Here is a 69,949-nt window from a genome sequence, read left to right as displayed (position 1 = left end):
AGCAGGCAAGAATGCTTGCCTGCCATGCCAGAGGACCCGGGTTCGATTCCTGGTTCCTGCCCATGTAAAAAAAAAAAAAAAAGTAACAAAACAATGCTAAGAACAATTGTATGTCAACTATTTTAAATCTCATTTAAAATGAATAAATTTCTAGAAAAAAATAACATGTCAAGCTCACTCAAGAAAAAAACTTCCCTAATGTATAAGGTGCTTCTGTAAATATTAAAAACACAAAAACCAACAATCCAATAGTAACATTGGCAACTGATATCAGGAAAAATTTTGGAAAGGAAACTCAGCTGGCTTCCAACATATGAAGACCTGAGTAAACTCACAATAAAAATAAAGTGAGAGCACTAAGATACCATTAGCAACCTACCAGATTAAAAAAAAATACCAAACAAAAACTGTTAATATATACACAAGTTTGTTAAATCAGAGATGGCCAATGAAAACTATCTAAAAATTCAGAGTGCTGCTGATTGTACAACCAAGCGAGGATATTGTAAGACATGGTTTGTTTATTTTGGACATTATCCATGTGGTTCATTGCTGAGTCACAGAGAAAACCTGAATATATCTACAATCACTGAAGAAAGTAAATCAGAAGTCTGACGTATACATAAGGGGAGAAAAATCACGCAGAAATTTCAACCTTACATAACAAATTAACCTTTTTCTGTGATTATCACTTATTCAAAGTTTGTCAGTAATATTTCATCTTTGTCTGTTATGGCTTTTGCCACGTAGAACATTTTTTTAAAAATGTAATCAAATTCATCAATCTTTCAGGTTTAGTTTCTGAGCATAGTGACATAGTTAGAAATATTTCCCCTATTCTGAAATGCTAAAACAATAGTAACAAAAATAACATTAAAAAATGACAGCTAAGTCATATTTAGTGAGCACATGTGCCAGCTCAGATTAAGGGCTCAACACGTGTCCCACCCCCATTCCCCTATGCTACATCTGTCCCGTCCCATCCTATGTGTCTATTCCTTCTCACAGGTGAGGACGAAGTTCAGGGAGGCTTCACAGCATTCACAAATCCGCTGCGGTGGTGAGAAGCTGTCATGGACCCCTGAAAAGGCAGGTTCTTTTCCTTCTCTCTCTCTTTTTTTGTTTTAAACATTTTTTTACTGTGAAATATAACACCTAACAAAGAAAAGAAAGAAAAAGCAATGCTTTTCAAAGTACACTTTAAGTAGTTGAGAACAGACTTCAGAGTTTGTCACGGGCGACCATTCCACTATTTCAGATTTTTCTTCTAGCTGCTCCAAAACACTGGCAGCTGCAAGAAATATCAACAGGGTGACTCAGCAGCCAGACTCGTTTGTTAAACCCTATATTCTCTGCCACGCCTCCTCCTTCTCCTCTGGTCCTCCTCCCAAGCTGTAGGGATCTTTAGGCAGCATCCGCTCTGTCTTTTTCACGTTGAGAAGAGGTGTCCACACTGAAGGATGGGCGCCTGTAGTTAGCTGATAATTTTGGAGAGGCTGGTCTCTCTGGGTATCAGCATTTCCCTGGCCTAGGAAACCTCTGGAAATTAGAGGTTCCAGGAAAGCAAAGTCAGTGCATGAAACTCTTACAGAGTCTCAGTTCAAGCACCAGGTGTTCATAAGACGCAACAGGAGTGACATTGGTTGTGGGTTTAGCAGACCACAGCAATCAGCACCGTCTAACTGAAGCTTGTATAAGGGCAGGCTCCACAATAGCCTCTGGACTCCATTTGAGCTCTGTTAGTCACTGATGCCTTCTTTTATTACACTTCTTTTCCCCCTTTTGGTCAGGAAGGCGTTGTGGACCCCACAGCATGAGGGCCAGGCTCATCCCTAGGGGTCACGCCCACATTGTCAGGGAGACTTTCGCCCCGAATGTCATGTCCCACGTAGGGGGCAGGGCAATGGTTTCACTTGCAGAGTGCGGCTTAGAGAGAGGGAGCCCACATCTGAGCAACAAAACAGGTCCTCCAGAAGTGACTCTTAGGCCTTATTATAAGTAGTACCTTCTCTCCTACAGAAATAAGGGCAAGCCTCCAAACCAAGGGCTTAGCCTATTTTCCTGGGAGTCCCCAACAGCTGAGCAGTTTGGGATTTCCCAGATGGGAAAGTTTAACAGTTCCATATTTTTCCCCCTTTGAACCGTCAAGGGACTCTACCAATACTTTGTAATTGTGCTGGTTTGAAAGGAAATATGCCCCCTAAGAAAAGCCATGTTTTAATATGGATCCCATTTCTTAAAGGTAGAATAGTCTCTATTCAATGCTGTGTATTTGGGACTGTGATGGGATCATCTCCCTGGTTGATGAGATTTAGTTAAGAACGGTTGTTAAACTGGATTAGGGGATGACATGTCTCCACCCATCTGAGTGGGTCTTGATTAGTTTCTGAAGTCCTATAAAAGAGGAAACATTTTAGAGATTCAGAGAGACTCAGAGAGAGCGGAGAATGCTGCAGCACCACGAAGCAGAGAGTCCACCAGCCAGCGACCTTTGGAGATGAAGAAGGGAAGTGCCTCCCGGGGAGCTTCATGAAACAGGAAGCCAGGAGAGAAATCTAGCAGATGATGCCGTGTTCGCCATGTGTCCTTCCAGCTGAGAGAGAAGCCCTGACTGTGTTCGCCACGTGCCTTCTCACTTGAGAGAGAAACCCTGAACTTCATCGGCCTTCTTGAACCAAGGTATCTTTCCCTGGATGCCTTTGATTGGACATTTCTTTAGACTTGTTTTAATTGGGACATTTTCTAGGCCTTAGAACTGTAAATTTGCAACTTATTAAATTCCCCTTGTTAAAAGCCATTCCGTTTCTGGTATATTGCATTCCAGCAGCTAGCAAACTAGAATAGTAATTATCAACCCAAAATAGTCTGAGATGGTCCTGGTATTACATTAAGCCATACAGAAACACAAGGCTTCATTCCCTATTCTGGACTCCAGGGTTTTGGGTTGTTTAGATGAATTATCCAGACAGGTTGATTTAGATTCTATGTTACAGAAGATTTAGGTTCTGTACATAACAAACCTTTCTACGTGTGGTCTCGTACAGGAGGTGAAGGCCTAGAGTATCTACACTGTCGTCTTTTACCCTCTATTCTAATTTACCCTTAGACCCAGCCAGATTGGCTTCGTTTTAATCTCTAATTGAGACCTGATCTCTTTTTCTGTTACTTTAACTGTTAATACATATAGCTATGCTAATTTTCAGGGCTGCAGCACTCCATATCTGGGTCTTAGGTGTCAGAGTTAGTCAAAGCTCCAGGGAAATACCAGTTGATACACACAGAGCTCAGTGTGTCAGAATCTAGAAATACACTTCCAACTTCAGACTAAGGGTGGCTGCTCTGAGAGCTTGCAATCTCAGCTCCCATTTTCTTATAAGTATTTTCTGAGAGAGCCCTCAGCATATTTGTTCTTTTGTTTCTGACTGATTTTGCACACCACGATGTCCCTGAGGATCGTTCACTTCGTCATGTGCCTCTCAACGTCCTTTTTTGTAGCTGCGCCATATTCCATCATCTAAATGTATCTCGGTTTGCTGTTCTGCTTCTCAGTCATTGTACCCTTTGGCTCCCTCCATTTATTGGGCATCATGGATAATGTCCAAAATAAGCAAACCATATTGTACAGTATCCTCGCTTGGTTGTGCAATCAGCAGCACTCTGAATTTTAGACAGTTTTCATTGGCTCATAACAACAAAGAACCGAAAAACATATTGTCACCATCAAATCAAAACTACCCCTTATCACTTGTCCCTGCACCCCACAGTTAGTTGCCCCTGGCAGCACTGTGGTACTGTGATGTCTTCTTGTTAACTATTGGCCATAACATACATTTTTAGTTTTCCCCCAAACCCCTCTACTATTGACTTTGCAAACCTTTGAAATAGTTCTTGGGAAAACTTATTCAGGATTATAGATTTAATCAGTGGGATTCATGGCACTAGAATCCACTTTCAATCATATTCACCTTCAATATGGCAATGTTACTTATAAACCCACTAATTAGTTACCATCACGTCTGTCCATTCCCTTGCCTTTAAGTTCAACCTCAGAGTAACCTTTCCTTTGTCTCTAGCTTCTATGTACCTGTGTCTGCTGTATTTTGCAGTGTAACCCCTGAGATTACTTTATCAGAGTCATAATATCAAAATCATACAGTATCTGTCCTTTTGTGTCGGAATTATTTTACTCAGCATATGTCCTCAACTTTCACCCATGTTGTCACATGGTTTGGAACCTCATTTCATCTTACTGCTGCGTAATATTCCACTGTATGTATTTAACACCTGTTGTGGAGCCACTCGTCTGTTGGTAGGCATTTGGATTGTTTCCCTCTTTTGCCAACTATGAAAAGTGCAGCTATGAACATTGTGTACAAATGTCTATTCACGTCACTACTTTCAGCCCTTCTGGTTATTGGCATTGCCAGGTCATAAGGCAACTCAATAATCAGTGTTCTGAAAAATCACCAAACTGTCTTCCATAGCATCTGTACCATTACACATTTCCACCAGAAATGAATATGTGTTCCAATTTCTGCACATCATCTCTGTTTTAGTTTGCTAGCTGCCAAAATGCAACACACCAGAGACGGACTGGCTTTCAATAAAAGGGGATCTATTTAGTCAATGTGTAGTTCTTCAGAGGAAAGGCAGCTAACTTTCCACTGAGTTTCTTTCTTACGTGAGAAGGCACAGGGTGATCTCTGCCGGACTTCTCTCCAGGCCCCTGGGTTCCAACAACTTTCCCCGGGGTGATTCCTTTCTGCATCTCCAAAGGCCTGGGCTGAAATGCAAGTGCTGAGATGAGGCATGCTGAGCTGCTTAGCAGTGCTACGTTGCACTCTCTCATTTAAGCACCAGCCAATTAAGTCAAACGTCATTCATTACAGCAGGCATACCTCTTAGCTGACTGCAGATGTTATCAGCAACAGTTGAGGTTCACATGCCATTGGCTCATGTCCACAGCAACAGAACTAGGTGCCTTCACCTGGCCAAGTTGATACCTGAATCTAACTACCACAATCTTCGACATCTGTAGTTTTCTGTTTGTTTAATAACAGCCATTCTTATAGATGTGACGTGAAATCTCATTGTTGTCTTGATTTGTATTTTCCTTATAGCTAATGAAAATGAGCATCTCTTCATTTACTTTTTAGGCATTTATATTTGCTCTTTGGAAAAGTGTCTATTCATATCCTCTGCCCATTTTATAATTGGGTTGTTTGTTGTTTTATTGTTGAGCTGTGTAATTTCTTTCTGTATACCAGATATCAAGCCTTTATCCAATATGTGTTTTCCAAATATTCTCTCCCTTCGAGTTGGCTGCCTCTTCACCTTTTTGACAAAGTCCTTTGAGGCACAGAAGCTTTTGATTTTGAGGGCTATCCCATTCGCTGCTTGTGCTTTAGATGTAAAATTTAAGAAGCTACCTCCTATCACTAGATCTTAAAAATATTTCCCTATATTTTCTTCTAGAAGTTTTATGGAAGTGGCTCTTAACTTTAAGTCTTCAGTTTATTTTGAATTAATTGTTGTATAGGGTGTGAGGTAGGGGTCCTCTTTCATTATTTTGCCTATCGATATCCAGTTCTCCCATGCCCATTTATTGAAAAGACTATTCTGTCCCAGTTCAGTGGATTTGGGGGCATTACTGAAGATCAATTTTCCATAGATTTGGTGGTCTATTTCTGCACTCTCAATTCAATTCATTGATTAATACTTCTCTCTTTCTGCCAGTACCATGCTGTCTTGACCAATGTGGCTTTACAGTAAGCTTAAAAGTCAGGAAGTGTTAGTCCTCCCATTTTGCTTTGCTTTTTAAAGATATCTTTAGCTTATTCGGGGTCTCTTTCCCTCCCAAATAAATTTGATAACTAGCTTTTCCAAGTCTTCAGAGTAGGTTGTTGTGACTTTGATTGGTATTGCATTGACTCTGTAGATCAGTTTGCATAGAACTGACATCTTAACAACATTCAACCTTCCTATCCATGAGCATGGAATGTCTTTCTATCTGTTTAGGTCATTTTAAAATTTCTTTAAGCAAGGTTTTGTAGTTTTCTGTGTACAAGTCCTTGACATCCCTGGTTAAGCTTATTCCTAGAAACTTGATTCATTTGGTCGCTATTTTGAATGGAATTTTTTCCTTAATTGTCACCTCAGATAGGTTATTACTTGTATATAGAAACATTAACGTACAGATACATTAAGCTTGTATCCTGACACTTTGCTGGATTTGTTTATTCGCTCATGTAGCTTTGCATTGTTTTCTAAGGGTTTGCTAAGTATTGGATCATGTCATCTGCGAATAATGAAGGTTTTACTTCTTCCTTTCCTATTTGGATGCCTTTTATTTCTTTCTCCTGTTTAATCGCTCTAGCCAGGACTTTCAGTACAAAACTGAATAATAGTGATGAAAGAGGGCATCCTGTTCTCATTTCCAGTGTTAGGGAGAAAGCTTCCAGTCTCTCACTATTAAGTGTGATTTTTGGCTATGGATTTTTCATATATGCCTTTGAAATGTAAAAGAGGGAAACTGAGTTTGTGGCGTTCGCCCTGCTCGGCTGATGTTGACCATTGTCACACCTGGTGTCTGATCATAAGGTGGTATTCACTGATGGCTCAAGGCTGAAGGACATGCTCATAGTTCTGTGACCAAATGTGCTAACCATAAATATGTGCAAACCAGCTGGAGGTGGGTGCTGGCTACCCTCCCAGAAGGAAATGTACTTCTTTTTAAGTTGTCCACGCTCAAGAGACTTCCTCCTGGGACCTAGCCAGTCTCATGAAAAACACTTGAGCCAGCTCACATAAGTTAGCTGGAATTTGGCCACTATTGTGTAAAAAAGCAATACATAATCTACCCACTGACAGCTGGACTGTGGAATCCCATCCAAGGAGAGGACGCTCCACTCGGGACTTTCCCAGTCGGACCCCGAAAATCCTGTCTCCAGGATTCCTCAGCATTCTTCTTTGGGTGTTGGTGAATTCCTGACTGGTGATGTAACTTACTTTATTCTCTCTGTTTCATTATTCTATTAATCAGTAAATACTTATTTGCTTAAATTGGAGAGAAGTGTGTTACTCATGGATACGACCCAGTTCAAACTGAGGCCTCACCCACATTTCTTCACAAAACATCCCTTTATGATATTGAAGAAGTTTCCCTTGATTCCCTCCTTTTGAAGTGTTCTTATCAGGAAAGATTGCTGAATTTTGTCAAATGCTTTTTCAGCATCAGTTGATATGATCAGGTGATTTTTCCCTTTTTATTTGTTAATGCGCCATATTACGTTGACTGATTTTCTTGTGTTGAACCGCCCTTGCATTCCTGGTATAATATACCCCATTTGGTCATGATGTATAATTCTTTTAATGTGTCATTGGAGTCGATTTGCTGGTATTTTGTTGAGAATTTTTGCATCTCTGCTCATGAGGGAGATTGGTCTGTAGTTTTGTTTTCTTGTAGAGTCTTTATCCAGTTTTGGTCTTAGAGTGATTTTAGCCTCATAAAATGAGGTGAGTAGCATTCCTTCCTCCTCAGTTTTTCTGGAAGAGTTTGAACAGGATTGACGTTTGTTCTTTTTTGAAATGTGTGATAAGATTCTGGACCTGGCAGGGGTGCGAGGGTAGTTCAGTGGTAGAATGCTCACCTGCCATGCTGGGGACCCTGGTTCAATTCCTGACCCATGCACTTCACCCCCCACCAAAAAAAACTCAACAAATGGCGCTGCTGTAACAGGATACTCACATGGTAGAGCATGAAATGCGACCCCACCACCACCACCATACAGCGTACAAACAAAAATTCTCATCTTGGGCTTTCCTTTATGGGAAGATTTTTGATAACTGATTGAATCTCTTCACTTGTAATTTTTTTTTCTTTTTTGAGATCTATTTATTTTCGAGTAAGTATACTAGTTTGTGTGCTTTCTAGGAATTTGCCCATTTCATCTAATCTGTCTAGTTCGTTGCTTTATAGTTGTTCATAGTATTCTTTTACGATGTTAAAAATTTCTTCAGGTTCCCTGGTAACAATCTCCCTCTCATTTCCGACTTTATTTGCTTCCTCTCTTTTTTTTCTTTGTTCATCTAGCTAGGGATTCATCAATTTTACTGATTTTCTCAAAGAACCAACTTTTGGTTTTGTTGATTTTTTTCTTTTTTGTTGTTTTTCTCCAGTTCGTTTATTTCTGCTTAAATCTTTGCTATTTCTCTTTTTTTATTTGCTTTTGGGTTGGTTTGCTGTTATTTCTTTAATTTATCCAGGTGAGCAGTTAAGTCCTCGATTTTTGCTCATTCTTATTTTTTAATATAGGCATTTAGGATAATGAATTTCACTCTTATCACTGCCTTTGCCACATCCCATAAGTTTTGATATGTTGTATTCTCATTATCACTCATCTCCAGATATTTACCGATTTCTCTATTAATTTCTTCTTTGACCCACTGATTATTTAAGAGCGTGTTGTTTAATCTCCATATATTTGGGAAAGCTCTGGTTCTTTGGTGATTATTAATTCCCAGCTTCATTCCATTGTGGTCAGAGAAAGTGCTTTGGATAATTTCAACCTTATTAAACTCATAAAGACTCCGTTCGTGTCCCAGCATGATCTCTCCTGAGAACATTCCATGTGCCCTAGAGAAGAATGCATATCCTGGTGTTTTGGGGTCTAACAATTTATCGACGTCTATTAGATCTAATTCATTTATCCCGTTGTTCAGCTTCTCTATTTCCTTGTCGAGTCTTTAGTTGCTCCATCAATAGAGGAGAGTGGTGTATTGAAGTCTCTGACTATTATTGTTGAAATGTCTATCGCTCCCTTCAGTTTTTATCAATGTTTGCCTCATGTACTCTGGAGCTCCTTGATGGGGAGAATAAACATTTATGACCGTTATATCCTTTTGGTGAATTGTTCCTTTTATTAATATGTAGTGTCCTTCTTTGTCTCTTTGGACATTTATACATTTAAAGTCTATTTTGTCTGATATTAGTATAGACACTCCTGTTCTCTTTTTGTTACAGCTTGCATGGAACATCTTTTTCCATCCCTTACTTTCAATCTATTTGTGCCTTTGGGTCTAAGATGCATCTCTTGTAAACAGCATACAGATGGATTATGTTTTTAATCCATTCTGCCCTGTCTGTATCTTTTAATTGGTGAGTTTAGTCCATCAACATACAAAGTTATTACTGTAAAAGTAGTTCTTGAATCTATCATCTTATCCTTTCATTTTTATTTGTCAGATCTATATATTATTGTCCCTCCACTCTCTTTTTATCCTTTAATTACCCTTACTGGTACTCTTCGATTCTATGCCCTCCTCCAGACCTCCCTCTCCTGTCTTTTTTTTCCAGCTGATAGATTCCCTTTAGGATTTCTTATAGGGCTGGTCTCTTACAGACTAGTTCTCCCAGCCTTTGTTTATCTTTGAAGATTTTAATCTCTTCCTCAGTTTTGAAGGACCACTGGCTGGATAAGACTTCTTGGCTGGAAGCCTTTCTTGTTTAGGATCTGAGATATATTGTACCCCTGCCTTCTCGCCTCCGTGGTGCCTGCTGAGTAGTCTGAGCTGTCTTCGGTGTTTTTCCTTGTATGTCAGGATCATTCCTCTCAGGCTTCTTTCAGCGCTTTCTGTTTCTCTTCAACACTGGAAAGTTTGATTAATGTGTGTCTTGGAGTAGGCCTATTTGGATTTGTTCTATTTGGGATTTGTTGGGCCTCTTTGATTTACATATTTCTGTCTTTTATAGAAGTTGGAAAGTTTTCCCCAATTATATCTTCAAGTAACCTTCCCAAACCTTTTCTCTTCTCTTCTCCTTCTGGGATACTGAAGATTCTTATGTTTGTGTGCCTTTTGCTGGCCATCACTTCCCTAAGCTCCAGTTCCAGTTTTTCCATCTTTCTTGCCATTTGTTCTTGTGTGTGCTCTGATGCAACTGTTCTGTCTTCTAGCTCACTTATTCTTCCCTCTGCATCTTCGAGTCTGCCATCATATGTCTCTAGTATTCTCCTAATTTGGTCCACTGTAGCTTTCATCTCTGTGAGGTCTGCCAGTTTTCTATTTAATCTTCTGAATTCTCCTTTAGGCTCTTCCAGTGTCTTCCTGATATCCTTTATTTCTTTGTAAATATCCTTGAGTAGTTGTCCCGTATTCCATGTTCCCTCTGGTGTTTTGATTTGATCATTTGGCTGGGCCATTTCTGCCTGAATCTTCATGTTCTTTGTGATTTCCTGGTGTGCTCAGGGCATTTGATTATCTTAATAAGAGTTTTTAGTTGCTTGTTTGTTTTCTGGTATGGGCAGGTTCTGGGGATCAAACCTGGGTCTCCGGCATGGCTGGCAAAAATCCTGCCACTGAGCCACGGTTGCACCGCCCTTAATAAGGGTGTTTTGCAAGTTGGTTTCTTTCAGATGTCTAAAGTTTTGTATTTACTTGGTTTTCCATTTTACTTTGCACTTGGTTTATCAGTAACTCCCTGCTGGACCAGGCTTGGATCTCACAGGGGGTACAGTTCTACTTGAGGGCCTATTAAAAGCCAGGCTGGTGTGCAAAGGTAGTTCAGTGCAGAATGCTCGCCCACTACGTGGGAGAGCCGGGCTCTATTCCAGCCCATGCTCCCTCCTCCTCAAAATTAAATATATATATTTTTAAAAACATCCCTCAACAATAGCAGACTCCCGAAGTCGGAAGGACACACCTCAACGTATATTGGGAATGAGCTCAGATTGGTGCAACAAAAAATAAATATATATAAATAACATTAATAATAATTAAAAATATAGAAAAAACTATGTAAAGCGAAAAGGGACCTAGGCTGACAGCGAGTCAGCCAGCCTGCAATTATAATGTATCACCAGCAGGCTGCGCTCCTGAGCCAGCTCCTCCCTCAGCCTGCCCGCTGGGAGCGCGGGCAATGAGAAGACGCTGTGTGGAAGGGGTGCTGCTCTGCCCGCGTGACAGCTGAGCCGATGGCAGTGCCCGAGGGAGCACGTGGTGTGCAGTGCCCAGCACCTGGCAGACCCACGGCTCACTGTGCCCAGCAGGACGACTATTTGGGCCCCAATCCAGGTGACTGTGCCCCGCGCATCTGCCCCGGGTGGGGGTCATGGCCGCCCCGTCCCCCATCCCAGTCCCCACCTCTGCCCCCCCTCTGATGTACTGAAGACCTGAAGGCAATGAAACCGGAAGAGAAGGGCCAGCAGGTGGCGCCGCGTGCCTCCCGTGTGACCAAGAGCCCTGGGCACCAGCAGCCCGCCTTCAGAGAAGGTATCGTCTCGTTATGCCTTAATTTGTACTTTTTTAGGGCCTTACAACTGTACATATGTGAGCTACTGAACCCCACTGAAAGTACCCCCATTGCTGGTGTATTGCATTCTGGAGCTAGTATTTGGCTGAGGGAAGATCTGAACCAGACATTCTGTCTTCAGCTTCCTCTCTCATTCTCTCTGCCTTCCCACCTCCCGTAGTTGGCTGGATTCTTCTATATCCTGATATTTATCGTTAAACTTTTTATTCATCTGGAACTTATTTTGTGGGAGGTACAAATTCATCCCCTCCCTAACTGATTAAATAATTGTCCCACTGCTATTTTGTCCTCAATGCCACACTTACTCAGCCTCCATCTCTTCCTTTCTCAGGGAGCACTCGGTTCCCAGGGAGAACTTATCTGGGGCCTTAAATTCCATAAATGCATCAACTCCCAGATTTGTAAGTCCAGATCAGCTCCCTGCCTGAGCTCGACCAGAAGTCCGGTTCTCCACTCCGCCTCACCACGTGGCTGGTCCAGGCTAAGCCTAACCTGTACCCCAACTCACCACACCTGCTCTTCCCTTGGCTCTCCCCAGCTCAGCAAATGGCAGCTCGGTCATTTAAGTCACTCGGGCCGTTTATACCTTGATGTCTCCCTTTCCCTCTAACCCCACACTTCATCCATCAGCAAACCCCACTAGTTCTCACTCCAAACGCCCAGAACACATCCAGATGAGGGTCTTGATGTTCAGAAGTTCTTTGCTCCGTCACTGCTGTCTGTACCTCTAAATGAGGCTCGGCAGACATTCCTATCACCAGCATGAGGTAGGACAGGTCGAGCTTGATTTCCTCGCTGTGTGTTTTCTGATGACTCTTGAGCCCACCCTGAACGACCACTGGGTAGGTTTGCTCACCTCTCCCAGGGCAATGTGTGGCTCAGCCAAACTGCTGGTGGAAGAGGGAGCCCCAAATACCTGCTCACAGAGGCCAAGAAGCAGGAAAGTATGATCCATAACGAGAAGGAAAATCAAAGCTTACAACCAAACTCAGCAATGACAAAAATGAGAGAGTTTGTGGACAGGATATCAAACAATTGCTATCATTGCATTTCCTATGTTCCAGAGAACCTGAAGGAGAGATGTGGAAGGCATGAAAAAGACCCAAAGATGAAAACTGCCTTGTCTGAGATGAGAATTACACTGGAGGCAATTAATGGCAGGATACTAAACAATTTTTCCAAGTGAAACATGCAGAGAAAAAAGACTTGAAAAAATTGAACAGTGGCTCAGTGAGATGTGGGACAATGTCAGGAAGTAAGCATGCAAATAACTGGGGCACTCAGAGGTGAGGGCATGGATAATTATTTGAGGAAATACTATCTGAAACTTTTCCAAATTTCATAAAATCTACAAACCCGCATATACAAAAATTTCAATAAGCCCCAAGCTGGACACCAGATCAGTCTAATTAAGGTTCATGGCCACAGCCACCAAGGGGATGGGTGGCATCTGAAATCAGCAGAGATAGAAAACCCCACAAGGCAGCTGGTTGCCGCCGTGTGGTTTTCAAATACCAGGGCAAAGAATCTCAGGCCAGGGCTGTCACTGAAGCATGCTTCAAGTGTAAGAAATGAACAAATAAAAAATTTGGCTCTCAAGAAAAAAAAGATAATTGACTAAAGTAAAAATAATAATGAATTGTGAGGTTAAGTACTTAACATGATTACGTAGTATGACTAAAAAACAGCATTGTAAGGTTCTTATTACTGTGAATGAAATGGCATACTACTCAAGAGTAAATAGTAATGTTAAAAACGTACATTATATACCCTAAGCCAACTGATAAAACAACAGAAAAAAAAGAGTTATAGCTAAGAAAAAAATCAATCAAAGGAAGGCAGAAGAGAACAAAAGAGAACAAAGAATGGCTCAAATAGCAAACCAACAGCAAAACTGCAGATATAAAGTCAACTATATCAATAATTACATTAAATGTAAATGGTCTAAAATCCCAATTAAAAGGAAGAAGTTGTCAGACTAGGTAAAAAAAAAAAAAAAGAAAAAGGCAAGACCCAACTACAGTCTGCCTTTAAGACAGCTACTTAAAATATACAGACACAACCAGGTTAAAGGTAACTAGATGCTCACAGTAATAAAAAGGAAAGTGGGCTGGTTAAAAAAAAAAAGTCTCAATAAATTTAAAAGCATTCAAATCATACAAAGTCAGACCACAATGGAATTAAATTATAGATTTAAAAGAGAAAGATATCTGGAAAATCTCCAAGTATATGTGGTTGACAGAATTCTAAGATGACCCCATGACCCCATAACCTTTGGCTGCTGCCATTACTCCTGCAATTATTTTACATTATATGAGAAAAGGAATTCTTCAGATGTAACTAAAGTTACCAGTTTGTTGCCCTCAAGACAATATTATCAGGGTGGTGCTAACCTAATTACGTGAGTCATTCAAAAACAGTTTTCTCCAGGTGGTGCCAGACAAGGAAAAGCCAGTGCCACACATGACAGGCTTTCCATGCAAGTGCATAGCTCTGCTGAGATGGGGGGCCACAGAGAAGGGACTGAGAGGGGCCTCTCAGAGCTGAGAATGGCCCCCAGGATCCAGGAGTGACCGTCAGGAGCTGAGAGTGGCCTCCAGGAGCCAGGAGTGGTGCTGACCAGAACCAGTTAAAAAAACAGACTTCAGTCCCACTACCTACAAGCAAGGGACTTAATTCCTCCAACAGGTGGAGAGACCCCAGGAGGATGCCAAGCTGCAGATGAGAACGGAGGATGCCCACCCTCTCCGTGTCCTACCCTGAGGACCGGCAGAATGTGACACAACGAACGAGTGCTGCTTTACGCCCCTAAACTCGTGGCCATTTATGACACGGCTATAGAAAGCTACCAAAATATGGAAATTAAATAACACACTTCTTAATAAGATGAGAGTCCAAGAACGCTCAAAAGGGAAATCAGAAAGTGTTTTCAATGGAGTGAGAGTGAAAGCACCACCTACCAGAGTGCTGGGACTCAGCATAAGCTACACCGGGAAAGAAGAAAGTTCTCAAATCAATGACCTCACCTGCCACCTGAAGAAAGTAGAAAAGGGGAAGCAAAATAAATTCAAAGTAGGCAGAAAAAAGGAAGTGATAATCATAAGAGCAAAAGTCTAGGAAACACAAAACAGAAGCTCCGTGGAATTAAAAGCTGTTTCTTTGAGCAGATGAAAAACAAGTAGGTAAAACTCTAGTTGGACTGGTCAGGAAAAAGCAATCAGGAGAGCTGCCCCAGTGTCCAGGGCATCAGCTCATTCGGGCTAGCCCAGCCAGTGACCTCGTGCCCTGCAAAGCCCTGACTCAGAAGCCCAGGTTCAAGTCCACCGGGGACACAGGGCCACCCCCCGCCCTCCCTCCCATGCACCTGCCCGAGTGGACGCGCCCACTTGCCCACCCCTCGACGGCAACCCAGCAGGGCCCGCTGCTGACCTCAGCATCCAGCGCTGTGCAGGGTAAATGGGCCTGGTCATCTGTCACAGCAGCGAGAGAGAAGAACCACAGAGAGGCAGGCAGCCACACGGGCCTGGCGTGAGCAGGCAGGTAAGAACGCGGTGCTGAGTGCCCAGTTGGCACGAGGTCCCGGAAGGGACGCGCTCGCCCACGGTGCCCAGGGCAGGGACCGAGGCTGGCCCAAGAGGGAGAGGAGGGACCCATGAGGCGGAGATGCCTTGGGGGTCACGTCCGTGCTGCTCTTGATTGGCAGGTGGGTTCGCTGGGGCACACGTGCGTCAAGAATCCTGAACCGGACCCTGTAAACACGCAGGTCATCATGGGTCAGTCACACAGCAGGGAAGGCAGAACCGCGCAGCTGCTGACAACAGAGGCGGCGACACGTGTGCGGGGAGGGCGCTGGGCTGGGGGGCGCTCCTTGCCTGTGGGGGCGGCAGGACGCATAGGCCGGGGCGTCCACGAAGGGGTCAGGGACTGTGGGGGCCACGCTGGCTGAGGGGCCGGCCCGGGCAGGGCCGGGGGCAGCAGAGCGGAGGCCATGGGGGGCAGGGGCACGGGGCAGACCCCGCAGACCAGGGCCCAGGTAGAATGTCCTCTATCCAAGAGCAGGGTTTCTGGAGACCAGGGACAGCGGGGTGCATCTAGGCCCAGTGTTGGGGGTGATGAGAGTAGATGCCTACGACCCCACCTTCCATCGTGGGAAGTGCTGTGTATTGACTCTTGTCTCTCAGAAAAGACAATGCAAGCCCTGTGCCCCATTTGGGAGCAGGGTCTTCGAGGGTGGGGTTCATGATTACTGAGGCCACACTGGAGCGAGGGGCCCTGGGCCCTTATGGGGAGGGATTGGCATGGCCAAGCTGGGAAGAGGGGCCTCGTGGCGGCCCAGGCATCCCCAGAGCATGGCTCTGGGACCCTCCCGGGCACTGCCCCTGGAATAACTATGGCCTGCCGGAGGCCCAGTCACTGCCTCTGGCTGACACCCCCACGCTAACCACCAGGGAAACCCACACCCCAGGGCCCCTAGTCAAGTCTCATCTGCACGTCCCTTTCCCTGAACACCACGTCCCAGGTCCTGGGGGGTCCATGTCCAACCTGGCACCTGGACAAAGGGGGTTTGGTCAGCAGGAAAGAGGGACTGAGACGTGGGGACGAAGTGCCAGGTGCTGCCAGGGTCCCGAGAGTCTCTGAGACAGGAGGACGTGGGGGCGGCAGCTCTGGTCCCGCTCCTGTGGCACCAAGGGCCCCCGACACGAGGCTGGACCCTGTGGCTGCAGGCCATGCCTCTCCTCCCTTCCCCTCTGGGACGCAGCAGCCTGGACACAGCACCCTGCTGTCGAGGACATACTTCCCTCTCAGGACCCGGTGGGGGCTGCTCTGGCCCTGGAGGGCACCCAGCCCTCTGCCCAGCACAGAGGCACTGCTGAGGGTGGAGGGTGGGGGCCGAGCGCCCAGCCCACGGGGTCCGAGGCCCCTACACAACTGCAAAGCTGACAGAGAAGCCAGGGCGTGGGGTCAGGCCGTGTCTCGTGCGCATTGAGCAACTTCCTTCTCGCTGGCTTCAGCTTCCACACTGTGACCTCGGGATAAGGTCCGACCTCGCCAGGGCCTTGGGCGGGGCCAGGAGCATGGACAAGAAAGGGGGGGGCAGGGTGCGGCCTGCATGGGCATGGAGGCGCTGACTGTGCTGGGATCCGCCCCTGCGTTGACCTCACAGGGGTCTCCAGACCGGCCCGGGGTGTCAGGGAGGCGTCTTCCTGCGCAGGACTCCCGGCTTGCGTCCCCGCGGTTCCTGAGGCCCTGCCTCAGCCTCGCCCCACACCCAGCTCGGGGATGTCGGGGCCAGGACCGGGGCAGCGCAGCCAGGCTGGACAGGACACAAGGCCAGGGCTGCTAAGGGCAGGAAGACAGCTGCATGCAATGGGCAGGGGGCAGGGGTCCCGATGGTGTGGGGGCTGCCCAAGGCCCCTCCCCCACGACAGCCAGGGCAGCAGAAGCTCCAGAAAGGAAGGAAGCTGGGGGCCGGCGAGGGACACCCCTCACGTGCCTCCAGCATCAGCAGGCCTGGGGTCCAGGGGTCACTCAGCCCAGGACACCGGGGAAGGGGGGCCTGGGCTGGGGGCCCCCGCCTGCTCTCCCCTGGGTGCAGGGGGCTTGCCTGCCATCAGGAGCCACCCCCGCTCCCTTCCCTTGTCCCCTCTTGGTGCCCAGCGCGTGGCTCTGCCTCCTTCACTGCCACCTCTGCTGCACCCCCACCCCCCACCCCCATCTCCCTGGCTCACCCCGGCGCCCACGGAGACCACTCGTCGTGGTCTGGGGACCCACAGGCCCTCCCGTGGGCCTGACCAGGGTCGCCAGGTCAACAGCGCCTCCCCGCCTTCCTCATTGCCCACCTGGCCCCCCCACGGACCCTGCCCCCACTTGGAGGGGTCGCAGCTGCAAAGCCCAGACAGCTGGAGGGCCCCAAGGCCGGTCCCAGGCCGCAAGCTCCTCTGACCCCAGACCCCACACCCGGCTGCCATTAGCAAGGCGTGGGGTCCAGCAGGCCCCCCCGGGCGCTGACCCTCAACCCTCACTGTGCTCCTGACGCAGCTCCCACCTGGGTCTCCTCCCCGCCCCTTCACAGCCAGCACCCCCCGCCACTGCCCACCCCCCCGACCTCCCCCACCCCCACCGCTCCCCCCCAGAAGGCCTCTTCTGAATCTGGGAGTCCTGCATTGCCCTCCTCAGAGACGTGCCTCCCCTCACCCCATGCACGGGGGGGGGGGGGCACAGGACCGAAAACCCAGGGGAGCCGAGAGGGTGGGGGCTGCAGTGTCCCAGCTGGGACCCAGGGTGGGGCTTCCCTGACCCTGCCCACACCCTCCCTGGCATCGCCCCAGAGTCACCGGGAAACCCTCTCCCTGGCCCCGGAGCTCCTCCCGCCCCCAGCCCCCACCCATGTCGGGGACCAGGCCAGTGTCCCTGCGTGCAGCCCTGCCTCACGCCTTCCTCCTAGGACGCCACCTCCACGTGCGACCCCTCCCCACTTTGGGGCTTGGGGGTTCTGCGCCTCTACCCTCCGTGTGTCCTGCCGGCCCTCCCTTCTATCTGCCACAGAACCAAAGGCCCCTCCGGCTGGGCAGGCCCCGTTTCACAAGGAGCTTGAGGCCACAGTGCTGGGGCCAGGTCTGTGTCTGCCGAGCTCTGCTTCCTCCCCGCCGCGACGCGGAGGGGTGCAGGGAGAAGCAGGTGCCCCGGAGAAGGGGCTCTCGGCCCCCGCTTCCCACCCAGAGTCCCTGCACCATGGGGGGAGTCGCACCGAGGCCTGTCCTCCCCCAACCGTCCCCCCCCATCGCCCCCAGACCTGCAGCCCAGGCCCTGGCCAGGTGCACAGGCCCCACCCACCTTTCCCGGCCCTTCTGAGTCACTGCTCCAAAAAGTGGGGGCGTTGCACCCCCAGACCCGCTTATCCGGCTGCCTGGGAGCGGCCGGGTGCCGCCAGGAGCTGGCATCGGAGCAGGTGGAGGCTGAGCGCCGGCCGCCGGCCTTCCTTCCGGGAGCAGTCCAGGCCTATGTCGTGGGTGGGGGTGGCCAGCTGATCAGGTCTTCCCGAAGTGGGGCGGAGGGCGAGCCTCTCCCTTCCTGTACGCCCACCCGGGGTCACCATGGGGTCAAGGTGGCCCTGACCTCCGCGTGTGGTCCCACTTGCCGCTGCCCTGCTCCAGCCCCTCAGAGAAGACCCAGGGCCCAGAGTGTGGGGCGTGGGCCCGCAAGGTTCACGGGGACTGGGGGGGCACAGGGGTTATGGGGACAAAGGGGTCACAGGGTGCCAGGGGCTTCACGGGGGCGCGGGGGTTACGGGAGGGGCGGGGACGCAGGGGCGCACGGGGGGGCGCGGACGCAGGGGCGCAGGGACGTAGGGGCTCATGGGGAGGGCGGGGATGCAGGGGCGCACGGGGGGGGGGGGGGCAAGCAGCACCAGGGCGCAGGGCAGAGAGCGCAGGGCGACTCTCCTGGCGAAGTCTGAACGCCGACAGGGGTGGGCAGTGTGCGGAGGGTTCGGGACGGGCGGCTGCGCGGGGCAGAGGTGAGCGCCCACGTGCGGGCGGTGCCAAGGCCCTGGGGCGGGGTTGGGACGCCAGGGCACTTGTTCCGGGAGACACTAGCTCGGCCCAGAGCACTGAGGGAGAAGCCGCAGGCCTTGCTCAATTCTCCTCCACTGAAACACAAGCAACTCCAGCCACCGGCCCTCCCGCCCCCACATGACTGTGCTGGCCCCTGCCCAAGCCCAGCCTGCCGCCTGCTTCAGCTCAGCCTTGCGGGGATCCCCCACTCTGTCCTCTCAGACACGCAGGCGCAGGAGCCCCGGGGCCGCCTCCCCTGCTGTCCAGCCCCCGGGCACCTCCAGCCACGCTCTCTGGGGTCCGAGTTGAGCCCCACTGCTGCACCCCAGAGGTGCCCCCACCACTTTCTCCATGGTGACCAATGGCAGTGTGGTGGCCACTCTCAGGCCCCCCAGATGCCCACATCCTGGCCCCAGCACCTTTTCATGTGGGACCTGACGGCAAACGGGCCTCGAGGCGGCCTCAAGGTGGTGAAGGCGCCTGGTCGGTCCAGGGGACCCAGGCCAGCCTGAGGGTCCTTGGAAGAGGGAGCAGAAGTGACTGGGCCAGGGAGGGGACCAGAGCCAGGCATGCTGAGGACAGAGGAGGGACCCGAGCCGAGAGGCAGGCGGCCCCTCCAAGCCAAGAAAGCAGAGTGGATTCTCCCTGGGAGCCTCAGAGGGAGCCATACTACTGACACTTGGACGTCAGCTCCGGGGGACCAGCTGGGGACTTCTGGCCTCCAGCGAGCCGCCCTTCACTTGTGGCCATTGGGAGCACAACCCCAGTACCCTGGGACCTGGGACAGGCAGCTGGGCTCGGCCGGCCACACTGCCAGGGCGGGTCCCTGCAGAGAGGAGGCGCGGCAGGGAAAAAATAGATGCGGCTTCTCCCTCTCTCGCCTCCTGCAGCCACCCCTTCCCGGGACCTGCGACTGTCCCCTTCTTTCCCATCCTTAGGGCACCCTCTCCATCCAGGTCCCTCCCCTCCCGCCCTGACCGCCCTGCAGGAAGGCGTCCCTTTCCAGACCTGCCCTTCTCTGCCCCGTGCCTGGCAGACGGATGGTCCTCACGGGGTCTGCTGCCCTGGCTACGGTGGGGCCAGTCTCCTGGCCCCTGTGCCCGCACCTGTCCCAGCGCAGCTTGGAGGCTGTGGACAGAGATGTGGCCGAGGGCCAGACCCACAGCCCCTCCATGAGGGTCCACCCAGCTCCGGACCGAGCCCCGGAGCCCAGCCAGCAAAGGCAGCTAGTAAGACGGCACTGTGTGCCACAGGCCACCCGCCAGGGCCCGTGGACACCTGCCCCGCCCCCTCTGCTCTCCAGGCCCGTCCCAGCACTGGCTGCAGGGACCCACAGAAGGGCCTCGGCTGATGCGATTCCCATCACTTCACAGGTGTGGGCTGGTCTCCCCAGGAGAGCTATGGCTCCCCAACAAGGGCAGTCCTGCCTCCCCGGGGGCCCCACTGCCTGGTCACGCACACACCTGCACTGGGACGCATCACGGGCCCGGGTACCCGGTCCCTGCCTCTGACCACCTCACCCCTCTTCCCCACCCGGGACTCCCCACGCTCCTCCAGCTCACCTCCTCTGGCCCACCCCGGGGCTCTGCACACACGGCCCCTCTGTCCCAGTCCCCACCAGCTGCTCATGAGTTCTCACTGGGCAAACACAACCCCCACCCAAAGCAGCCTGGCCCCCAGCTGCTGCCCAGATTTGTTGAGAAATCTTATTTGCCCTGAGAAGGCAGGGCCTGCACCTAGCTTGTTGGTCCCCAGGAGCTAGCAGGTACAGGAAGTTTCCTTTAAGAACGAAGAGAGGGTCCTTGATCAAATTTTGGAGACAGCGAGTCACACCTTCAGTCATTCCAGGTGGGGGGGCTTTGTGGTGGCCTCCTGAGGCAGTCCTACTCCCAAGGACCTGGGCTCCCCCCCGGTCTCTGTGTGGCTGCCAGTCTTGCCTATGAGGCTGCACATGTAGCTCCTCCCCCCAGGGCAGCTATGATGGAGAAGGCTGGAGTGACTATTTCAGAGGGCTTGTGGGTCACTGTGACCCTGGCCTCCTTTTCATCAGCCCCAGACTGAGTCCCTGTGAGGCTGCAGTGCTTTCAAAGACTCTGCGTTTTGTCTTTTTCTCAGAATCTGTAGGAGCCCAGGGCACCCAAGCAGAGTTGGGGGGGAGGGGCGTGGCTTACAGGTCACCCAGTCTGCCCACCAGCCTGACCACGCCGTGTCTTCTCTGCATCACTTGGTCCTCATCCAATCCCGAGGGGACACTCCAGAGACACCCCTCCCCATGCAGCCAGGCCCCTGTCCAACAGCCCCTCTCTGGTCCAAAACTGTGCCCCACACTAGGCACAGAAGTGGGGGGACACACATTTCTGGGGTTTAGGTCAGTAGGAAGTCTCCTTGGGAGAGGACACACAGCGTCGGCTCATTGGCTATCTAGGGCCCTGGGCGCTGGCTCTTCCCCCACGTGCAGAGCCAAACCAGGTCCAGGGGCAGGGACAGGGTGGGCAACCCTGCAGACCCCTGTGCTAGCACTGGGGTGGGGGCGCTGGAGGCCTAGCTTGGGTGCGGAGGGAGTGAGGTGAGGGAACAGGGCACCCTCAGACAAGCTGGGGCTCTGCCCCACAGGAGCCCCAGGGTGCCCATGCCAGGGGCAAATTGGAAATAGCAGTACCTGGTACCCACCTCCCCCTGACCTCCAATCTGCACCTGGCATCCACCTCCCTGTGTCCCCTACCTGTGCCTGGCACCTGCCTACCCCTGCTCCCCACTTGTGTTCGGCACCCCTGCTCCTTGCCCCCTACCTGTGCCTGGCACCTGCCTCCCCCTGCTCTCCACCAGTGCCTGGCACCCTTTTCCCCTGCTCCCCACTTGTGCCTGGCACTGCCTCCCCCTGCTCCCCACCTGTGCCTGGCACCCTTTTCCCCTGCCCCCCACTTGTGTCCGGCACCCCTGCTCCTTGCCCCCTACCTGTTCCTGGCACCCTTTTCCCCTGCTCCCCACTTGTGTCCGGCACCCTTTCCCCTGCTCCCCACCAGTGCCTGGCACTGCCTCCCCCTGCTCCCCACCTGTGCCTGGCACCCTTTTCCCCTGCTCCCCACTTGTGCCTGGCACTGCCTCCCCCTGCCCCCCGCCTGTGCCTGGCGCCCCAGCCTCCCAGCCCCCAGTCGAGGGCAGCACTGTCAGCTGACCGGGGCTGATCCCCTCACGTGGCCGCCTGTGGCCCCAGTTTGCTGCACCCCCACCTTTTTCCTGTGCTCCTGGGTGGCCCCAGTGCTAAGCGGGTGACTCAGGCATGGGCGGTGGGAGGGGCCGGGAGGACGGCCAGCAGTCGCCCTGACTCAGCACCTCAGCTGCTTCCATCCGCCGGCCGCCCCCAGCTTTAGGGCCGCAGGCCCCTGGCCCCTCCGGCCCCTCCGCGGCCCTGGGGCAGCCTGCAGGTCCCGAGGACTCTGGGTGGGGCTGGCTGGGGCGGCACCCCACGGGGCAGTGCTGGGCAGCTGGGGGAGCCTGAGGCCTGGGGGGAGGGGGTCACTGAGGCCTGGGGCCTCGTCCCTCTCCTGACACCTGCACCGCCCTCGTCCCGGGTCATCTCCTCATTCCAGGGCTGAGCTGGTGTCACAGATGCCCCTCTGGGGTGCAGAGAAGCCTCAGAGGCTGGCTTTGCTGGGGAGCCCCGCACCCTGGGGACTGGGGGCTGCAAGGTGGGGACGCAGGGGCCAGAGCCCTCCAGGTTTGGGGCCCCGGGGCCCCCTTATCCCTGCCACATGAATCCCTGGGCCCCTGGCAGGTGCTGGCAAAACTCAAAGTGGGGGCCGCTGGGGGCCACAGGGGGCTGCACACAGGCCAGGGGCAAAGGGCGCCAGGCTGGGTTGGCCCCGGAGGGTGGGGCAGGCGCACGCCCCATTTTCCCGTCTGCATGGGGACAGTGCGGGAACACCTGTCCTGCCCGTGCCCCCAAGCAGGAGGGAAGGTGGGGCGACTCGGAAACTCATCTGTGCAGGGGAAGGCCCAGGCTGGGCGGAGCAGGGGCTACCCCCCCTCACACACTCCCCACCTCATCTCAGGCCACGCTGTGCCTGGCCTCCCATCGCTGGAGATGAGAGGAGTATCCCTGAAGCCACTCGGGCACCCATCACCCTCCCATCCCACCTGTCCCTGGGTCCGGCCCCCTGGCATCTGAGCTTCTCCTTGTCTGCTGACTCTCCTTCCCGCAGGCTGCCCTCTCGATGTTGTTTCCTCATCTTAAAAATTAAAAAAAGCAAAACCAGACATGGCTCTGACCCCCATTTCTCCCTGTCATTGCTCCCCGCTATGGCCAAATTCCTAGAAAATTCCTTAATTCTTAATTCCTCCACTTCCTTTTCTTCGTTCTCTCTTTCTAAGAACCTTTCCTCGATGTCTCATGCTTATATACAAAAGCGCCGACGTCACATGTGTCCAGCTCTGTGCATCTTCACAGATGGGACATTCTGGAATGCCCAGCAACCAGAAGACCCCTGCCCCAGCCTGGCGCTGCCCCTCCCCCAAGAACGGCCGCCATTGGCTTCTGACATGGGGCCTAGTTTTGCGGGGCCGGAACCCTCCCGCCCTTCAGCAACGGGCTTCTTCCCTCCTGTGTGTCCGCGTGTCCGCGTGTCCGTGAGATTCGCCCTCGCCGTGTGGGTGTACCTGTTCTGCAGCCCGGGTGTGCCCCATGAATATGCACGGGTAACTTAGCCATCTGCAGCCAGGGGGTTTTGGAGGGGCTCCCCAGTTGGGGGCCAGGGCCAGCGGTGCAGCTGCGTGGACACCTGGCCCCCACAACGGTGGCCAGTTGCACGCACGTCCACCGGGCACCTGCCTGGAAAGGGCCGTGCTGGCCCAGGGCGGCCCGAGCAGAGCTCGTGGTTGTTCTGCCACAGGCTGCACCACCGGCACTCCCGCGGCCAGCCGGCACTTTCCGGTCGCGCCACATTCTGGAGTTTCCCACGGCTGGTGCACAGCCATCCACCCCGGCCTTGAACTCCCTTTTCCTGCTAAATGACAAAGGCAAGCCACCTCCAGACGTCCATCGGCCATTGGAGTCCCTTTTTGCCCGACGTGACCATTAACTCTTTTGCTTGGTTGTCTGTTATTTTTCCCCTATTGAGATGTCTTTTTACTGATTTTGTAGTTCTTAATCTATTTCAGAGACTAGCTCTTTGTCAAATGTAATGAAAATATGTTTGCCCATTCTGTGACTTGCCCTTTTACATTCTTAATGCCACATTTTGAGCAGCAAAATTTACTAATCTTAATAAAACCCAGTTGATGTTTTTTTTCCCTAAAGGAGTTTGGTGCCATTTTTTTAAAAGAAAAACTAATAGACTTTATTTTTTGGAACAATTTTAGATTTACAGCAGATAGGACAGAGAATTTCCACATATCCCCCCAGCATACGCAGACACACCCACTCAGCTGCCTTCTCGGTAACATCTTGCGTTAATGAGGTGCGTTTATCACAATCGATGAACCAGTATTGATACATCATTAGTAACGAGATTTCCCTCTTAATGATGTTCGGTTCCGCGGGTTTCTGACACCTGTGTAATGTCACGCATCCACCCATTATAGTATCCCACAGCACAGTTTCACCCCCTAAAAAAATCCCATCCCTCCCTGCCTCTTCCCTGAGCCCCTGGCAACCACCGCTCTCTCTGCTGGCTCTACAGCTTTGCCTTTCCCAGAATGTTCCATGATGGGAATCATTCAGTACGGCACCTTTTCAGACTTGCTTCTTTCCCTTAGCAATGCCCATTTAAAGTTGCTCCGTGCTCTTCTGTGGCTTGCTGACTCACTGCTTTTCATCGCTGGAAAATACCCCACCACATGCATGGGCCACGGTTTATCGGTTCACAAACTGAAGGACACCTCCGCTGCTTTCAATTTTTGGCCGGTTCAAATAAGGCCACTAGAAACATTCATGCACAGGTGTCGTGGACATCTGTTTTCAGCTCCTGTGGGTTACTACCTAGGAGTGCGTTGCTGGATGGTACAGTGGGCCTTCGTTTCACTTTGTAGGAAACTGCCAAACTGTCCTCCCATGTGGCTGGACCATTTTGCCTGCCCACCCCCGTCCGTGAATGTGAGTTCCCGTGACTCCACCTCTTCACCAGCATTTGGTGCTCCACGCTTTGGATTTCAGCGGCTCTAATAGGTGTGCTGTGGGATCTCATTGGGGTTTCAGCTTGCATTTTCCTGCAGTTGAGCATCTTTTCATGGGCTATTCACCTCCTGCGTATCTTCTCCGGTGAGGTATCTGTTCAGATCTTTTGCCCACTTAAATTGAGTTGTTTGCTTTCTTACTGTTGAGTTTCAATTGCTCTTTGTATGTTTTGGAACCAAGTCATGGATGAGACTACGTGTTCACAAATACTTCCTCTTTGTGGTTTGTTTTTTTATTCTCTCGATGCCCTCTTTTGGACAGTAGTACCTTTCTTGTGTCCAATTTAAAGAACAAATTTTTGCAGATTCAAAGATGGCGAAAGATGTTCCTTTTTTTTTCTAAAGGATTGATCATATGAATTTACATCCCGAATCCGTCTGGAATTTATTTTGGTGTATGGTGTGAGGGAGGGGTTGAGGTCCCTCAATTCAATTGCCCCGGCATATTTACTGGAAAGGTCAACCCCCACCCCACACTGGTTCAGGGTCACCTTGAGGAGACACTACACATGCGTGAGACTTGCTGTCTCCGCCGTCATCCTCCCAGCAGCTGGATATCCCAGTGACCCAGATAGATATTTCCTCTCCAGCCTCTGACCTCACTGCCTCCTCTCCTGCCCTGTACGTCCTGGGCACAGCCTGCCCTTTCTTTGTGAGGTCCTTGGAATGGACCTGTACTCCTGGGCTGGCCATTTACCCCAGTTCTTGGGCCATCATGTTCTCCAAGCTGGCTGGTTTGAGACCTTCTTAGACTCAAGAAGGTCTAGATAAAAATTGCAGGTTCCTCTTCCCTCATGCCCTCCGTGTCCTCCCGGCTCTGGGCTTCTCCTTGGCACCTGTAACTTTCCACCAAGCTCTGAAAATTGCCCATCTTAGTTTGTCTGTCTCTCCTCTCTATAGCATTAGCTTCTCCAGGGCAGGGGATTCTGTTTTGCTTACAACACCTCCAGCACCTGAGCTGGGCCTGCAGACAGTAGGTGCTCAATAATTACATGTGGGGTGAACAAACGGCTGCTTGGGGTCCCAGCGGAACCGAGTCACGAGGCAGGATGAAAAGTCCTGACTGTGGGCAGAGAGGACTGGCTTTTAACCCACTCTCATCCTTGGACTCACCAGGACAGCCCTGTCCCCTGTCTGGGCCTCGACCTCCCCTCTCGATAGTCACGGATTGGGCTTCACAGTCCCTGGGCAGCGTTGGCCGAGTGGGCGCTTGGCAGCTTCTTCCCCTATGCCCCTTTCCTCTTGGGCACTCCAAAGCCTGCAAATTCCCTACCATTCCAAACAGCTGGGAACAGCTTGGGGGCAGTCAGGGAGCTGGAGAAGCCACCCGTGCCCTGGCAGAGAGGACCCTGTGGCCTGAAGGCCACAGAACTGCGGGGCCTGGGCATGTTGAGTTGGGGGGCCGAGGGGCCTGGGGAAGGCCTGGTCGGAGCCTGCCAGGCCAGCAGGGGTGAGGGGGGGCGGGGGACACGTGTCCGGGGCCCGGGCCAGCCAGGCAGCCTGAGCCCAGCAGGGACGCCAGCACATGGTCTGCCCTGCAAGGCTGGCAGGGCCCGGGAATGGCTTTGGATGGTCTCTGCAGGGGCACGGAGCCTGCACCCCTACCTCCTCCCTGGGGTTCTCAGGGCAAAATCTGAGGCTGTGCGTCTGGCTACCAGGCCTGCCCAAGGATCTGCAGCCCTGGCCGGTCCCTTCCCACAGGGCCTTTGATCCCGCCGGCAGCCCAGCCTGCCTTGTAAATACTTCTGTGGTGGAGACACCCCTGATGCTTCAAAGGTATGTTCCCCAGAGGTCTACAGCTGAGCCACGAGGAACACACACTGGACACCCAGCACCGAGCACCCAGGACTAGGCATTCAGGGCTGGGCACCCAGCACTGAGCACCTAGCACCGAGCACCCAGGATTGGGCATTCAGGGCTGGACACCCAGCACTGAGCATCCAGGACTGGGCATCCACGGCTGAGCACCCAAAATTGAGCACCGAGCACCAAGCATTGACTGAGCACCCAGCTCTGAGCACTCAGGACTGGGAACCAGGACTGAGTACAATGACTCTAGCTGGGACTGCCTTCCACTCCTTTCCTGGGTCCAGGCCACCCAAGGCCCAGCGGACACCTCTGAGGCATGGGCCCCAGGAGGGCAGGTGATGACTCAGGGTGCAAGGGTCCTGCTTCAGGCCTGACCCCCAGATGGTCTTGGGCCCAAGGAGCTGGGATCAGAGGCCGCAGCCGCTGGTCTGCTCTGCTTTGGCCTCCTCATACAAGAGACAGACCCCATCTCAGTGGACCAGCTGGTATTTGTGAACAGGTGGCTGAACGGGGCCGCGTGCCCAGCTGCCATCAGACTGACCAGGGTGGGGTCCCAACTGGGTTGTGGTCTGTTTGTGATGGGAACCCAAGCAGAAGCCGTCAGTCTCAGGTTTAGAAACTTCTCGCCTTCTGCAAGCCACAGACCCTCATCTGCCCTCTGAAAAGTGGGCCACCCATCCCACAGCCATGGGGCGTGCCCTCGGCAGCGAGCACCTTCTAGCACATCCCGGGCTTTACTTCCTCCTCGACACAGATTTCTCTCTGAAATGCTGTCCTAATGGCCCTCCTCCGGTTACCCCATGAGCTCCAGAGGGACCGGGCTGGGCGGGCCACGCTTGCGGAACTGTATCCGGTTCAGCTCCAGGCCCGCAGGTGGGCAGGATGGGGTGAGATGAGGGCATGGCTTGCACACAGGGCTCCTTAGAAGCCAGGCCCAGGGAAGGCCACTCAACATCTTGTGAGAACTGGGGCTGCGAGGGGACCTAACATTTTACAGATGGCCAGGTTCCGGAAGGACCCAGTGTGACCCCATGAGCCCCAGGGCAGGTGCTGGGCTGCCAGGGCAGCGGACCACGCCTCTCTGGGAGACTGGAGGGGCGAGGGTGCTTCCGGGGGGGGCATCCAGGGCAAGGAGCCATTGGAGGGGGTTAGGCGCACAGGGCGGGGTGGGGATGGGGGTGGCCCGCGTGCCTCCGCCTCCCCGGGGGCAGCGCGGGAGCACCCCACGTTTCCCCACGCCCTCCGCCGGCCCCGGACCGGCTGCTCAAATCCCTGCGCCTGCGTGCCAGGCTCACGGGAGATCCTGGCCCCGCTGGGGAAGTCGCCCCAGGGCGCCTCCAGTGCCCAGGGTGGGGGCCAGGCTGCGGTCAGCTCCCCGCCCCTACAGCCCCCCAACATTTCTCCATCACGGGGCCAGGCGCGGGGCGCGGGCGGTGACGGATGTCCCTGGGCTAGAGCCGCAGAGGGGACCGGGGAGCGCGCACGACATGGGGAGGGGCGGAGCCAGCGGCGCCGGGTGCCTGCGGAGGGGCGGGGTCAGCGGCGCCCCTCCCACGGCGCACGCCGCCCGCGGCCCACGTGACGCGCCCGGGAGCAAACAAGCGGGTCAGCTGATCCCGCCCGACTGCGCCGTCATCCCGGCTATAAGCGCGCGACCTCCGAGGCACCGGAGTCGGCCCCGGCCCGCCGCCGCCATGCAGCCCCCCAGCCTCCTGCTGCTAGTCCTCGGTCTCCTGGCCGCGCCCGCCGCCGCGCTCTTCAGGTGGGAGCCCCCCCATGCGGGTCCCGAGGGGCGGGAGGATGCAGCGCCAGGGTCTCCGCGCCCCGGGGGATCCCTGCGCCCCTGCCCGCCCTTCTGCAGGGCCCACCCCCGTGCGGGGCGGGAGAGTTGCTCCAGGGGTGCAGGCTGGGCCTGGGGCCCTGGCCAGCGGGCGACCCCTTGAAGAGCGCCCCAGAGGGCACGGGGATGTTGGGGGTAGAACACCTTGGGGATGGCCCCAGCCCCTCCAGGGACCTGGTGATGAGGACAGAGGAGAGGTGTGGCCCACTCAGGACAGGGGATCTGGGGTGACTGTGCAGGGCCGCGAGTGGAATCGGGAGGCTCACGCGCGGCCCTGCCCCCGCACCCTCACCCCTGCCCGCACCCCAACGCCCGCAGGCCGTTTTCCGTCTGGGGTTCCGCCTTGGCGACTTGCTCCATTTGCACTGCAGGATCTTACCACAGGCCCTAGGTGGGGAGGCCCTACTGACCTTGGGAGGCTCTCCGGCCCGGGGGTGTTGGGGAGTGGCTTCCTACCCCCCCCCCCACCTCCGGGGCTGAGGGCCACGCCCTTCCCGGGACTGGGGACCCTCTGCTGCTGGGCCAGAGGCTCCCCTGCAAGGCAGCCTGCCCTCCCACGAGGGGGCAGCTCCACCCTGTCCTCACCCCTGCCTCGGGGCCTTCCTCCACCTACCCGGACAGAGCTGGGGAGCAGGCCTGGCCGGTGGGGCAGGGGCCTGGTGGGGAGGAGCCTTCCCAGAGTGACCATGGGGAGCTGCTGCAGGCCTGAGCCTGCCTGGGCCAGCCCCACCCCAGACCCCCAGCCCTGGAGGAAGCAGAGGCCTGGGGAAATTTGGACTCCAGAGGTGGGGGCCAGCTGAACCACAGCCCCTTGCCCTGGGCTGGGTCCTCCGTGGTTTCCTTGGTGCTGGAGGCGTGTCCCCTGTCCGGCAGCCCCCTCAGGCTCTTCCAGCTGTCTCCTGCGGGAGAAGCCCACCTTTCCTATTCCTCGACCTACCAGCTAGAGCCAGCAGTGGTCCCCGGGGCTGGGAATCCATCTCATGTACCATTTCTTGGACTCCTGGAGCCAGGGACCCCCAGGGGACCCACGCCCTCTGCAAGTTTGGGGGCAGACCCCCGAGCATGCGGGCACCCAGATGCCTGACCTTGGAGAAGGCTCCAGGGACCCCTGTGCCCGGGACAGACCAGAGGCCTCCCCAGAGCAGCAGGTGCTGCAGGGAACAGGACCCCTTCCAGGGGGTGCTCCGAGCGGGGGTGCCATAGGGAGGGCCGCTCCCCGAGGGGCTCGGTGCCCTGGTCCCAGAGGTAGCCGTGCACCCCAGGGTGTAGCTGCAGAGGATGGGGAAGGGCTAGGCCGGAGCTGGGTGCAGTGAGGGGCGGGGCTGCAGGTAGGAAGCGGGATGTGAGAGGGGCTGCTGAAGTCCGGGCTCCTGAGCCTGGGGAGGTCAAGGACGTGTCATCTGGGCGGATGGAGCTGCCATGCTGCCTGGTGCTGAGGCCGATCTCGGCCTGGGGTCTGGGTGGGGGCAGCAGGTGCACCGAGGGCCTGGTGCAGCAGGCAGTCTGAAGAAGAAACCAGAGTGGGGCCAAGGAGGGCCGGGAGGGGACGGGAGGTGGGGAGGAGTGGCAGCCCCCGCCTCCGGGTGGGAACTGCCGCCCGGCTGGGTGTGGGCAGGAGAGGGAAGGCTGAGTGGGGGTCTCCGCGGCCTTGGTCTGCCTGCCGGGGCTGATGCTGCCACCCAGCAGATGTCAGGGGCAAAGCCGGAGTTTGGTCTAGGCCCTGCTGAGTGTGAGATGTTGGGGGCACACACGTGGGGAGCCCGGGGTGGTGCTGTGCATGGGCGGCATCCAGGCCCACTCTGAGCAGCCCTGACCCCCGTCCTCACAGAATCCCGCTGCACAAGTTCACGTCCGTCCGCCGGAGCATATCGGAGGTGGGGGGCCCGGTGGAAGAGCTGCTCGCCAAGGGCCCGATTTCAAAGTATACCCAGGGGGCACCTACTGTGGCCAGGGAGCCCATTCCAGAGGTTCTCAAAAACTACATGGATGTGAGTACTGGGGGAGGGGGTGGGGGGCAGCTGATGGCACCCCGCTTCAGGCCAGAGCTGGCTTTGCAGAAATATCCACGCGGCTAGTATGTGTTTGGGGAAGCACCCCTGTTCTTGCATTCTCTGTAACCCGTGGTTTTGAACGTTCACCCGACCTGTTCAAGGTGGGGTACCTCGGGCCTCAGCCCCCCTTCCTTCTGAGCACCCCCACCTCGCCCCATGCACTGGCCATCAGCTCCAGGCTGTGCACTCACCGAGCCTCATGTCCGGGAGACAGGTGTGGCCTTGCCGTTTGCAGAGTAGGGGCCGGGCAGAGCATGGCTGGCTGGGTGTGAGAGGGCCTGTGGATGACCTGGCCACCCCCCACTCACCCTGGGCCTGTCCTGGAGCCCCCATGACCTGCCCCCCACTGGCAGTGGGGTAGACGATTCCTGAGCAGTGGGGGCTCCTTGGGCTTGAATTATTATGTGAACCCCCCCCCCCCCCCGCCTGGGTGTCCTTCACTGCCCTGGGGCATCCTGTCCTCTGCCTGTCCTCCTGGAAGGCTTGGGGTCAGCCTGTGGCTCCATTCCTGTTCTCACCCTCCGTCCACAGCCCCTACTGCACCCACTATATTTTGGAACATTCTGGAAGCTGCACAGTGGGCTGCAGTCTGGTCTGAGCTCTGTGGAAACAAGTCCTGGGCCACAGCCAGGGCTCCTGGGGCTGCCCAGGCCCCTCCCTTTCTGCATCCCCGGTCCCCAGGCTCGGGAAGGCGTCTGGCCACCCAGCCTCTGCTGCGGGGGATGGGCCGGCCTCCTGCCTGCTGGCCTCTGGCCTGCTTGGCCGCGGCACTGGCTGGGACAGGAAGCATGTGCCTTGGGGCATGTGGTCAGGCTGGTGGAAGATGGGGTAACTGCAGGCCTGCCCAGCATGTTCCTGCCCTCACCCGGGCTCCCGCGTGCCGGTCCGCGAGGGCTGCTGAGTCATGCCCCGTGCTGGCCACTCCTGCGGGTCACGAGTAGCCGTGGCTGCTGCTGCCTGTGGCCAGACAGCCGGGAGACACCAGTGGGGTCGCAGCCAGCATCCTCTGCTGACCAGCGAACTAGAGGGCCCAGGCCGACAGGGCCCAGGTCATCCTGCCTCAGGGACCCTGCTCGCCCGCTGTCCTACAAGAGGGCCCAGGCCACGGTTGCCCTTCAGAGGCCCAGAGGGGCCAGTGACTCCCCCATGTCCCCCTGATCCCTGGGTCAGCACCCGGCCTCCCCAGGCTGCCTCTTTTTGTACATGTGGGGAAACCAAGGCCCAGGGTGGTTCGGACAGAACAGCTTGGCCAGCCAGCCACCCTGAGCAGACCGTGGGTCTCTGCAGCACCCCCAGCTCACCCCTGTGCACGCAGTCCTCCCGCCTTGGCTCTGCGGGTGGGGGCAGGAGCCGTGGCCCACTCCCATGGGGGGGGCTCACACATCTCCTCAGCCTGGGAGCCCCTGGACAGCCAAGGGCCTTCCAGGGAGAGAAAGTGGGGCCCGGGTGGGGGCCCTGGCCTGACCCCACCCCACTGGCTGCTGACTTCCCTGAGTGGGTATGGCTGCCGCGCCGTGCGGAGGGGTCTGGGGGCCTGAAGCATCGGTGATGCAAGCCCCGGGGACCCCTCCCTCCCCTGCCCAGCCAGGCCCAGTACTACGGGGAGATTGGCATCGGGACCCCCCCGCAGTGTTTCCGAGTCGTCTTTGACACTGGCTCCTCCAACCTCTGGGTTCCCTCCATCAACTGCAAGTTGTTGGACTTTGCCTGCTGTGAGTTTCCTTGTCTGTCTCCCTAGCAGCCCGCGGGGAGCCGGGGGGCCCTGCACCCTTTAAAATGCCCACCTGCTTCGGGGGGCCAGGCCCACGGCCCTGTGGCTCCCGCCTGGCCCTGGGGTACCCCAGTCTCTGGGTGGGCTGTTGGATGGGGCGGGTGTGGACGACAGGGGGCCGGGGCGGGGCTGACGGCCCCGTGGCGGGCGCAGGGGTGCACCGCAGGTACAACAGCGGCAACTCCAGCACGTACGTGAAGAACGGCACGGCCTTCGACATCCACTACGGCTCCGGCAGCCTCTCGGGGTACCTGAGCCAGGACACCGTGTCGGTGAGTCTATCCCCGTGGGAACCCAGCCCCCACCCCGCAGGTCTGGCTGCCCCGATGTGGGCAGTGGGGAGGGGGCACGGCTGGAGCAGAGGCCTGGGGTGAACAGGGCGAGCCGCGGGGCAGATGGGGTGCAGGAGTGGGCGTGTGCGCAGCTGGGCTGAGGGTGGGAGCCCCGGGAGAACTGGGGGGCCTGGGATTCCCTGGGGGCAGGAACCACTGACGTGTGGTGAGGTGGGCTTCACCCTTGAGCAGCAGGGGGAGAGGATAGCCGGTGATGAGGGATCCTCAGGACTCCCCCTGGTGCCATGGAGAGGGGTGCCCTGGGGTGTCCTCTGAGCCAGCTGCAGGCACCTGGACTGGGCTCCCCCTGGCCCCCCGGCCCCCTACCCCAGCCTTAGGATACAGCAGGACTGCAGCCAGACCCCATGCCCACTCCTGCTTCTCGGGCCCCCGTCTGCAGGCAGGAGGACCCACCCACAGGAGCCCACCCCAAAGAGGCGTACCTCGGCTCTGTGGCCCCTCTGCAGCCCCCCGCCCATCTGCCCCCTGAGCTCGCTGGGAGCCTTCTTGGTGGCTCGCTCTCCCCTGGACCCTGCTCTCTCTGAGACAGGATGCTGCTGAACCTGTTTCCTTCTCTGAGGCGCTGGCCTCAAACGGTCCCTTCCCCACATCCTGTCCTCCCTCTTTATCTGCAACCCCAGCCCACAGTCAGGGAGGGGGCAGGAGGAGGTGGTGTGGGGGCAGGCGGGCCTTGAGTCTGCGGGGCCTGTCTTATCTCCCAGCCCAGGGCAGGGTTCGTCTGCCCCGGGGTTGGGAGTAGGGGGGCGGGAGGAGGGCCGGCTGCTGGCCACTGCTGTCCAGCTCATCAGAAAGCAGGTCTGTGGGCTACAGGAGACAGGCGGGAGGCCGCCGCGACACCACCCCAGCGCTGGCAGCTCCTTTCTTCCTGGGGGTCCTAGTTACCTGGGGCATTGTAACAGTCACCACACGCTGTGGGTCTGAACGCCACGGGAATTTGTTCTCTCAATTTCGGGGGCCCTGCAAGAGGCTTATTCCTGGTCTCTCCCATTTTTGCCACTGGCCGTCTGTCCTTGGCCGGTAGACACGTCCTGCCAGTCTGCCTCTGTCCCTGTGCGTGTCTGTGCTCTAGACCCCCGTCTTACATAGTCTTACTCTACTCCAGCCAAGACCTTATTTCCAAGTCAGGTCACCTTCATCGGCTCTGGGGTGCATGAATTTGGGGGACACCATCAAGCCCAGTACCGATTCCTAGGCCTCTTCTCTGTCTGCTTTGCCACACCCCCACGTGGGTGCAGAGGGCGGCAACAGAGTCCACCCATGCCCAGGGAAGGGAGCGACAACAAGCCTGGGGTCCTAGTGTCCAGCTCCACCAGCCCTGCATGGCACTGATGCCCTCCCCGCCGTTCCCCCAGGTGCCCTGTAACTCAGGCTCCTCAGCTCTGGAGGGCGTCAGGGTGCCGAAGCAGACCTTCGGGGAGGCCATCAAGCAGCCAGGCATCACCTTCCTCGCAGCCAAGTTCGACGGCATCTTGGGCATGGCCTATCCCACCATCTCCGTCGGTGGTGTCCTGCCCCTCTTTGACAACCTCATGGAGCAGAAGCTCGTGGACAAGCACGTGTTCTCCTTTTACCTGAACAGGTGGGTACTCCCGGGGCTGCTGAAAGGGGAGGTGGAGGGGGCAGGGGGTCCACCAGTGGAGCCCAGCCTCCGGGGTACGTTGCCCAGCTCCTGACCTCGAGGCCCCCCCGGATGAGGGGACAGAGGCCCCAGACGAGCTGGTCTTGCCCAGAGTCTCCCCACCAGGCCGTGGGTTCCACCTGTGGGGACCGGTGTCGGGTCCTCGGCCACGGCGCTCCTGCTGAAGTCGGGGGGGGGGGGGGCGGATGCACACCCAACCCTGGGGTGGAGGTTTCCTGAGGCTGTGGCCCCCAGGTGGGGAGGGCTTTGGGCCTCGAGCAGTCCTGGTCACCGCATGGAGCCCCCCAGGAGAGGCCAGGCGGCCTTCCTGCCAGGGGCAGGGGCCCCACACAGGATCGCTGGAAGCTGGAGACACCCCCGCACCCCCACCTGCACCCCCAGCCTCAGCTTCCTCTCCTCAGGCCACCTGGGCCTCTGCTGCCAGGTGTGGGCAGGTGTGACTGGGCCCCACGGCTGCAGGCTGCCACCTCCACATACACACCCGGGACAGGGGACCTTTTCCACTCGTGGGGCCCCTGGGCTCATCCCCCCGGGGCCCCCACCCCAGGCCCCACCTGACCTTTGGCTCGGGTACCTTGGCCCACCCTTGCTGTTTTGGCCAGGAAAGGCTGGGCCCCACCCAGGACAGAGTCCCCCGTGACATGCCAGGGGTGTGGGTGCATGAGATGGGGTGTCTGCAGGGGCCCTCCGGCCAGAGAGGCAGGCGAGGTTCCATGGTGGCTGGCGAGGTCTGGGTTGTGGGCAGCCCAGTGTGTGGGTCTCGGGACATGCGGGGTTCCGGGCAGGAAGTGAGTGGGGCGGGGTAGGGGGGTGAGGGGCTGGCGATCTCGGGCAGAGCCCGGCTGCGAGGAGGAGGGAGGATGAGGAGGGCCAGAGGCCCTGGCAGGGTGGGGGTGGCCGGGAGGGTGCCCGCGGGCGCAGTGGGTGCACGCACAGGCCAGCAGGAACAGGGCATCTTCCAGCAGGGCCATGGGATTTGCTGCCCGTGACAGCGGTCATCTGTGCGTTGTCCAAGGGGGCATCTGCAGGGGTCATGGGCTGCCAGACACGGAAAGCCAAAGGGCCCCAGTTGGGGGCGTGTTGGGTGGCACCCGAGAGCCTTTGAGGAGATGCGGGGTGGGTTCCCGTGGCCTGTGGATGTGTCCTGGGTGCCAGGGACCCCTGGGTGGAAGGCGTGCCCTGCCTTCAAGCAGGGCAAAGCAGGGGCCCCCACTCTGGGACAAGCTGGCTCCATTCTTCCCAGGAGCTTTGGGTGATTATCCTTGCGGCCAGTCAGGGTCTCCCCTTCTTGGGGTCCCCACATCCACGTCCTCATCTGCCCGGCATCCTAGCCTGGCTGTCTTTCGCTGGCCCCTCAGAGGTGCCGGGAGAATGCTGGGGCAGGGTTCAGCTGGCACTGAGCAGCAGTCACGCTGTGTGGGAATCGCAGCTCCTCCTCCAGGAAGACCTCCGTAACTGCCCTGCCAGTACCCAAGTTCTGATCTCCGGGCCCTGCCGTGTGTCCAGCGCAATCCTCGGCTGGGTGCCCACATGGCTGACTCCCCATCCTCTCCCTTGCAGGGACCCAACCACACAGCCCGGGGGTGAGCTGGTGCTGGGTGGCTCGGACCCCAAGCACTACGTGGGCTCCATGAGCTACCACAACATCACACGCAAGGCGTACTGGCAGATCCACATGGACGGGTGAGTCCAGGAGCCGGGCGGGCGTCCACGCAGGTGCCCATGGCTCAGCACCTGCAGGTCCACTGTGTAGGCAGCTCAGGAACCAACAGGCTTGGGAGCCCCACTGGTGCTGGCGGGGAGCTGGGGAGGGGCTGGGACTGGGCCCCCAGCTCGGCCTGTCCTGCTTCTCGCTGGGCGCTGCTGAGCTCTCAGCTCCGGGTTGGGGGCTCAGGGTCCCCCTGTCTGCAGGGCAGCACAGCCACGGGTCGCAGCCCTGAGCCCCTCCCCTCCTCCCAGGGTGGGAGGCGGCACGAGACGAGGCGTTGGAGACCGTGAAGGGGCTGGGTGCCCCATCCTGCCAAGGCTGCCGCCGGGTGGGGGGTGGGGCAGAGGCTGTGGGAGACACGTGCCTTCTCCCTCCCCACAGGCTAAAGGTGGACAATGGGCTGACCCTGTGCAAGGGGGGCTGCGAGGCCATTGTGGACACCGGCACCTCTCTCATGGTGGGCCCGGTGGCTGAGGTCCGTGAGCTGCAGAAGGCGATCGGGGCCGTGCCACTGATCCAAGGCGAGGTGAGGCCCGGGCCCCAGCCTCCCCCGGCCCCCCAGCCCCTGCCTCCCCCAGACCCGAGCCTCCAGCCCGCACACCCCATCCCCTGCCTCCCCCAGCTCCCCCAGCCCTGAGCCCCCAGCCCACGTGCCCCAGCCCCTGCCTTCTCCTGACCCCCAGCCCACGCGCCCCAGCCCCTGTCCTCCCGCCCACTCACTGCCTCCCCCCCCAGTACATGCTGCCTTGTGAGAAGGTGCCCAGCCTGCCGTCCATCACGCTGACACTGGGAGACAAAGCCTACCAGCTCTCAGGGGAGGATTACGTCCTCAAGGTGAGCGGCGCCCCCACCCCAGGACACCCCGGGGTGGGAGGCGGGGCGGGGCTGCCGGTGGTGACGCCGTGGCCGCCCTAGGTGTCGCAGGCCGGCAAGACCATCTGCCTGAGCGGCTTCATGGGCCTGGACGTGCCCCCGCCTGGCGGGCCGCTCTGGATCCTGGGCGACGTCTTCATCGGCAAGTTCTACACCGTGTTCGACCGTGACACCAACCGCGTGGGCTTCGCCACGGCCGCCCGGCTCTAGCGCCGCCCCCGGGCCCCCACTCCGCCTTCCGGCCCCTGCCCTGGGACCCGAGCGGGGCTTGCTGTTCCGTTCTGTGCGCCCCCCTTCCCGGATCGAGAACCGCTGCCCGCCTGTCCGTCTGTCTGTCTGATGGAGGGGCGCCCAGGCGGACGTGGCAGCCACTTGCTGAACAGTTGGAGGCATTGGAGGACCCCCTGCCCTGCCCCAGATTGTCCTCGCCACCCCCTTGTAGAAACACACCCCGGATTGGGGCTCGGAACTGGGCTCTGCGGTGCCCGTCCAGGAAGGAGCCAGCCCAGGCCTGAAGGCGACGCGACGGCAGGGGTCTTGGAGGAAGTGGGAGGGCAAGACCAGCCTTGGGGCCACAGGGCGCCCCGGGCTCGAGCCCACATGGGAAGGGGTGCAGGGGGGATTGGCGGCTGCAAGCTGGCGTTGAAAATACAGCTGTGTGGGCCTGTCTGCGTGTGGGGGCTGCTTTGTGCTCTGTGGGGAGGGGCTTCTAAGTTGAGACGGGCTCAGCCATCGGGCGTGCTGACTCAGCCCAGGCTTGGGGAAGGGTGCTGGGGCGCCCCAAGTCCGGCCCATGGATCCAGGCCCTCCAACACTCTGGGAGCCCCCGAGGCTCTCACTTGCCCTCTGGGGGTGGCCCAAGCCGAAGAGGTAGCCCCAGAGCCTGCCAATGGTCAGTCGGTGCGGCCAGGGCTTGGCCCCGGAGGCCGCAGGGTGGGACCAGCAGGCGGGGCTGGGAGGGCCAGGCAGGTCCCCTGAGGGAGGGCCGACTCCTCCCAAGGTGGGCCGCACTGAGGCCCAGGTTTCAGGGCAGTGGTCCGGGCGAGTGCCCACTACGCTTCCCTGGAGAACATTCCTGCCAGCGGATGAGGGCCAGCGGCTGCCCTGATCCCCCTCCACACCCCGAATGAAATCTGCAAAGGAGAAGGGCCTGGGCGCAGGCCGGCTGGCGGGTGTGGGTAGCCGGCCTTCCTGCCAGCCCGGGAAGCCGCCTGCTCCGGCTCATGCCAGCCAAGCCAGCCATTGGGGTAGGCCTGCCTGGGGCTTTGGGCTTCCGGGAGGGACTGGAAGCTTGGTGATCCCCCCCAGCCTCCTGGGGCAGAAGTCACTGAGTCGCCAAGGCCAATGCCAGGGACGGTCTGGTCTCCATTGGGAGGGATCATAGCAGGGTTTCTGCAAATGAGTAGTTTTCTGTTGGGGCAAAAGATCCCCCAGGGACAGGTAGCTCTGGAGGAGCTTGCTTAGAGCGCTTCCCTGCAGGTGTAGGGGCCAACAGACACGGGGGTCACTGTCCTGGAGCTGCCTCAGCTGTCCTTGGCTTCTTGGCTTCCTGGCTTCCTGGACTTAAGGGCTTGGGGAACTGCACCCCAGAGCCCTGTGAGCTCTTTGTTGGTCCAGGCAGCTCCCAGGGACATGCCAACACTCACTGCATCTGAAACACAAGCCGGGCCTGGCAGGGTTTCCAGGAGCTGAGTGTCAGCAAGCTGGAGAGCAGTGGGGGGGCGGGCAGAGGTGGCCCCAACAGACCCATCTCTCACCCTGGCCTCTCCAGCGCCTGCCCTCTGCCCTGCCCCCACAGAATCACCTCCTGTGCCTGCCTTTGACTCTCGTGAGGGCCCGACCAGCCCACCATGGCCTACCCGAGGTCCAGGTGCCGGGGATCCCCCCTACTCTGGCCCCAGCCCTGTCCACGCATGCAAGCCTGCCCCAAGAGCTGGGCTCAGGCGCCGCCGGTGCCGGTGCTGACTCGGAGTTCAGATGTGACCTCCATGGCTTTCTAGCTGGGTGACCTGAGGCCTCTTCCCCTGGCCCAGCGTGGGCCCTCTGCTCTAGAATGGGGGTCCCACTGGCTGCTCCCACCTAGGGGTGCCCTGACCAAGCCTTGTGTGTGGAGCCTAGCCCAGCGCCTGGCGTGGGGGGTCCACACAGGCCCCCTTTCCTGGCCCAGCTGGGCCCTGCAGCTCCCAGCTGACTCAGGTTGGGAGCTGCCTGCCCCATTCCCCTCACCGGCCCCACAGCTCCACCTCAGGCTGAGGTCCGCAGGGGCAGGGGGTCCAGCCCCTTCACTCACCATCTGGGCAGGGCAGACCAGGAGGCCAGTGGCACAGCCCCCACCTACAGAGAGTGCCCGTAGGCAGGTGCACACCCCCAGGCAGGGCACTCCCGGGCTGCCTTAGGGGCTGCTGACCAGGGAGCAGACCAGGCCTTGTGGCCGCCGCAGAGCAGCACCTGTGCAGGTGAGGCCTGGAGGCAGCAGGGCTGGACCCATGGAGAGCGAGCTGGTCCCTTTGGGTGGCGGGGTGTACAGCTCACCTGCCAGCTCGTCCCGAGGTGGACGCCAGACCCATGGAAGGCAGAGGCAGGTGCCAGCAGGCCTGCCAGCCCTTGGCCCGGTACCTCTGCGGGGCTGTCGGGGTGTCTGGGGACAGGGAGGTCTCCAGGGCACTAGGAATTCCACCCTTCCTGGAGGGTTTTATCCACATTCTTTAACATAGACCCGGCCTGTGCCGAAAGTCGGCCAGGGCCAGGGAAGGGGCTGGGCTGGGAGGAGAGGGCCTTGGGGAGGGGCTGGCGCCTGTCCAGAGGCAAAGGCTCGGAGCACAGAGGTTTGGGGAGTTGGGGGGTCCCAAGGGAACTCAGGGCTCAGGCATGGTCAGAGAAAGGAAGGGGTTCCCGGAATGGCAGAGCAGGGAGGGCAGTTGAAGAGGACAGGTTCAGAGGAAAGGGGGTTTCTCAGAGGAAGCGGGTCAGAGCCCAGGACGCAGCTTCAGAAGGGCCGGTGCTTGCAGAGAGGGTGAGGTGGTGGAGCTGAGGGTCACCCATCAACCAAGCTGGAGCTCGGAGCAGAGAGATCGATGTGGAAGAGCAGCTGGCAGAGGGGCCGGATGGTGAGGTCGGGGGCCTCGGAGGGGTGGGGCTCTACGGGCACGCACGTGGGGCACCAAGTGGGATGTGAGCGTGGAGGGTGGTGGTAGCTGGAAGCGAACGGCGAGGGCCGAGGTGGGGCGGGAAGGGGAGCCATGGGCCGGCCGAGGTCCCTGGACACAAGGGCCGTTGGTGGCTGCAGCCTAAGGGAGAGACGGGGTCTTGGAGAGGGTCTCCTGCAGCTGGGCAGCCACCCGAGGATGCTTTGGGGCAGGTTAGGGGTGCACCATGGAGGCAGACCCTGAGAGAGGCCCTAGGCCCGGCTCAGTGTGGGGGGTGATGGGGCAGAGTGGGGTGCACTGGCACAGCGATTATAGGCTGGGCTGGGGCACAGATGGGGGGGAGTGGGGATACTGGGGGGGCACCCACTGCTTAGATGGACTGTGACTGGGAGGCTGGGGGCTGGGAGGGGCCAGGATGAAGTATGGGGAGGGGCCTGGGCACAGATAGGTGCAGGGCATGAGGGCAGAAAGGGGCTCCAAGTGGGGACCCTCTAGGAGCTAGGCTCAGAGATCCCGGGCCGGGGACCCACCCCAGAGGGGTGGTAAATAGAGTCTGCCAGGACTGGGCACTGCCCAGGGGCGTGGGACCACGGGTTCCACGCGGCAGCCGCGGGAACGGGCTGAGCCAGGCGGGTCCTTTCAGCCGGGAGCAGGGCAGCCAGCGAGGGGATGCTGTGGGAGGGGCAGGGGGCTCCCCAGGGCGGGTTCAAGGTCCGTGGACATGGGGCTCGACCCATCGGGCCCGGCCTCCCGAGGGTCTGGCTTCCGGCCCGGGCGCCGCCGCCCCCACCCTCCCAGCGCCGCGCGGACGGCGGAGGAGGCGGGGATGTAGCTGCTGCGCCCGCCGCGGCCGGTGAGTCAGGCTCCCCGGGCGGCCGCGCGGCCCGGCCTGCTGCGGACCCAGGAGGCACGGAGCGAGGGAGGCGGCCCCGCGCTCCCCGCCCCTCCTCCAGGCTGCGCCGCCGGGACCCGATCGGCCGGACAGAGCGCGGCAGGCGGGACAGCCAAGGACGCGCGGGCCCAGGCGCAGTTGGTGAGAGCGCGTCTCCGCGCCGGCCGGTCCGCGCCGCAGACCCCCGGGGGTGCCGCGTCGCGAGCCGCTCGGGGAAGCGCTGGTTTCGCAGAGGGTCGTTGTGTGGGCGCGCAGGGCGCGGGGTGGGTGGCCCCGGGCCCCTCTTCGCTCCGGAGCCGGTGCGGGGCGCGCACTCGGAGCCCCGCAGCTGCGCTCATCCCGGGGCCATGGTCCGAGCCGGTGTCGCTGTGGTGTCACCGCGGGAGCGGCTCACCGGACGGTGTCTCAGCGCGCGCGCGGGGCGTGTGGGGTCGCGGCTGGCGCTGGTGTTTGCGTGCGAGTGCCCCGGCGTGTCGGCGTGTGTCCACAGGCAGGTGCTTGAGCGAGTTGGGCCCCGTTTGCCCACCAGCGACCTGAGGCTGTGCTGGCCCGCCCCTGTGTGCCCGCGGGGGTGCTAGAGGCTCTGCTAAGGCAACAGTGGGCTGGCCAGCAGTTATTGGGTGTGTGCACGTGGGGGGTGCTGTGTGTGTGTTTGTGGGTGTGTGCTTGTGCGCAGATGGCAAAGTGGCAAAAGCCCCCGGTGTTTCTGTCAAGGCTGCTGCAGAGGGCTCCGGTGCCAGCAGCCGCGGACGCAGGGGTGTGTGGGGGAGGCAGGTGGCAGGCTGGCAGCCGGCCGCCCGCCCGCCGGGGATTTCCATCTCCTGCTGGGTGGCTGATGGGGCTGGAGTGGACATGCCGCAGGGCACAGCGGTGGGTGCGGCCGCACGCGCAGGGCCCACCCTGGGCTTACTCTCGCCTTCCCTCCAGGCCCAGGGCCCCAGCCCCTGCCCAGCCCCTCTGGGAGCCGCGGCCAGCACCACGGACGGCGCCCAGGAAGCCCGGGTGCCCCTGGACGGGGCCTTCTGGATTCCCAGGCCCCCAGCCGGGTCGCCCAAGGGCTGCTTGGCCTGCGTGTCCAAACCGCCCGCCCTGCAGGCGCCCGCGGTACCCGCCCCGGAGCCGCCAGCCTCGCCCCCCATGGCGCCCACCCTGTTCCCTGTGGAGGCCAAGGGCAGCAAGGCGGACAGCGGGCGGGTGGTGGGCGCTGCCCCCACCTGCAAGCACCCGTCCGAGAAGAAGGCGATGGCGAACCCCACGGCAGTGGTGGAGATTCACCCGGACACCAACGAGGTGAACGACTACTACCTGTGGTCCATCTTCAACTTTGTCTACCTCAACTTCTGCTGCCTGGGCTTCATCGCCCTGGCCTACTCCCTCAAGGTGAGAGCCCGCGGCATGGGCCGCGCCCAGGGGCTGGAGACGGGGACCTCCCTGCCCGCACGACCGAGGCACGGGACGTCGGCTGGCTGAGCCGGCCACGGGCAGCGGGTACAGGCAGGGCTCTGAGCTGCGGGGGCTCCCGGCAAGGCTGCAGAGCCCGAGGGAGGGGCGCCAGACAGGGTCTCTGGGAGGAAGCCGCGGGTGCTAGCCCTGGGCACGGCGGCCCCGGGAGTCGAGTCGGAATCCTACCCCCGTTGAGGAGGGGGCGAGCAGTGAAGGCAGGGACCGCTGGGGACCCTCATCTAAGCCCTTCATTCGGGGACCTGATGCAGGCACTTATCCAAACCCAGCCAGCCATTTAGGGGGAGGCCCAGCCAGGCAGCGACCCCTGCCTTTCTCTCCCACATGGTGTCTAGACAATCCATCCCGGTGGAAGAGGGGAGCCCAGGGGCAGGGAGGGTAGTCCTGCCCCATACACGCCCTCCGCCCCCGTACCCTGAGTGGGTACAACCCCTGGGTGGGGCTGGCTGGGGACAAGTCAGGGGCCACGCAGGCACAGCCCCATCCCCCAAAGGCAAAGCACAGACAAAGGGCCCAGGATTGCAGGAGTGAGTGGGGCTGGACTCGCCTGGAGGGGTGGGAGCTTCCTGGGGAGATGGGCGAGCATGAAATGGCCCTGCTCTGGCACCCCCGCCCCTCCCTGCCACTCTGGCATAGGTTTAACCATGTCATCGCTTTTCCCCCAAGCCCAGATTTGAGTGTCCGAGGCTGGATGCGTTTCCCTGATTGCAGCTGCCCGGTGAGGTGGGGCGGCGGGTGGAGACAGCGAGGCTGCCAGGAGAGAAGGGCCCGGGGCAGGGGGCCACCTGGGAGGAAGGAAGGTCCTAGTAAGCTCCGGCTCTGACACATCCTTGAGTGCTGACCTCACCCCCAATGCCAGCGTCGCATGCCCCCACCACCTGTCTCCCCTTCCTGACTCATCACCATCACCTGCATTTCACGCCATCTTCAGGTCTAGCCCTGAGCTCCACCCGGGTGTCGGTGTGCTGGGGGGGCTGCAAAAGGGAGGGGCCCCTGGGAACTGGGGGGCAAAATCCCTCAGCGCAGCCTGCAGCTTGGGCCCCACCAGGCTGGAGCTGGGGTGAGGGCACTGTTGCTGGGCAGCCGAGGCCGCAGCTGCCACCCCTGGTGCCTCCTGCAGGGTCCTGCCAGCGGCCTGTGGAAACCCATCCCCTCCCCCCTTGGCTCGGGCTGGGGCAGGCCGGCTGGCACGGGGCAGGCCCATCTGGCGGGCAGTGGCCTGGCAGGCGGACATGTAGGTAGGTCACAGATTCCCGAAGGGCTCAGGCTTTGTGCCGGGGTGTGTGAGTGGGCACGAGGCTGGAGCTTCTGAGGAGAAGAGAGGCCACGAGGCTTCCCATTGGGGTGGACCCTCCTGGGTCCTTCTTGGGGGGCAGTGAGGGTGAAATGGTTTAGGGATTTACCCGGGATCTCAGGGCCAAGGGAACCTGCCTCGATCCTGGGTGGAGGGGAGGAGAGAGCTGGCCTGGGAATTCGTCCATCTGCCCCCCGGGCTGCATGTCCCCTGGCTGGTTTTGCCCTGCACCATTTACAGCCAGCTGTGGGCACCTCCAAGGACACCGGACTGACGTGGGGTCAGTCGGCCTTGGCTAAACTCCCAGCTTGGCCTCTAAAGAGCAGCTCACTCTTGGCAAGCCGCCTCGCCTCACTGAGCCTCTGTTCCCTAATCTGTCCATAAAACAAATCGAAACCAAACAACATTGGAGTCAGCACCTGTGACGGAGGGCACAGGCTGCAGCGAGTGGACATGAAATCAGCAGTACCCCTGCCTGCCTCCTGCCTACCCGTCCACCCCCTCCACGGAACACCCCCAGGGATGCGTCCAGCAAGGGTCTGGGTCTGGAATGCAGAGGTCAAAGCCCCGCTTTGCTCAGCTGGTACCGGGAAGACAGATACGAAAAGTCAGTTCTCTCCATTCACCCGGTTGACCCAGGCTGCTGCCCCAGCATTTCGTCCCCTGCCTAATAACGTCCTCTGGCTCTCTGGATTGGTGGGTGGAGTCCAAATGCCCTATCTTGACATTCAGGGCCCCTTGGCGACCTATTTGCAGCCCTTTTACCTGGCCTCACCCACTGCCCCTGTCCCCCCATTCCCTGAATGCGCTCTGCCACTCTCATGCCTTGTTTGCTTGAGCTGCTCCCCCCATCTGAAGCATTCTAAGATCTGGTCTCTCTGCGAAGCTTCTGTGAACTCCTCAGGCTGAGGCCCCACTCCTCACCAGGGATACCCCTGCATGGGAAACATCTTCCTGTTCCAGTTATATCTGCCCACCTACCAAACATGTCCCTTTGGGGCTGGACATGCCATCCGTGCCCAAAGATGGGCAAAGCTGACCAAAGCAGGGTCCAAAGACTGCTGGGCAGAGGACCCATGGCCAGATGGGATAAAAGCCACAGTGTTTCCAAAAAAATATACTTACTTCCCAGTTTGGGTGAAGTTGGGGGCAATGTGGGAGACTTCCTGGAGGAGGCAGCATTTCAGTGGGCCTTGAAGGGTGGGTGTTCCAGATGGAGAAAATAGCATAATCATAGTTATGAAGGTGGGTTAGTTTGTGGGGAATCACGAGGTCTCTATCCTCTGTGGGGAGCCGTGGTGAGGGTTTTGGATTTAATCCTAAGGATGGCACAGAAAGGAAAGATGTGATCAGAACTATAGACTCTGTAGCCAATGAAGAGGAAGGGAGCAAGAGAAGCCTTGAGGTAGAGAGGGCTTAGGGTTCCATATGCTGGTCCAAGTGGGAGAGTCTGTGGCTTAAATGACGGCAGAGATGGTGGGCAGGAGAGGAGGAGCAGATATGCCAGCTTATGGCACTGCTGCCACCTGAGCCCAGGAGGCTGTGAGAAGGCAGTCACAGGGATGTGAGAATATTAGTAGGCAGGACACTGTGACAGTTTTTTGTATATATACATATTTACTTACTCCCTCCCTTCTGAGTATCAGCGGCATTCATCGTCCATCCACCCATCCACACATCCATCCATCCACACATCCATCCATCCATCCATCCATCCATCCATCCACTCATCCATCCATCCATCCATCCATCCATCCATCCATCCATCCATCTACTCATCCATCCATCCACCCATCCATCCATCCATCCATCCATCCATCCATCCATCCATCCATCCATCCATCCATCTATCCATCCATCCATCCATCTATCCATCTAACCATCCATCCATCCATCCATCCATCCATCCATCCATCCAGCCAGCCAGCCAGCCAGCCAGCCAGCCAGCCAGCCAGCCAGCCAGCCATCCATCCATCCTCTTTCACTGTCATTCAAATAGCCACCCAGTCCTCCATTCATCCATGCTTTCTTATGCGTGCTCCCTTGTGCTCCCTCCCTTTCCCCTTCTCCCCATCCCACCTCCAGCTTACTCAAACTTTAATCCATTTAACTATTCGTCTAACCCCACTTTCCCACTGCCTTCTCCCACTTTGCTTACCAACCCCAGCTGTCAATATGCCTAATCATCTATCCGTCCTCTGGCCCAGATGTCAATATGTCCTCTTGTCCATCGCCATCCTTCTTACCACAACTCCTCCAGCTGAACCACACTCATCCATTCATCATGTACCTTCCCAGTCATCTTGACTCATTTTACTCTTTCTTCCCTCGATTCATCCCATCCACCCATATAATATATCCACTATCATTTTTAATTCTTCCCTCCCTTCCAAATATCAATCAACTTCATTTGTCCGTTTATACAACTATTCATAATCCATTTGTCCTAACATTCTCGCTTTCCCTTCCTTTCTTGCTTTTTCTCCCTTCCTTCTACCACACGTGCTAAATTAATAAAATTTCCCATTCATCCTTCCTTCCATCCTTCTATCTATTCAACCATGGATTTCATTCATCTGTTCGCCTCCCCATCCACACACCCATTCATTCATCATGAATCCACCCATACATTTATTTCTCTTTCCACTCGTCTGCTCATTTTCCTTCCCTTCTTTTCTTCCTCCTGATACCCTTGCTTCAATTCATCCCTTCATCCCATCCATCAACATACCAAATCATCCACCCATACCGAACACGTCTGTCCACATTTCCATTCATCTTTCCATCCTTCCACCTTCTCTTCCCATTTTCCCTTCCTTCAGTTATTTCCACTCCAGTGATCCATCCATCTCATCACCCACCTACCATCTATTTTTCCATTCTCTCCTCCCTCTCATCTTCTACCTATTTCTCCCGCTCTGTATCTCATGCAATCATGTGCTCAATTGTTCACAATGGCTCAGGTTTGAGTCCTGGCCCACCACTTGCTATCTGTGGGAACTGAAGCAAGTAGCTGCATCTATTTGCATTTCAGTAAAAATAGGGGAGCACCTACTCAAAGTGTTGAGAAGATCAAGTTAATAAACGGAATGGTGTTAGCATAGTACCTTACCTGTAGTCGTTTCTTTTATTACTTATTGTTATTATCATTCCGTACATCCATTGTCCTTCTCCATTTCTCCTGCTATCGCTTCTACCTTTTTCACCTCCCCATCCATGATTTTACCCAGTGACTCATCCAACCAATCCACGCATCCATCAATTTTACTCAAGCATCCATTCTTTCCTCAGCTGTATGTCCCTCTAGCCATCTCCCTTCCTTTTATCCCATATTCCTTACCTTCTTGCCTTCCTTCCTTATTTTTACCTACTCAGGTTCCCCATCCATCAATTATCCATCCACATAGCGATGCAAATATATTGACATACCCCCTCTTCTTCCAGGCTTCCCGTTCCCATCTCATATTCTAACCATGTACCCAGTTCCCTCCTCATCTGTGCATCCATTACTCCTCACTCCATCACTTTTACTCTTAGATAGATCCTATTTATTAGTTCATCCATCCATCTTTCCATCCATCCATCCACCTTCCCACCCTTTCTTTTCCCCTTTTTTCTTTCCTTCTGCTCATTTGCCTTCCTCCTACACTGTAACCTCCTATTAATTCCTCTGTCCACATAGTGTCACTCTCTTCCTCCAGCTCTCGCCCCAGCTATTCGCATTCTCTTTTATCCAGTTTCTCCACACACCCATCGTGCATTTGTTTAATCTCCTCTTTTCTTCTAACCATCAATTCACCTTCCATCTATTTCCATATTCATTAGCCCTCTCCTCCCTCTTTCTCATCCTCCCTGTGCTACACATGTCAACCTCATACCCATTGACTGAATGTCTAGTTGATCACCTAAATCCACCCAAACTCCCCAGTATCGTTCCACTACTCATCCATTTATTACACAAGAAATTAAAAATTATCCAATGCCTATTCAGTGTCAGTCAGCATAAAGTCTTTACCCATAAGGCGCTTACATTCTGATGGAAGAGTCAGACAATAATAAAACGGATTGTTCTGCATGCCTGGTGGTAATACCAGCTATGAAGAACACATAAACCATGGTCAGGGAGCTGGAGGGTGGGTACAGTTTTATATAAGGTACCCAAGAAGGGAAGCTCCGAGGAGGTGATGCTTGAGCATAAGCTTGAATTAATTCATGCAGTAAATGAATCTGTGGAAAGCGTGTTCTGGAAAGAGGGGACAGGTATTGTAAAAGCGCTGAGGCAAAGCCAGGTTCCATGGCCAGTGTGGCTGGAAGGGGGGTGGTCATAGCAGATGGGACAAGAGAGGAGCTGAAGGCCCAGGCTCTGTAGAGCTTGGAGACCAGGGTACGGATTTTGTCTTTTACCTTGAGTGAAATGGGAAACCACTGAGGAATTTTAAAGATAAACATGATGTGGCTTACTTTTAAAAGGTCTCTTGGAAATTGACTGTAAGGAAGCAGGGGGAGCTGGGAGACCAAATGGAAGGACATTGCGTTAATCAAGGCTTGGACCAGGGTGATAGGAATGGAGGGCTAAAAATCTGGCTCTTTATGAACAAATTTTGAAGGAAAGGTCAACAGACTATCCTGATGGATTGGACAGAGGGTGGGGAAAACAGAAGATCCAAAGCTTACTCCAAGGATTTCCATCTGATCAATGGAAGAATGAAGGTGCTGCTTAATAGATGAGGAAGACTCTAGGGGGAGAGGTTTGTGAGGAAAATATCTTCACGCACCTTGTCTCTGCACCAATGTTTGCATGCGTGCTTCCACTCTTTCAACTACAGACCCATCCATTTCTCTCTCCATGCATTCATCTCTTCATCTTTTCTTCTGCCATTTAACTTCCACTCTCTCAGCCATCCTCATAACTATCCTTCCATCCACCAACTTAAGTCATATCTGTACTCCTTTTATCATCCATCTTTCTTTCTTCTTCCATTCCTTCCACTGTTTACCCACCAACTCATCCATTAGTTCACCGTCCATCCCCTCAACTCTCTATCTGCTCTCCTTCATTCCCTAGCTTCATCTATTTCCCTCATTTGTTCATAATAATAATAGCAGTAATGACAAGACAACAAATAACCACCACAGCACAACAGCAACTGTTTGTCACGCTCTTGACATATTCTAGGCACCATCCTTTAAGCACTTCACAGGATTTAATTCAATATTTTATCTAATAATAACAAAACCCCTATTAAGTAGGTGCCATGAAAACCCTTGTTTTAGAAATAAGGAAAACTGAGGCACAGACATATAAAACAACTTCCTTGAGGTCACCTATAAAGTTTATTTCCTGGCTTCTAATCACTATTATGCTTCCCCCATTCAACATGCATCCATCCATCCTCTCTTCCTCCCATCCTCTTTTTTTTTTACATTTAAAAAAAATTTTTTTTATTAATTAAAAAAAAATTACAAGAAACGAACTTTCCCAACACATACACTCAGCAATTCACAATATCATCACATAGTTGCATATTCATCATCATGATCATTTCCCAGAACATTAGCATCAATCAGAAAAAGAAATAAAAAGACAACAGAAAAATATAACAAACAGAAAAAAAATTTTTTTACAGGCCATACCCCTTACTGATCCCTTTCATTGATCACTAGCATTTCAAACTAAATCTGTTTTAACATTTGTTCCCCCTATTATTTATTTGTATTCCATATGTTCCTCTCATCTGTTGACAAGGTATATAAAAGGAGCATCAGACACAAGCTTTTCACAATCACACACTCACACTGTGAAAGCTATATCATTATACAATCATCATCAAGAAACATGGCTACTGGAACACAGCTCTACATTTTCAGGCAGTTCCTTCCAGCCTCTCCTTTACATCTTGGATAACAAGGTGATATCTACTTAATGCATGAGAATAACCTCCAGGATAACCTCTCGACTCTGTTTGGAGTCTCTCAGCCATTGACACTTTGTCTCATTTCACTCTTCCCCCTTTTGGTCGAGAAGGTTTTCTCAATCCCTTGATGCTGGGTCTCAGCTCATTCTAGAGTTTTACTCAATCCCTTGATGCTGAATCTCAGCTCATTCTGGGATTTCTGTCCCACGTTGCCAGGAAGATCCGCAGCTCTGGTAGTCATGTCCCACGTAGACGGGGTGGGGGGTGAGTCTGCTTGCTGTGTTGGCTGGAGAGAGAGGCCACATCTGAGCAACAAAAGAGGTTCTCTTGGGGGTGACTCTTAGGCTTAATTTTAAGTAGGCTTGACTTATCCCCTGCGGGGTTAAGCTTCATATGAACAACCCCCAAGACTGGGGGCTCAGCCTATAACTTTGGTTGTCCACACTGCTTGTGAGAATATCAAGAATTCAACTTGGGGAAGTTGAGTTTTCTCCCGTTCTCACCATTCCCCAAAGGGGACTTTGCAAATACTTTTCCACTCACTGATCAAATCACTCTGGGATTCATCAGGGCATCACCTGGACAAACCAACAAAATCTCATGTCCTATACAAAGTTCCATGTACTTAAGGTGTTCAATCAACTATCTACACAAGTTATATTAGGAGATGCACTAGTCAAAGTATAGATTTGTACCAAATAAACATTTTTTGCTTTAGTCTCACACTTTAGTTGAAATTTTAAAATATTAAGTACCATCTATTTTCAGCACACTGCAGTAATGACATTCTTTTGTTCTTCCTCATGCAAAAACATTTTTTAAATTTGTACATTTAGTCACTATCATTATACACTCTAGGCATTCCTAGATTATACCATCTCAATCTTTATCGTCTATCTTTCTTTGTGATTTCATTTATGCCCCAGCCCTCCTCCCTCTATCATTCTCATATGCAGCTTCATTCAGTGTTTTAACATAATTGTATTACAGTTAGGTAATATTATGCTGTCCATTTCTGAGTTTTTATATTCAGTCCTGTTGCACAATCTGTATCCCTTCAGCTCCAATTACCCAATATCTTACCTTATTTCTATCTCCAGATGATCTCTGTTACCAAGGAAATATTCCAAGTTTATTCACTAATGTCAGTTCATATCAGTGAGACCAAACAGTATTTGTCCTTTTGTTTCTGGCTAATCACACTCAGCATAATGTCCTTAAGGTCCATTCATGCTGTTAGATACTTCATAACTTTATTCTGTCTTACAGCTGCATAATATTCCATCTTACATAAATGTCACAGTTTGTTTAGCCAACTCTCTGTTGATGGACATTTTGGCTGTTTCCATCTCTTGGTAATTGTTAATAATGCTGCTATAAACATTGGTGTGTAAATGTCCATTTGTGTCCTTGGCCTCGTGTCCTTTGAGTAGAGACAGCATATAGATGGGTCCTGTTTTTTTTTTTAATCCATTCTGCCAGACTATGTCTTTTAACTGGAGAGTTTAATCCATTAACATTCAGTGTTATTACTGCATGGGTAGTACTTTCTTCTGCTATTTTGCCTTCTAGATTTTATATGTCATATCTAATTTTCCTTCTTTTTACTTTTACTCATAGTCTTCCTTTCTACACTCTTCTCCACACCTCTCTATTCTGTCTTCGTATCTGTCTCTAGTGTTCCCTTTAGTATTTCTTGCAGAGCTGGTCTCTTGGTCACAGATTCTCTCAGTGATTTTTTGTCTGAAAATGTTCTAATTTCTCCCTCATTTTTGAAGGACAGTTTTGCTGGATATAGAATTCTTGGTTGGCAGTTTTTCTCTTTTAATAATTTAAATAAATATATTATCCCACTGTCTTCTTGCCTCCATGGTTTCTGCTGAGAGATCTGCGCATAGTCTTATTGGGCTTCCCTTGTATGTGATGGATTGTTTTTCTCTTGCTGCTTTCAAGATCCTCTCTTTCTCTTTGACCTCTGACATTCTGATTATTAAATGTCTTGGAGTATGTCTATTTGGATCTATTCTCTTTGGGGTACGCTGCACTTCTTGGATCTGTAATTTTAAGTCTTTCATAAGAGTTGGGAAATTTTCAGTGATAATTTCCTCCATTAGTTTTTCTCCTCCTTTTCCCTTCTCTTCTCCTTCTGGGACACCCACAACATGTATATTCGTGTGCTTCATATTGTCTTTCAATTCCCTGAGTCCCTGCTCATATTTTTCCATTTTTTCCCTATAGTTTCTGTTTCTTGTTGGATTTCAGATGTTCCGTCCTCCAGTTTTGAAATCCTATGTTCTGTCTCTTGAAATCTACCATTGTAGGTTTCCATTGTTTTTTTCATCTCTTCTACTGTGTCTTTCATTCCCATAAATTCTGTGATTTGTTTTTTCAGACTTTCAGTTTCTTCTTTTTGTTCTTTCCTTGCCTTCTTTATATCCTCTCTCAATTCATTGATTTGGTTTTTGATGAGGTTTTCCATGTCTGTTCGTACATTCTGAATTAATTGTTTCAGCTCCTGTATGTCATTTGAATTGTTGGTTTTTTCCTTTGACTGGGCCATATCTTCAATTTTCCTGGTGTGATTTGTTATTTTTTGCTGGCGTCTAGGCATTTAATTACCTTAATTAGTTTATTCTGGAGATTGCTTTCACTTCTTTTACCTAGGGTTTTCTTGCTGGATGAATTTGTTGTCTATCTGTTCTTTGACATTCCGTTCAGCTTTATCTGGACCTTTGGCTTAAGTTTTGTTTAACAGAGGAGAATTTTTCAGTTCTTGTTTTCTTGTTTCTTGCCCTGCTTGTGTGGTGCCTTCCCCCACACACACACACTTAGGAGGGTCTACTTAGATATTATAGACCCCAGCCAGATTTTCCCAGACCAAACTGGCCTCCTATCAGGAGGAAAGAGTCACCTGCGATGGTTTTCCCTGAGGGTGAGACCCAGCAGGTTGAAAGACTTTCCTGTGAAGTCTCTGGACTCTGTTTTTCTTATCCTGCCCTGTGTGTTGGCGCTTGTCTGACTGCGGGTCCCACTAGCATAAGATGATGCGGTACCTTTAACTTTGGCAGACTCTCCCTGCTGGGGGCGTGGTGGAGACAGAGGAGAGGTTGTAGGCTGGTTTTAATGGCTTCAAATTACCAAGCCCTGGTGTCTGAATTCCTTGATGGAGGGATTCCACCTGGGTGGGGCTTCACCCCTTCCCTGGGGAAGGCACAAGCTCCAGATAAGCCCCCAAAAGAGCTCACTTCTGCCTATGCCTGGGGCAGTTGCAGCCTGAAGAGTCCTGCTGCTGTATCCAGAGGCAGTCAAGCCTTTGTAGATACACAGCCACAAAACCTCTGTTTCCTTCTTTTTTTCCCCCCCTTTTTCTGTCAGTCCTGCCCCCTTGGCGCCCGCAAAAATGAGCAACCTCCGCTTTGATCAGGTTCACCTGAGCTGGGGGCCTATTTTTAGTAGTCAGAATTTGTTAATTAGTTCCACAATTGGCATTTGGTTGTGCCCAGTGCCTGCTGCTGGTAAAGTCCTTTCCTTTCCCCTCTGGGAAGCGGCCTGTGGGGGAGGGGCGCTGGCCGCAGAAGCTTTGGGAACTCACGGTTCTGGGGGGTGCTCGCAGCTGGTCCATCTGGTCAAGACTGGGGTGCACTGTGTGTCTGGTCACTGACGTGGCCCCAGGAGCTGTTCTGTACTGTTTCTGGTTATTTAGTAGTTGTTCTGGAGGACGAACTAAAATGCGCACGTTGTTAAGCCACCATCTTGACCCAGAAGTCCCATCCTCTTTTTAAAAAATGTTCAACAGAAATTTATTCAGCACCTATTTGATACCAGAGCACCTATATGTAATATTATAGATGCATGTGGGATGTAAGTAACATTTCACATTAAGAGAGAAAGGATGGCTTGTCCAGTAATGGTGTTTGGATAGCAAGTTAACTAATTATTTTTAATCATGTACTTCTTCATTATTGCATTTAATAATAGCCAATATATCCAAAATTCAGGCAAGTTAAACTTTAATACGTGAAGACATTTCAGTGCAAAGGATGTTGTTGTTGGGCCAGATAAGAACTTTGAACAATGAACTGTTTTGGTTTTTTTAATGTTTTTTATTGTGAAATATAACATATATACAAAAAAAGCAATACTTTTCGAAGTACATTAGTACAAGTAGTTACAGAACGGATTTCAAGGTTTGGTATTTCCACATTTTCAGGTTTTTTTCTTTTAGCCGCTCCAAAACGCTGGAGGCTAAAAGACGTAATGATTCAGCAGTCATACTCATTTTAAAATCCTGTCTTCTCTATTATCCTCCTTCTCGTTTGATCCTTCTCCCAGTGTATAAGGGTCTTTGGGCTACGTCCATTCTAATAGTTTCACATTGAAAAGGGATGTCAGCTATATAAGATAGGGGTTGGAACCAGTTGATGTTCTTGGAGAGGCTGGCCCCTCTGTATTTCAGGACTTATCTGGCCTAGGAACTCTCTGAAGATTACAGATTTCAGGAAAGTAAACTTAGTATATGAAACTTTTGCAGAGTCTCAGTTCAAGCCTAGGTGTTCGTTAGAGTTGACCGGAGCGAGGTTAGTTGGGGTTTAGCAAACCATGGCAATGAGCACTGTGTAGCTGAAGCTTGCATAAGAGCAGCTTCCAGAATAGCCTCTCGACTCCATTTGAACTCTCTCAGCCACTGAAACTTTTATTTTATTATACGTCTTGTCCCCCTTTTAGTCTGGAAGGCATTGTCAGTCCCACAGTGCCAGAGCCAGGCTCATCCCTGGGAGTCATGTCCCACCTTATTAGGGAGGCTTCTACCCCTGAATGTCATGTCCCACATGGTGGGGGCGGGGGAAGGTAATACTTTTCCTTGCTGAGTTGGGCTTAGAGAGAGGGAGAGGCCACATCTGAGCAACTAAAGAGGCGTCCTGGAAGCTGCTCTTAGACATAGCTAGAGGCAGTCTTAGCTTCTCTGCTACAGAAACAAGTTTTGTAAGGGAAAGCCTCAAAATCTAGGGTGTGACCTATTTTCTTGAGAGCCCCTGATCTTCTACCCCCTCCTCAATATATCTAATCTTTCATTCATTAGAACTTCTATTTATCAGCCCCTCTTTTCTCTTTTCCTTTTTTTAATCACAGACCCACCCACCCCACCATCTATCAAATAATCCATCTGACTATCCATCCATTTCCCCTTCCTCGATTCTTCCTCCCCTTCATTTATTTATACTTTCCATTCATTCCCCCCCAAACTGAGTTTCTCATTCATTCATATGTCATTTCTCTTCTTTCCTCTTTTCCTCCAGCTATCCATTATATCCATCTATATAGCCAACCTTTGTGCCAGAATCAGCTCATCTATCAACCCATCTACCGTGCCTCCCCCTTTTCTTTCATGCCTTCGCCAAACTGTCCATCCAACCGCTGTGCACACTCATAAAACTGCTGTCCGTCCATCTGTCCATCAATCCATGCATCTACATATCTGCCTGCCGCTTCCTTTCCTCTCTTTGCTTCAGCCACCTCACCCTGCCATCCAGTCATCGGTCCGTCTACTCACCTTTCCACCTTCTCTTTCTTCTCTGTCCGCCCACCATCATCCGGCCACCCCCCCACCCACACAGCCAGGCGCCCATTTACTCTATTCCCCCCACTTTCTATCATCCGGCCACCTCCCCACCCACACAGCCAGGCGCCCATTTACTCTATTCCCCCCACTTTCTATCATCCGGCCACCTCCCCACCCACACAGCCAGGCGCCCATTTACTCTATTCCCCTCACTTTCTATCATCCGGCCACCCCCCCACCTACACAGCCATGCACCCATTTACTCTATTCCCCCCACTTTCTATCATCCGGCCACCCCCCCCACCCACACAGCCAGGCGCCCATTTACTCTATTCCCCCCACTTTCTATCATCCGGCCACCTCCCCACCCACACAGCCAGGAGCCCATTTACTCTATTCCCCCCACTTTCTATCATCCGGCCACCTCCCCACCCACACAGCCAGGCGCCCATTTACTCTATTCCCCCCACTTTCTATCATCCGGCCACCTCCCCACCCACACAGCCAGGTGCCCATTTACTCTATTCCCCCCACTTTCTATCATCCGGCCACCCCCCCACCCACACAGCCAGGCACCCATTTACTCTATTCCCCCCACTTTCTGCCTGCTTCACTCACCCACTCCCACTGCCCTTCCTTTGCTTTCCTTCTACTTCTCTGCTCACCGTTCTTGGGCTCTTTTGCAGGTTGCTTCTCATTTCCCTCATCTTTTCACAATGGGGATTCCAAGACTCTGTCCTTGGTCCTCTCCTTTTCTTTGTCCATATCCACTCCCTCGCTGAGCTCATCCAGCCTCATGGCTTTAAATACCATCTTTTGTGCTGATGTCTCTTGAATATGTGTCTCTGGGGTAGACATCTTCCCCGAACTTCAGACCCATATGAACCAACTGCCTACTTTCAAAACTTCTAGTTCTGTATCTAAAGACATTTCTAACTTAACCCATCAGTAATTGAACTGCTGACCTACCCCCAAACCTGCTCTTCCCTCAGTCTTCTCCAACTCCCTTCTTTCAGTTGGTTAAACCAAAAAGCCTTGACATCTCCTCTTTTTCTCACACCCCACATCTTATCTCAGCAAATACCTTCAGCTCTACCTTCAAAATACATCCAGAAAATGATCAGATCTTACCACCTGCACCATTACCACTTGGTTCAAACCACCCTGGTCCCTCACCTGGACTATTAGTAAATTAGCCTCCTCTCTGCTCTTGCCCAGCCTTTGTTTTTACTCCTTTCAATCTATTCTTGACCCAGCAGCCAGAACGACCGTGCTGATTGTGTCAGATCAGGTCATTATGTTGTTGTTGCTCAAAATCAAGTCTCCAAAGGCCTCCAAAGCCCTGCCCTTTGACCTGAAGTCCTGCCCCTTTCCCCTCGGCACTGGTCTCACCATGTAGCCACCTTGATACCCCCCAGACACACCAGGTGCCTCCCCCCTCGGAGCTGGTGCTCTGCTCGACATGCTTTCCCCACAGATGAGCTAGACTCCATATGTCACATTTTTGCAGTGTTTTCTCAACCAGCGTCCACTCAGCCACGTCCTTCCTGGACACTCTAGCTAAAATTGCACCTCCCATATGGCACCACCTCCCACTTTGTCTGCACTGTCCACTTAGCACATTAAACATAGTAGGCCCGATACTTATTTATCATGTCTGTTGTCTGTATCTTCTCCATAGAACATAAGGTCCACGAGGACAGGGAATTTGCTTTGTTCACTGCTATGTATCCAGCAGCCAGAGAATCAACCACACTGAGCACTGAATAAATGCTGCTTGATTGACTGAATGAGTAATGGACATATCTATATATCTACCACCTGTATGTCTACATTATAACTTTTCCATCCAGTCAGAAACCTCCTCTGCATTTACCTGCCTGCTGCCTATTGAGCACACACTGATGCATCACCTGTGGACCTGGACCCCATCCTGCACTCATTCATAACCACTGTGTTGCTTGTTCCGTGCATGCAGTACGCGCTCCTGTGCCCACCCCAACTCCCTCCACCTCCGCGTCCATCCCGCCATGCCTTAGTCCTCTCCTCACTTCTCTCCCACTACGCAGTTGCTTTAAATCCACCAACTCATTGCCCTTCCCCAAACCCTCCATGGCAGGGACTGTTATTGTCTCCGTGCTCCCTGTGAGAGAACTGAGGCTCAGAAAGGTGAGTGCACACCTCCAAGGTTGCACAGGCGCTGGGCTTCAAATCCAGGCAGTGTGTCTCCATCTCTGCTCTTAGCCATTGTGCTATTCTGTGTTGGAATTAGAACCGGAAGAAAGAACGAGCTGCTATTAAATAGATGTCCTTTATTATGTAGACATTTGGGTGAATCATTACTAGGATGGCGTGCCTGTTTGAAGCTATTATGTCCCCCAGAAAAGCCATGTTTTAATTCTGATCCAGTCTTGTGGGCGCAGCAGCTTTTTTTTTTAATCCTGATTCAATATTGTAGGGTCTTGATTAGTTTACTGGAGTCCTTTAAAAAAGGAAACATTAGTTTACTGGAGTCCTTTAAAAAAGGAAACATTTTGGAGAGAGCTCGGAGCAGAGCTGATGTAGACATTTACAGATTGAGACAGAAATAGTCTGGGTGCTAAGTAAGGACTCACAGAAATAGCCGGAACCCGAAGAGTAGAAATCTCCAGCCCCAGCAGATGCTAAGCCAAGAGACGAAACCCAGAGCTGTGTCTCAGAGCAGCGAGGTGAAGACCCCCAGATGCTTCGAGAGGAAACCACTGGCATCAGAAGCTGGAAGCAACAGAACCGGGGACAAGGAGGAGCAGACGCCAGCACGTGCCTTCCCAGCTGACAGAGGTGGTCCAGACCTATGGGCCTTTCTTGAATTAAGGAATCTTTTCCTGGATGCCTTAGTTTGGACATTTTCTCAGCACTACAACTGAAAACTTATAACTTACTAAGTTCCCTTCTTAAAGGCCATTCCATTTCTGGTCTATTGTTTTCCCACAGATTAACAGACTAATACAGGGATTAAGCTGGGCACTTTAAAACGATTTGCAAAAGTCAGTTGAGTTTTTATACACCAGCCAAGTATCGGTTAAAATTTAATTTGAAAATACATACCACAGTGTAACAACCACCAAAATAACAGACTAACACTAAATCTAACAAAATACATAAGGACCGTTTCTGGAGAAAATTATAATATCTATTTAATAAAGACATTAAATAAGACCTGAATAAGTGGGTGACACAGCATCTTCTTAGAAACGAAGATGAAATTCAATGAAGACGTCGCTTCTCTCCAAATTCCTAGGATAACAGAATTCCTTTCTCTCTCCTTCCCTCCATGATTCCCCCTCCCCATTTTTCCCCTCCCTCCACCTCCCTCTTTTGTTCATGTTTCCGTACTTCCATGTCACCCCATCTGCCCCGTCCCACCCCAGGCCATTCCATCCCACTTGCCCTCTATTCCGTTCCACCCCTTTCTTCCTTCTTCCCAAATGGGGCTGTGCATCCACAACGCCACCTGCTTTCTCCTCTCTTCTTCCTTCGCCCTCCACCCCTCTGCCTTTTGCCTTTGTTCCCCACAGGACAGCCCATTCATCCGAGCCTGCGCGCTTCTTTCACCCCTCTCTGTGCCCACCGCACTAATCGGTCGCCCATCTCTCCTCCTGCGTTCCATTCCTGCTCCTCTTCTCTCCCGCCCATCTGCCTGACCCACCCACTGACTGTCGGTCCGTCCAGCCACCCACCAGCCACCTTCCTTCCTTCCGCCCGGCCACTGCCTTTGGCCTGTTCAACCGTCAGTCAATCTACTACTACGAAGACGGCCTCCTTCCCTCCCTCCATCTCTCTCCACCCTCCTCTTCCCCCCGCCCCCCCTAAGTTTTGGCTTCTGCCGTGCTTGCAGCACACCCAGATTTTGTTCGGATTTTGTGGAAGGGGAGAGGGTGAAGAAGAAGGAAATTCACCCTGGCATCCTCAGGGATGCTCCTCAAGGACTTCTCTCCACAACCCACGAAGCTTTGTGATGGGTCCAGCTCTGTCCGTCTCCCAAAACGTCCTGTGCTCCAGTCCGCTCTTTTCAGCTTAATTCCCCTTCCCAGAGACCTCTGGGACAGCGCCTGCTCTGCGTACGTGCAGACCCGTTCTCAGGGAACTGCAGTGAGTTTTCAGTTAGGTGGGGCCAAGCATAATTAGGACACATTTGTGCTGCCCTCCTCCAATAAAATAACTACCTCTAGAGCCAAGTTCTTCTTTTATGTTAAATCATTTCAGACTTAGAGAAAACTTGTAAAAAAGTGAAATGACAAAGAATTCCTCTATGCCCTTCAGCCACATGGCCCAAAGTTACCATTTTACCAGATGCAACTTCTCTTCCTTCGATACACGTTATTTCAGGAGCCGTTTGACAGCAAGTTGCAGACGTGATACCCTCTGTCCCTAAACCCTCAGCACGGCTTTCCCCAGGCCAGCGCATCCCTGCATAGACCAGCACCCGCCCAGGGCCGCGGTCCGAGGGGCGCTCAGCGCTCCCCCCGCCCCGGTGGCCCCCCCCGGTCCTCACCGGTGCCTTCTGCCCCCAGGTACGGGACAAGAAGCTTCTCAACGACCTGAACGGAGCCGTGGAGGACGCCAAGACAGCCCGGCTGTTCAACATCACCAGCTCGGCCCTGGCGGCCTCCTGCATCATCCTCATCTTCATCTTCCTGCGGTACCCGCTCACCGACTACTGAGGCCCGGGGCCGCGGCCGCGGGGGACAGAGCATGGACGCTGCTGCTGGCAAGGCTGGGCGGGGCAGGCCCCCGGGCCCGGCGGACAGACCCCGGAGGCTGAGCGCAGCAGGGCTGCCAGCTGCCTCCCGGCCCAGCCCCGAGCCGCCTGGCCCACCGCCTCTGCCTGTTTTGGGGTCACAGCTTTGTCCCTTCCCCTCGGGTCCCTTTCTGTGCTGCTGCACCCCTGGCTTCCAGCGGCTGCCCTCCCTGCCCAGGCTCTAGGGGCTCCTCCGACCTGACACCCAGAAAGAAGGGCTTATGTGGGGGCTTCCCAGTATGGGGGGGCTGCCAGCATCTGGGGACTCGGTCTCTCCCCCACCCCCAGCTCCTCCAGACTGTGGCCCTGCTCAGAGTGCTTTGCATCTGCGAACTTTCAATAAAACACCTGCCCGGCTCCCGACCCCCCAGTCGTCTGAGCTGCGGGGAGCACGCAGGGGGTGCCGGAGGCCCAGAGCTCCGTGGGGCGGGGGGGGGGGGGGGGGGGGGGGGGGGGGGGGAGGTCCTCAGTGCCGTCTCACGGTGAGCTCGGCAGAGGAAAGCTTGCGCGGGAACCCTTGACCTCCGTGCAGGAGAGGGGGCTGAGGGGCGGGGGGGTGGGGCGTAGGGGGTGCAGCACGAGCCCCCGACTCATCCTGGGCGCGCCTGGTCCCCAATTCCTGCCCGCCTGGGAGCCGCCCCCGCCCGGGCTGTAAAATGGGGAGCGGCCTTCCCGCTTCCCGCGGTTGCTCTGAAGGCCAAGGAGGGAAAACAGGCGGCAACCCCGCGGGGCGCCCGGAGGTCAGGATCCGGGAGAGGGGCGGGCCCTGAGAGCGAGCCCGAGGAGGGCTGAGCGCCCTGGCACCCAGGGAGGCGCTCCTGGCTCCGCCTGCGGTCGGGGCGAAGGGAAGAACGAGCAAGACAGGCAAAGGGGGCCGGGAGCGCGGGGCGCGCAGGACGCCGGGGGGAGGCCCCGCACCCGGGCCCGGGGGCAGCCGCGGGTGTCCGGGAGGCGCGCTGTGCTCGCGGATGACGTGGGGACGGACGCGCGTGGGTCCCGGGCCGCAGAGACGCCGAACGGAGGGCGTGGGGCATGGTTTGGGGTCAGACCCGGCCGGCTGTGGGGGGGAGGGAGGGAGGGGGCAGGCATCTGGGCAGGCAGGGGGCGCCGAGCCCGGGCCGGGAAATGGGGGAGAAGAGGCTGAATTGGAGACGCGTCCGAGGCGCCGAGCAGAGACCTAGAGGTGCATCTGAGAGTCGCCGGGGCTGCACATATGGCTCGGTGGGCTCGGCCCGCGGCAGGACCACGTCCACGTCCACGTCCACGCGGGAACGGAGCCCGCAGCCGGGAGGGGCGGGGCCGCAGCGGGTGAGCTGGGGGAGGTGGGCACCCAGGAAGCCATCGCCGGGAGTAGGAGGTGGCGATGGACGCACCCAGCAGCCAGTGTGAGGCGCAGGGAGAGGCAGCCCGGAGCACAGCGGTGGGTTTGCAGGGAACTGGGGTGCTCCTGCCGGGCAGCGGTGGGCTGGGAGGGGTGGGAGGCAGGCTTGGGGGCTGGGGTCCTCCAGGTCTGTCGGAGGGGGCAGCCAGCCCTGCCGAGGACTGCGTGGAGGCTGGAGCAAGGCGAGGGGATGGGTGAGGGGGCTGAACACTGCACAGCCTGGAAACTTCAACGGCTTCCATCACCCGACCCGAGAGGCCTCTGCCCTCCAGGAGCTCCTGGGGCTCAGGGGAGTCCGGTGCAGGAGGCCTGAGGGAAAACTATTTCTTTGCTCACTTTCCTTAAACCCCTGGCGCTTGAGGAAGCCCTTGTTCCTGCGGGACAGGTAGACAGGCCTGCACCTGGCTGGGGAATGGATGCAGGTGCCTCCCAGGCAGCACCAGCCACATGGGGCACAGGGCCAGGCCCCTGAGGCCTCCAGCTTCCACGCTGCCTGCCAGGACGACTGGGAACCTGGCGCTCCAGGGCTGGGGCCCATGGTGGGATCCAAGCAGCGTTCCGGTCGCCCGGCCCAGCACGGGGACCCCGTCTCCTGAATTGGTCACTGCCTTTGCATCTCTGGCCTCACGTCACACGGCCTGACCTTCCTGCCCTCCATGACTCCTGCCCTCCCCCACCCCGGTTTACTTGATTTTGCACGGTCTGGTGCGTACTGGACATTTAATAAATACTTGTACGAATGAATGAAGGAATCATCCTCTCACAGTCTTCCTGTCTCCCCCCGTGTGCCTCTGCATGTTATGTATCTTTGGGGGAGCAGGTCATTTTCCCGCCCCCCTCAGTGCCCCAGTGTCCTCCACCCAAGGTCCACGTTAGAAGTGCACCAGGGGTCAATGAGAAATGGATCTGCAGACCGAGGATGGCTCTGTGTGTGTGTGTGTGTGTGTGTGTGTGTGTGTGTAAGAGTGTGAGCATGTGGATGTGAGATGTGAGCATGTGTGAGTGTGAGAGCATTGTGAGTGTACATGTATGAGTGTGTGTGCCTTGTGGAAGCATGTATAAAATGTGTGGATATTGAGAATGTGTGAGTGTGAGCATGTATGAATGTGAGTATAAGTGTACAAGTGTGAACGTGTGTACATGTGTGTGAAAGTATGTGTGTGTGAGTGACTGAGCAAGTGTGAGATTGTGTGTGACTGAGTGTGTGTGTGAGTGAACTGAGAGACTGAGTTTGAGACAGTGAGTGAGTGTGTGAGACTTTGAGTGTGAGGATTGTGAGTGTGACTGAGTGTGTGAGTGTGTGAGTGACTGAGAATGTGAGAGACTGTGTGTGTGAGACACTGAGTGGATGTGTGAGTGAAAGTGGGAGAGTGTGCGGGGAAGGGGGTGCCGTGCGGTTAGCCCCCCGCGTTTGTACCCCCACACCGGTGGCCAGCACCCCTTGGGGAGCCTCGCCTGGCAGTAGCCTGCCACGGGGTGGGTCAGCAGCCGTGCACCCCCTTTCTCAGCGGGGTGTCCCGGGCTGCACCACCGGAGGCGGTCACCAGGACAGCGCCCTCCCGGCCCCTCCTGCCCTCACCCAGTAGAGGGGTGGCTCAGAAGAGGGGACACGAAAGTCCCTGCGGCTGAGCAACGCACAGAGCCCGCCGAGACGCAATTCACTTTACTGGGATGAGAGCAACTCGGGGGGCACAGATTTTCCAAGGCAGAAGAAAGATGGGCGTCTCCTCTTCCTGCCCCCGCCTCCACCTGTGGAGCTGGGACTTCAAAGGGGTGGTTTGAGGGGGCTCCTGGCCAGGACAGAGGCGCTGCAGTGGGGGGGGGGGCTCCCTAATTCCCCACCCCTGATGAAATACACCAGCCTCCAAATTCTCAGAGGCCAGGGAAATGACAACGCGTCCCCACCTACGCATGCCAGAGGAAACCGCAGGAAGCCAGATGAAGAGAAAAGCGCGTGTTGCACCAGCCAGGGCAGAGCAGCTGCCTTCCAAGCAGCAGCGGTCAGACTGACCGAGGAGCATCCACCAAACGATGCAATATCCTCCTGGCCTGCGGGAAAGAACAGAAAAGTGAGCAAAACGCAAAAGTGCACAGCTCGGAGCATGCTCAGAGCACACACACGTGAGGCACCCCCGTGAGACGGTGCACGCTGCCCTGACCTCCGGGGCCCCCGCCTACCCCTCACCGAGGTGACCCACCCCCTCGAGGTGCCCCGCCCCCCCCCCCAGGTGACCCGCCACCCGGCCGGATGAGCAGCGGCCTTTCACCATAGGCTTAGCTGGGTTCCCCTAATGCGCGCTGGGGTGGGACATCCCCCACGTTTTTACTGGCCATTTGGGTGTCCGCTTTGGGAAACGCCTACTTTAATGCCTTGGACACTCTTTTCTGATTGGGCGTCAGTGAGCTGCGGATTTGTCCGAGTTCCTTTTCCGTCCCTGCACCCCGAGGCATCTGTTCACATGCACGCAGGACTCCGATGTTAATCTAGGCACAAGTGACAGTTTTCCATTTGGCGGCTGCTTTCATCCTGGACACAGGAGTGACTGTAAAGAAAGACGTTGATCAGTTTACATATCAAGTACACCGGGGAAACTTCTCGGATGCTGCCGTTTATTTCTTGATCCAGGGGTGGCCGCAGGTGAATTTGCATTACAAAATTCATTAATTTGCACATTTATGTTCCACACAGATTTCTGCATCACACACACACACACACACACACACACACACGTGTGCCCTACATCGCATAGCACAACGTTTCAACACATAACGTGTTTCTGGGAGACACCCAACTCTGAGGGGGACTGGGTGACAGGAGGTCCTCATTTTCCTGTGGTACAATACAATCCAGATGGTGAGGGTGGAGCAGGCCCCCGGGACAGGCAACCGGCAGGGAGGGCCAGCCGAGGCAGGTGGGGGGAGGCGTGCAGGGTGGCAGGGGTCCTAGGGCTGGCCCGGGATGCGGGACCCCACGGGTGAGACGTGCCCCCGCAGGGCGAGAAGGGGGCAGGATCAGTGCAGCTGGTCACCTGCTGGGACTCAGTCAAGTAAGCAAAGACGCAGACGCCGGCGGGAGTCGGCCTGTGGCCTGGGCGAAGGGCGTTACAGCGCTGGGAAGGGACAGAGTCGGGGTGAACCCGTGGTGGGGGGCTGCGTTTGGAGGAAGAGGAGTCGCTGCCTCGCTCCAGCCAGAGGGCCTGGGTGACAACGCCCCCGTCGCTAGCAGCACCCCCCCACCCCACCCCCACCTCCGGCTTCTGCATGTCCTGGTGGTCCGTGAGAGGACCAGGGCCTGGGGAAATGACCGGTTCCAGGGCAGGGACAGGCCCAGGGCCGGGAGAGACTGGGACCCCTGGAGCCAGAAAACGAAGACGCGCCCAGGCGTGGGGAGGGCCGCTGAGCTCTGCACAGCACGGGGCGTGGGTGGGGTGGGGGGCGCGCCCCCAAGGGGAGCCCGCCCCCAAGGGGAGCCCGAGGCGGCGGGGAGTGGGGGGTGGGGCTGCGCTGGACACAGAAACCGAGAGCTCGATGGGCCTGGCATGTTGGCGCAGTTTCGGGGACACTCCCTAAGGAGTCATCAAAATCCCAAAGGCGATTTTGATCAGGAACGAACAGGAAGCCCCGCGGCCGCGTCCTAGGCGCTCTCACGGTGGAGGGAAGGAAACCATTTCCACCCGATTGGAGACTCCAGCCTGCGCCCGACGGGCCCCCAGGCGGCAGGACACCGCGGACGGGGCGGCGGGTCTGCGGACCGGGCGGCGAGAGCCCAGGAGACCCCGCGGACACGCGACCCCAGACTAAGGCGGCCGCCTGGCCACACGCGTCATTGCCCACAGCGCCCTGTGGGTCCCGCGTCACCCGTATCCACGGCGTCCTGCGCTCCCACCCTCAGCTTTGCTTTTAAACTTTCCTGATGTCATCTTTGGATGAACAGGAATTATTTTTAATTAATTCCCTACTTAAGATTTTTTTTTCTTGTAGATTAAACATTTTCATGTTCTCCTTTTTTTTTTTTTTCTTTTTTTAAAATTTTCTTCAGGGTCACACAGTTTTCTCCCAGCTTTCTTTTCAGAGCGCCATCATTTCACTTTTTGCCCTTTGTCTCTGGCCTCAAGTAGGGTGAGCTCGTCACCTCCTTCTCTGTGTCCCCAGGAGTCCCCAGCTGCCAGCCGGATCCCCGCAGCCCTGGCTGGAGCTCCGAGACCCCCGCCCCCCCGACCGGGGCCAAGCGTTTTCTCATTTAGGGTCAGGGGTTGCCCCCGGGTGAGGCCAGAGCCGAAACTCCCAGCCTGGTGGCGTCTCCCCCCTCCCTTGGCCCTCCCTCCCCTTCATTTTTCTGGGACCACTTCCTGTTCAACGGCATCACCTGTGCGTTCTCAGCCCAGCTTCTGCCTCTGAGCGACCCAAAACTAACACAGATGTTGTGGGTCAAATTGTGCCCCCCGAAAATGTTCCAGCCCTAATCCCATCCTGCTATGGGCCTGTGCCAGTTCAAATCATCTGTTTTGTACCCCAGAAAAGTCACACGCATGAATCCACATTCAGTATTGCGGCAGGGGAGGGGGGGTAGGGGAGCTTTTTTTACTATTTCCATGGAGATGTGACCCACCCAACTGGGGGTGGGAACTTTTAATGACATGGTTTCCATGGAGATGTGTCTCCACCATTCAAGGATGCATTGCTTACTGGAGTCCTTTAAGAGGGAATGATTTTGGAAAAGCTCAGAGCTGACAGAGCCCCCACAGCCAGAGACCACTGGAGATGCAGAAGGAAAATGCTCCAGGGAAGCCTGATGAAATGAGGAGAGAAAACTAGCAGATGTCGCCATGTGCCTTCCCGGATGAGAGTTGAACCCCAAACTTAATTAGCACTTTCTTTGGAGTTGAGGAATCTTTCTCCGGGTGCCTTAATTTGGACATTTTTATGGCCTTGGAACTGGAAACTTGCAACTTAATAAATTCCCCCCTTTTTTTCTTGCATGGGCAGGCACCGGGATTCTAACCCGGGTCTCAGCATGGCAGGTGAAAATTCTACCACTGAGCCACCATTGCACTGCCCAATAAATTTCCTTTTTAAAAGCTGTTCCGTTTCAGGTATACTGCATACCAGCAGCTTTAGCCAACTAAAACAGGCACCTGAGTTAGAAAAGGTGTTTTTAGGGTCGTGGTCAGTTAAGATAAGGGTAACCTGGGATGGGGCCCTCACTCAATAGGTCTGGGGTCCCTGTATGAGGAGGAGAGACCCAGACAGACAGACAGACCCCAGGGTCACGGCCACGTGGAGATGGGACCCAGGGCTCCAAGCCCAGCGGTCAACGCCAGAAGCTGGGGGAAGCAGGCAGGAGCTCCCCCAGGGTTTTGGAGGGGCCGCCGGCCCACATGGGGTCCCCGGCCCCCCCGAACCGGGAGACACACTTTGTGTTGTTTTAAGCCACCGATTTGCTGCAGCAGCCCCAGGAGGTTCGGGCAGCAGGGGTCAGGTTGTCCCCTGGTCGCAGCGTCATTTGCTGGGGATCCCCTTCCCCCAGGATTTGGGGACCTCTGTCATCAACCAGAGCTATGGCTGTGTGGCCGTGGACGTCTGTCGGTCCATTTCTCCACCCTCACAGCGGCAGGTCTCCCGACTGCCCTGGCTCTGTATCTTCAATAAGCCCTCGTGTCTGGTGATGAAAGTTACACATCTGATGAATTTTTCCGTTTCATCTAAGTTGCCAAGCTTATCGGTATAAAATTATCCATCGTATCTTCTTATGTTTTGGATGTCTGGGAACGCTGAAGTGTTGTCCCCTCCCCATTTCTGGTGACCGTCATGCTCTCGGCTTCTGTACCTTTAGTTGTGGGCAGCCATTGCTACTTCCTGCCCTGTAGTTTTGGGGGCTTAATTTGCTTTTTAAAAAAAACTCATTCCTTAGAAGCTTAGTTCACTAATTTTCAGCGCTTCTTCTTTCAGAATAGACAGTATCTAAGGCAGCGTACACATCCTGGAAGTTTAGCTATGACATTTTTCATTATCACCTGTTTCATTATCTTTTCTAATTTCAATCAGGATTTCTTCTCTGACATTAATTTTTGGATGTTTGTTGCCTACTTTGCAAATTTTTGCATGTTTTCTATTTATCTTTCTGTTGTCAATATCCGCTTTTATCCCACTGTTGTCAGCGAACACGGTCTCTATGATTTCAGCCCTCTCACAATTGACGAGGCTTCCTTTTGAACCAGAATTTGGCCTGTGTTCGTGTTTCCAGATGCGCATAAAAAGAATGTGCATCGTTCAGTTATTATTTATAGTGTTCTGTATATTTTGATTATGTTTACGTGGCTCATTGTGTTGTTGAAGTCTTCCCTCACCTTACTTAAGTGATTTTGTCACCTGCTTTTTTAACAGTTATGGAGTGAGGGGATTTGCAGATTTGTCTGTTTCATTTTAGTTTTTTCAAGCTTTGTTTCATGCATTTTTTTAAGCTATGTTATTAGTGCAAACAAGTTTACAATGGTTACGTTTTCTTTAATTGATCGTTTCACTATTAAAAATATATTTTACTTATCTCTGGAAATATTTATTTCCTTACTACTTTTTTCTGATATTTATTTAGCCACTTTAGCTTTCTTTTCGTTAATGTTCGTAAGGTGTGTCATATTTCCATTTCAACCTTTTGTAGTTCTTTTAATTATGTCTTTTATATACACCCTTTTTACAAAAAAAAAACTACAGTGAAGATATTTGTCTTTTAACTAGAGTGATTAACCCATTTAACAATTAATTACTGATATAATTGGATTTAAATCTGTCTTCTTTAGTGTTTATTTTCTATTTGATCCACCTGTTTTTTCTTTTATTTTTATTTCTCTGCCTCCTTTCGGAATAAGTATTTTTATTTCATTTTACCTCTTCTCTTAGATTTCTACCTTTGTGTTTACTTTTTAGGGGTTATGATATTACAATATTAATTATTGACTTATTACAGTCCCAGTTAAATAGTACTTTTCCTACTTCCCAAACAATGAAAGAATTTTCCAGTAGTTCAAACATACTTATCTCTCTCCGCCCTTTGTACTGTCATCACACATTTCACTTCTACACATGTTATAAACATCTGTAATTCCATTATTTTAAACAGCCAATCTATTTTTTTGAACATGTATTTACTTTTCCCAGGAGCCTGCATTCTTTCCCATAGCTGTGGATTCCACCTGGGGTCATTTGTCTTTAGCCCAAAGATTGCCCGTAAGTGGTTCCTGTAGTAGGTCTGCTGGCCTGAAAGTCTTTATCTTCTTTTTTGAAAATATTTTCAATGAATATGGAGTGTAGGTTGGCAGGCGTTTTTTCTCAACCTTTTAAAATATGTCATCCCATTGTCTTCTGGCTTCTCTTGTTTCTGATGAAAAGTCAGCTATTATATTTTAAAAACTTTTTGTTGTAATAACATATATGCAATCAAAATTCTTCATTTTAACCACATTTTTTAAAAAAGCTTTTTTATTGTATAATATAACATATATACAAAGCAAAGAAAGAAAAAAGCAATAGTTTTCAAAGCACTCTTCAACAAGTAATTGCAGGACAGATCCCAGAGTTTGTCATGGGCTACCATACCATCCTCTCAGATTTTTCCTTCTGGTTGCCCCAGAATATAAGAGGCTAGAAGGAATGAATATGTTTTTATCACCACAGTCAACTTTTTTTGTGTGAAAAATAACATTTATACAAAAAAGCAATAAATTTCAAAGCACACTGCAACAATTCGTTGTAGAACAGATTTCAGAGTTTGGTATGGGTTACAATGCCACAATTTTAGGTTTTTACTTCTAGCTGCTCTCCTTTTTAACCACTCTTAAGTGTACACATTCAGTGATACTAATTACATTCAAAATATTGTGCTATTTTTATTGATATTCCTGCGGAAGTCATGGCTTTGTTTCTGACACTTTGTGGATTTCCTCTTTGTCTTTGTATTTCAGCAGTTTGACTACACTGTGTCCAAGTTTTTGTTGTTGTTTTAAATTCATAATTTCAGGTTTTCACGTAGCTTATTCAATCTGTGATTTGATGTTTTTCCTCAGTTTTGGAATATACTCAACCATTTTCTCTTTAAATGATAGCTTCTGCCCTAGTCTCACTAGCTTTTTCTCTAGGACTTTATGTATTTGATATTTTTATACACTTTCTGATTTTTACATTTTTTCTCTTTGTGTATTAATTTGGACATTTCCTAGTCACCTTTCTTTGAGTTCAGTAATTCTGTTTTCTTTTGTGTTCACTGTGCTGTTGAGCACATCGAGTGCACACTTTAATCCTCTGTTATTAGAAAAGCTGTAGATTTACAGAAAAATCATACAGAAAATACAGAGTTCCATAGGTTCCCCCATCATTAACACTTTGCAATTTAATGCATTTTTAATTTCGGAAATAATATTTTTCACTTCAAGAATGTTCGATTCTTTTTA

The 69,949-nt window shown here is 54.3% G+C and overlaps 2 protein-coding genes across 2 annotated transcripts; both read left to right on the top strand.

Annotated features, from left to right (window-relative positions):
* The first annotated feature begins 28,431 nt into the window (after positions 1–28,431).
* CTSD (cathepsin D) lies at positions 28,432–37,743 on the top strand. Its single transcript, XM_077115343.1, has 9 exons — positions 28,432–28,603; positions 30,510–30,669; positions 32,321–32,444; positions 32,657–32,775; positions 34,209–34,435; positions 36,056–36,178; positions 36,585–36,729; positions 36,939–37,037; positions 37,119–37,743. Exons 1-9 carry the CDS (start codon positions 28,536–28,538, stop codon positions 37,284–37,286), a joined length of 1,233 nt encoding a protein of 410 aa, XP_076971458.1. The 5' UTR covers positions 28,432–28,535; the 3' UTR covers positions 37,287–37,743.
* A 2,067-nt stretch (positions 37,744–39,810) lies between these two features.
* On the top strand, positions 39,811–60,480 carry IFITM10 (interferon induced transmembrane protein 10). Its single transcript, XM_077114927.1, has 3 exons — positions 39,811–40,183; positions 42,042–42,494; positions 59,898–60,480. The coding sequence occupies exons 1-3, from the start codon at positions 40,151–40,153 to the stop codon at positions 60,045–60,047; spliced, it is 636 nt and encodes a 211-aa protein (XP_076971042.1). The 5' UTR covers positions 39,811–40,150; the 3' UTR covers positions 60,048–60,480.
* The last annotated feature ends 9,469 nt before the right edge of the window (positions 60,481–69,949 follow it).

This window comes from Tamandua tetradactyla, chromosome 9, assembly GCF_023851605.1.
Source record: "Tamandua tetradactyla isolate mTamTet1 chromosome 9, mTamTet1.pri, whole genome shotgun sequence".
Taxonomy (NCBI): domain Eukaryota; kingdom Metazoa; phylum Chordata; class Mammalia; order Pilosa; family Myrmecophagidae; genus Tamandua; species Tamandua tetradactyla.
The sequence above is the reverse complement of the archived record's forward strand: the minus strand, read 5'-3'. Positions and strand labels throughout refer to the sequence as shown.

Coding starts and splice junctions, on each gene's coding strand:
- CTSD (XM_077115343.1), top strand. CDS start 28,536: ATGCAGCCCCCCAGCCTCCTGCTGCTAGTCCTCGGTCTCCTGGCCGCG. Junction 28,604..30,509: donor CCCGCCGCCGCGCTCTTCAG/GTGGGAGCCCCC, acceptor CCGTCCTCACAG/AATCCCGCTGCACAAGTTCA. Junction 36,730..36,938: donor TGCCACTGATCCAAGGCGAG/GTGAGGCCCGGG, acceptor CTCCCCCCCCAG/TACATGCTGCCTTGTGAGAA.
- IFITM10 (XM_077114927.1), top strand. CDS start 40,151: ATGTGGAAGAGCAGCTGGCAGAGGGGCCGGATG. Junction 40,184..42,041: donor GCTGGCAGAGGGGCCGGATG/GTGAGGTCGGGG, acceptor CCTTCCCTCCAG/GCCCAGGGCCCCAGCCCCTG. Junction 42,495..59,897: donor CCCTGGCCTACTCCCTCAAG/GTGAGAGCCCGC, acceptor TTCTGCCCCCAG/GTACGGGACAAGAAGCTTCT.